Genomic DNA, 72,089 nt, shown 5'->3' on the forward strand with positions numbered 1-72,089 from the left:
AATCAGCAATTCACGAATCGCAACAAATAAAACAAGCAATTCACAAATCGCAAGTTCACAACAAATGAGGATAATAATATCTAACCTGAGTACCACTGTCAAACCGCAAAATTGAGCCAACAACAATACCAAATCTCGAATCGCAAAACTGAGCCAGCAACAATATCAAATCTCAAATCGCAAAACTAAGCCAGCAACAATACCATATCTCAAATCGCATGAAGGAAAACAGTAAGCATACCTGTTATGGCCGACAGGGCAGTGGAGAATCCAGTGAGAGAAGATGACATGGAGTTCGACATCTTTGTCAGGGTGATCTGGTTCCTCCTTAGGGTGCTAACTGATGATGGGAACTTAGAAACCGAAAAGGGTATCGGTTAGGAGAGGAGGTCAACGTGATGATGTTATGGCTAATGGGGTGGTGTAATTGTGTAACTGAGTAACCCCTAAACCTCCACATAATTCTCCTTATATAAGCACCCAGGAGGAAACCTAATTAGTTAATAAGGGTAATATGGTCCATCAACAATTACCAACTAATTATTTAATAGGTTATTATATATTTTGATCTCTATAATGTAAATGATTATGATGGCTATAGATTAAATATTAATACGTAATATATTTAATCTTACATTCTCTCACTTAGCCGAGTAATCATTTACTATGAGTATTAGATAAGCCTGATCAAGAGTTAACACTCATTTTAGCCTTAAACAAGTACTATAGCAGAAAAATACAGCCGTTGAATCATTATGCGACTCAGGACCCCCATTAATCATACTATAGCCTTAATTTAAAACCTAATCGTCATGATCAAAATACGCGTAAGCCCTTCGTAAGCCCTTTGTTTGATTTGTAACTTTTATTTGTCTATATGCCATTATACCGGTTGAACATATTCTAACAGACATACAAAATCAAACTTGAGGAAATTTCATTAATCATAAAACATAAGCTAGTACAATATGCTCAAATAAGGTCTTTACTAAATCCCATATTCCGAACATGTTCTTCGTAAACCTTAGGAGGGAGATCTTTAGTCATCGGATCCGCAAGCATATCCTTAGTACTAATATACTCGATACAAAGATTATTTTCCTCAACTCGTTCACGTACAAATAGATATTTCGTATCGAGATATAAACCAGCTCCAGTCGAACTGTTACTGTTCGAGAAACTAACGGCAGCTGAATTATCACAGTAAAGCTTCAATGGTCTAGAAATGGAATTAACAATTTTGAGTCCAGTGACCAGGTTTCTAAGCAACATTCCATGACAGGTTGCGTTATAAACAGCAATGTACTCTGCCATCATTGTGGAAGTTGTGGTCAACTGTTGTTTATGACTCTTCCAAGAGATAGGGCCGCCTGCTAACATAAAGATATAGCCCGAAGTGGATTTCTTGTCATCTTTGCATTTGGCAAAGTCAGAATCAGAATAGCCCACCACTTCTAAATGATCACTTCTTCTATAAGTCAGTTTATAGTCTTTCGTCCCTTGCAGATATCGAAGTACCTTCTTAGCTGCTTTCCAGTGATCTAAGCCAGGATTAGTCTGATAACGGCCTAGCATTCCAGCAATATAAGCGATATCTGGACGAGTACAGACCTGAGCATACATCAAGCTCCCAACTACTGACGCGTAAGGTATCTGGCTCATTTGCTCCTTCTCAACCTCTGTTGTCGGACACTGGAATGAACCGAAAACATCTCCCTTAACTACTGGAGCGACGGAGGGTTTGCACTGTTGCATGTTGTAACGTGTGAGGACATGATCTATGTAGGCCCTTTGGGACAATCCTAAGATCCCTTTGTTTCTATCTCGGTGAATTTCGATGCCAATGACGTAAGAAGCATCTCCAAGATCCTTCATGTCGAAGTTATGCGAGAGTAAACGCTTCGACTCATGCAACATGTCTAAACTATTACTTGCCAATAGAATATCATCTACGTAAAGGACAAGTATAGTAAAGTTACTCCCACTCATCTTGAGGTAGGTGCATTGATCCACTTGATTCTTCATAAAACCTTGCCGCTTCATGACTTCATCAAACTTGAGGTACCACTGACGTGATGCTTGTTTCAACCCGTAAATGGATTTCTTCAACTTACAGACTAGATACTCCTGACCCTCAGGTTTAAACCCTTCAGGTTGTTTCATGTAAACATCTTCGTCCAAATCTCCGTTAAGGAAAGCGGTCTTAACGTCCATCTGATGCAGCTCCAAATCAAAATGAGCTACTAGGGCCATGACGATCCTTAATGAATCTTTACGAGAGACAGGTGAAAACGTCTCTTGATAATCAATTCCCTCTTTCTGAGTGTAGCCCTTTGCAACCAATCTCGCGTTGTAGCGTTCAACGTTCCCATTCGGATCCAGTTTTGTTTTGAACACCCATTTGCATCCTACGGGTTTGACTCCGTTGGGTAATTCTACGAAATCCCAAACGTCATTTTTCTTCATGGATTCAAGCTCATCAATCATTGCTTTATTCCATTCAGAAGACTGATCACTGCTAATGGCTTCATTGTAAGAGATAGGATCATTGAGCTTTCCGGGATCCATTTCAGTCGGGTAGGTAACATAATCATCCCAATTAGGAGGCCTTCTTTGCCTGGATGACCTCCTGAGTGGATTATCGGGTTCAGCGTTGTCTTGGTTTTGAGCTTTTGATGTGCCTTCGTCATGAGGTATAATGGGTTCTGATTGTAGAGGTGAATTTGGAGTTGGTGCAGTAGCTTCAGGTGTAGTATTTGCATTGGGTACAAGAGGAGTAATCGGAGTAATGGTAAGCGACGAGTCTCCCCCCCCCCACGTCTTGTACTTCTTGCAATTCTTCGTAAGGGTTGGTACTGCTCCCACTGACCTTGAAATCCTCCAGGAACGCGGCACGCTTGGTTTCAACAATACGGGTGACATGGGAAGGACAATAGAAACGATAACCCTTAGAGTTCTCAGGATACCCGATAAAGAAACAGGTAACTGTTTTAGGGTCAAGTTTCCTTAAGAAAGGATTGTAAAGTTTTGCTTCAGCAATGCAGCCCCATACTTTCATATATTTAAGACTCGGTTTCCTTCCTGTCCAAAGTTCATAAGGAGTTTTAGGGACAGACTTAGAAGGAATTCTATTGAGTATATGAACAGCTGCTTTTAACGCTTCAGTCCAGAGCAATAACGGTAAATTAGTGTTGGCTAACATACTGCGCACCATGTTCATAAGGGTACGGTTTCTTCTTTCAGCGACACCGTTCTGCTGAGGTGTACCAGGCATGGTGTATTGGTTCACAATCCCCTGGCCCTTACAAAACTCATAAAATGGACCAGGAGCTTGACCCACATCAGTATGTCTTCCATAATACTCACCGACTCTATCTGATCTCACAACTTTAATCTGACGATCTAATTGCTTTTCAACTTCAGCCTTATAATCTTTAAAAGTTGTAAGAGATTCAGATTTCTCCTTAATAAGATACAAGTACATGTAACGAGAATAATCATCAATAAAAGTGATAAATGAAGTATGTCCTGTTATGCCAGCGATTTGGTAGGGACCACTAATGTCAGTGTGAATGAGTTCTAATAAATTAGAGCTCCTAGTGGCACCTTTCTTATTCGCTAATGTCATTTTACCTTTAAGACATTTGACACATGTTCCAAAATCAGAGAAATCGAGAGGAGGTAAGACTTCATCCTTTACGAGACGATTTAATCGCTCTTTTGAAATGTGGCCTAAACGCTGATGCCACAACATGGATGAAGTCTCTAAGTCTCGTTTCTCTTCCATCTTTGTGAGTGATTCATTGATGTTATATGACAACAAAGATTTGGAAAAGTTATCTTCTAGTTCTAATCTATAGAGACCACCATCCAGAATACCAGTACCATAAAGAACAGAATCATAGAGGATAGAAAGTTTGCGATGACCATGGGAAACAATAAAACCGTCCATGTCTAACTTTGGTCCTGATACAAGGTTCCGAGTTACCTCAGGAACATATAAGGTAATGTTCCAATGGCCTTCACTTCTAATTCTCGATCATCCCCAACCTTAAGCGTTCTTTGGTTTCTTTCCAGCTTCCGGATTGAAAGGAATCCCTTTCTTAGCCAGCCACTCCTTAAAGTCAGGGCATTCCTTCTGCATGTGTCCTGTCTTTTTACAGAACTTGCAGCGGATACTGCCTAAGGAGTTCTTAGAGCTGGAAGGTGCACTTGTATTATGATTAGGATTAGGCCTTTGGACTTTTGAAGCATCCTTCCTCTGATAATTGTTCTTCCTTTTCTTAGAGTTGGAGGTGGTGAAGTTGGCAACATCAGTAGTGCGATCCATCCTCATGCACTCTTCCTCCTGTACGCACATGGCGACCAGCTCACTCATCGTCCATTTTTCCTTCTGAGTGTTGTAGTTGATCTTAAATGCTTCAAAAGACGAAGGAAGCGAAGTGATGATAAAATGAACAAGGAAACCATCACTGATTTCCATTTCCAGCCCCTTCAGCTTATTGGCCATGTCATTCATCATCATGATATGCTCGCGAATGCCGTTCCTCCCATCATACTTAGTAGTCACCAGCTTGAGAATAAGGGTACTAGCGTGTGCTTTAGACGTTCCCTTGAACTGCGCCTCCACAGAAGCCAAATAGGTTTTAGCATCTTCAGAATCAGGAATAGCTCCCCTGATAGCATTGCTTATGGACTGCTTCATAAACATGAGACACATGCGGTTACACCTAGTCCACTTTTCATGAAGTATCTGCTCAGCAGCAGTGCTCTGAGTGGTAAGGTCCGCTGGCTTATTCTCCCTTAAAGCATAATCAAAATCCAGCAGCCCAAGCGTAAGCATGAGAGCATCCTTCCATGCAGCAAAGTTATCACCAGTCAAAGATGGAATCCCTTGATTGGGCGCTGATAGTGGAAATAAGATGAGCAAGTTATGATACTAAGGAAGAAGTCCTAATGTGATCTATGGGCACGTTAAACTAAGGCAGGCAAAATAATGACCATTTTACATAATGAAGCTGTGATAATGTCTATTACTAACATCAAAATAATAGACTTAGTTAAAAATTCTACTTAAATGAAGACAAAACAGCTTTGGCCAGAAGTGTAATCATTTAAGCATATGTGCAAAGTGGTTGTAACAAATCAGCTTTGGCCAGAAATTGAAACAATCACTTTAGTTATGCACTTGTTAAGTATGCCATCCATGAAAGAATTAAATCAGCTTTGGCCAGATATTAAAACATTCATGCTTATGATGCACACTTAACATAGCTTTCGTAATACTTGAACGATAAGTAGATGTATCAAGTCAGCTTTGGGCAGAAATGATACATCAGAAGCTCATTCAAGTTAAGCTATTTTGGTTTTGCAAAACATTACATTATCTGATTCTGATTATTTAACTAAAAAATTACAAAACCAATTATTTAATAGCAAACTACCCGTTAGCGCGGATCGACAGCGTGCCCCCGCCCGGGGTTCGGGGCGGAGCCCCGAAAATTTTTTTCTTTAGATCACCTTTAAACAGCCTAAAATAATGAGGTTTCGAGTCGCAACCACTGTCTCGAGTTATGACGTTATAGTCTCGAGTCGAGACCCTTGTCTCGAGTTATCACGTTATGGTCTCGAGTCGAGACCTTTGTCTCGAGTTATCACGTTATGGTCTCGAGTCGAGACCTTTGTCTCGAGTTATCACGTTATGGTCTCGAGTCGAGACCTTTTGAGCCCTTATGATTTCGAGTCGAGACCTTATGGTCTCGAGTCGAGACTGATGGTCTCTAGTCGCAATCTGATGATCTCGAAACTTCCTGTTACAGCTATTTATTGTGATAACATAACTGAAAATTCGAAATCTAAGGGATTATGAGATATTATTTCCTGTTTTAAAATGATCTAATTTTATCAACATGTTTCGAAAAATATGGTAACTGTTTATCTAATAACAGTTTCGTATAAAATTAAAAGATAAATTTAGATCAAACATGGAAAAACACCCATTAATCCTAAATCATTCCAAAACATAATAGAATTTTCGAATTTTCTCATGAACATGATGAACCCTAATCATAAAAAATAAAATTCTGGAACCCGAAACCTGAAACTTTTAAGACTTCTAAACAGATTTCGGTTGTAAAACGTAAACCCAGTTAATTTCGAATGAGCATATGATTAATCTTTTTCCGAAAAACAATGATCTCGAGTCCATCTTCATGACCCGAAAACGGCTGTGATAGTTTTAAAGGTACAAAAATCCGTTTTCCAAGTTTCAATCCCAGAATTATGGATACGAAAACAGAACTGACTAATCAACATATGCTCTGATACCACATGTTGGTTCAGTTCTGTTTACACATGAAGGAAAACAGTAAACATACCTGTTATGGCCGACAGGGCAGTGGAGAATCCAGTGAGAGAAGACGACATGGAGTTCGACATCTTTGTCAGGGTGATCTGGTTCCTCCTTAGGGTGCTAACTGATGATGGGAACTTAGAAACCGAAAAGGGTATCGGTTAGGAGAGGAGGTCAACGTGATGATGTTATGGCTAATGGGGTGGTGTAATTGTGTAACTGAGTAACCCCTAAACCTCCACATAATTCTCCTTATATAAGCACCCAGGAGGAAACCTAATTAGTTAATAAGGGTAATATGGTCCATCAACAATTACCAACTAATTATTTAATAGGTTATTATATATTTTGATCTCTATAATGTAAATGATTATGATGGCTATAGATTAAATATTAATACGTAATATATTTAATCTTACATGAGTCACAAATAATTGCAAAACTTATTTTATCTTTGAGGGTTTGAGACTTCAGACTTTGAGCAATATATAAACTGATAACTATGTAAAATCTTAAAATAGTCGTTTACCTTTGTTCAATCGAGATTCAGATGCCATGATTCATGATTACCCCAAATATGAATTCTCAAATCCCTAAAGTCCGCCCTACGATACTAATTGCCAATGATTCCATCGCTGGTTACTCAGTTGACGCCGTAGATTTCGAAGTTCATCAATTCCTGTTTCTCATCGATTGAATCGTTAGGCTATGAGGTGTGTATGGAGCCCCATGGGACTTTATCAAGTCCAACTAGGATCCACCTTAGCTATGGAGCCCCCCTTTAATCTACATGGTGTGGATGGAGCCCCTATTAAACAAAAAAAAATATTTGATTGGTCCAAATTGAAGGTTTAGGCGCTACTGGGTGTTACCATGATGGAGCCCCATCAATGGTGCCCCCTCTTCACTTGGAGGGTGTGGTGATACATGGTGACGTGGCGGGGATGGAGCCCCCACACCTCATAGCCTTATTGCACGTCAATTTTAATAGCCTCCCGCCTTTCACGTTTATCTGGGAGTGAAACTTGGGTTTAGTGATTGCTGCTCTAATTAATTGAAGGATTGGATTTGGGTCACACTTGTTTAGCATGTTATTACATGTATGGGCATAGTATAACAAAAACAGACCTGAAAATTGGAGGCTCTCAATTTAGGTGGCCCTAGGCTTGGGCCTAAGGTCTTAAGCCTATTCGGCCGGCCCTGCCCAGATCTGGCGTAAAAAAGCCCCGGTGAGCGGGCAGCCCTCATCGAATTGTGGGGAAAGTGGAATGGTGTGTGACAACAGTCATATGACCGATAAATTCAAAAAAAAAATTTAATAAATACCTTTCTTCGATTCAACCATCTTTCACACAATTCTATTACTTTCTCTTCTCTAAAAATTGTCGTTCCCCACATTCAATCCACACACAAAAAATGAAAAGGCACGGTGTTTCTTTTTACATTAATGTAACTTTTTTTTCTAATTTTTGGTTGAGTAAAATGTTATTTTAGTCATTGTGGTATGAGCCATTTTATCACTTTAGTTCAAATGTTTCATTTCTTACCTATCGATTTAAAAAGTTTTAATATTATTATTTATTCCAACTAACTTAACCTCAATTAGTCAAGGGCGTTTTTATCATTCCGTCTATTGGATCCTCTGTGAGTTCTTAGAAAAGAGAAAAGATTAATGCTTGATTTTGTTTATCAAAAGTAAAAGGGTAAGAGAGAATATATTCAAAGGATTTTGTTTTTCTATTTAAAAGAAAGTGGACATACGATAAATTCAAAATAAGGAACAATACTATTTCCTTTTATTTAATATAAGAAGAGACGTACATACGATAAATTCAAAATAAGGAACTAGTGATATAATAGTATTTATTTTTTTTAATAATAAGGGACGCATAATTTGGATTCCACCTTTTCTAATAATAGGTCCTTGCGTAGTCGAGCGCCATCTAGTTGCGAAATTTGAGATTTCCGACCGGGGTTGAAAACGTATATACCTAAAAAAATTATAAAAATGTAAGGTCTAAAACATATGTACCTAATATTTTTTATACGAAAATTACATACCGGATACTATTGGGTGAAAAGTTCGCCCGACACCTTCTATCCTGCGCCTCTGGCGTCAACCGTGATGGTCACCATGGCGCCTCCAAAGTGCTGGAAACACCCCCTCCACCCCCACCCCTGCGTTGTGCATTGTGCAATGTGCATTTCGTGGGCCGCAATTATGATAACGGGGTGATGTTGGATGAGTGTTGATGAAAGTAAATATGTTTTGTAAAGTATGTGGTGAGGTTATACGATGTTAACCATTACACCCAAATGTTCTACATGTGATATTATAACGTGTGGCCAGTACACAAATGGCATAAAGAAACGTATAATTTGGATCCCACCTTCAAAAAGAATAGACTATCAATCAATAAAAGTATAAAAACACTTAAATGCCAAATGTTTCCAAATCACACTTCCTAAAACCTTAAACCCGATCCTTCATTCTCCACCGTCCGATTAAAAGTGCGGCTACACCGAACAACCCTAAAAGCATCCAATCCCATGCTCACGTGTCCACCTTATCCTCTCTATCTCTCTCTATATATACACACTATAAATACAACACCGCTTCCTACTACACCACTCTCCCAAACAACCTCTCTTAATTTCTCCAACAACTTATCCTCCCAAAACGTCGTCGTTTCATTCCTCTCCATGGCTCCAACCGTACTGTCAACATTTGCGACGGAGATTATTATTCCGGTTTGCGCCGTTATCGGAATTGTTTTTTCGTTAATCCAATGGTTTTTAGTGTCTAGGGTTAAGATGACACCTGACCGTAACGCTAATAATAATAACAATAGTAATAAAAACGGGTATGATGATTACTTGATTGAAGAAGAAGAGGGAGTTAATGATCATAACGTTGTTGTTAAGTGTGCTGAGATTCAGAACGCCATTTCTGAAGGTATCATGTTATTATTCTTATATTATAAATATGTTGTTAATTGTTGGTTTTTTTTTTTTGTTTGGAATTAGTTGGAGGTTTAGGTAGATAAAGTTAGTTTTTTGAGTAAACTTCCGTTTTGCTCCATGTGGTTTGGTTATTTTAACGGTTTTGCTCCAATAGTTTAAAAATAGTCATTTTCATCTCTGATCTTTCGAGTTTGTCGCAAGTTTGCTCCCTAATCTTTCGAGTTTGTCGCCAGTTTCCTCCCTGATGGAGTTAGAGGCTGGGAGCAAAATGAAGATAAGTTAGAAAAATCAGGGAGGAAAACGGCTATTTTTAAACTATTGGAGCAAAACCGTTAAAATGACCAAACCACAGGGAGCAAAACGGAAGTTTACTCTAGTTTTTTTTTGTTTGGATGGTGATATGTGATTGCTTTTATTAATGGATTGGTGGTCCTATTGTGGTTTTCGGTGGTTTTTGCTAGGGTTGGTCTGGTAAATCGTATCTTATCGGGTTAACAGGGGTTTAACAGGTCTCTGACGACGCGTATAATATAAGTATTAAATATGAATAGAACTCGTTTAACTACTTGATATCTCATGTCTATAACACAGTGTGTTATGTTTTAGAGTAAATTACGTTTTTTTGGCCTTTGTGGTTATATCACTTTTACTATATTAGCTCAAAATAAGAATTTTTAACATATCTGCTCCCATGGTCTCTATACCTAACCATTTTGGCCCCTAAGTCTAACCATTTTAGCCCCGATAGTATTTATAACTAACCATTTTGGCCCCCCGATCTCTAGACTTAGGGGCCAAAATGGTTAGTTATAGAAACCATAGGAGCAGATATGTTAAAAATTCTTATTTTGGGCTAATATAGTAAAAGTGATATAACCACATGGGCCAAAATGTAATTTACTCTATGTTTTATTTACCAAAAAAAGAAACGAGGGACCCACGTAATTTTATTTATTTAAAAAAAAGAAAAAAATCACATTGTTTACTTTTTTTAGTAAACAGGTCTAATCGTGTGTTACACAGATATATATTGCCAGACCTAGCGAGGGGTGTGTCATGTGTGGATCAGTTTTTAGCGAAAACCGAACCAAAATCGAAAACGGATCGGTTTTGGTTTTTCGGTTTTCTGTTTGGTTTGGTTTGGTTTGGTTTGGTTATGGATAGATTTTTAGTTTCACATTTGGGCTTGAAATGTTTTGAGTCTCAAAAACTGGCCCATAAAATGAATTTAGTCTTTTTAGCCCAAAATAATGAATGTGTTTGATCCAATAACAAGCAATCAAACAAGTTGAGTGTGGTTCGGTTTTGTTTCGGTTATTGAGGTCAGAGGTCAGTTCTGTTCAGTTTTGAAGGGAGGTATAGTCGAAACTGACCCGTAATGTCGGTTTAAAAGAGCAAAACTGAACAGTTGTTTATTAGTTTGGGTCTGTCATTTCGGAGCGGTTTGGTTTTGGAGTTAGGCATTGTCTAAACCGACCCGTAGTTTTCAGTTGAAAAACAAATCCGAACAGTGCTTATTTGTTTGGGCCGGTCATTTAGACGCGGTCCGGTTTTAGAGTCGGGCATAGTCGAAACTGACCCGTAATTAGTTTGGGTCAGTTACTTCAGTGTGGTTCGGTTTTGGAATGAGGTACAGTCAAAACCGACCTGTAATTGTCGTTAAAGAAAATCAGTTATTTCGGTTCAGTTTTGTCGGTTAATCAGTTTTCTGCAAACCAGTCACCTCTACTTTCTGCTAATTCATACCTCGTTTTGTTACGTTTCAAACGCAACAGGTGCGACCTCCTTCTTGTTTACCGAATACCAATACGTCGGTATTTTCATGGTGGTTTTCGCAATCTTAATCTTCCTTTTCCTGGGCTCCGTCGAGGGTTTCAGCACGAAAAGCCAGAAATGCACGTATAACGTCCACCAGATGTGCAAACCCGCACTCGCAACCGCCGCCTTCAGTACAATCGCGTTCCTACTCGGAGCAATCACCTCGCTCATTTCCGGATTCCTCGGGATGAAAATCGCCACTTACGCTAACGCAAGGACAACGCTTGAAGCCCGAAAAGGCGTCGGTAAAGCTTTCGTTACCGCGTTCAGGTCCGGTGCTGTAATGGGCTTTCTTCTTGCCGCAAGCGGGCTATTGGTCTTGTACATCGCGATTAATCTGTTTAAGTTGTATTACGGGGACGATTGGGAAGGGCTTTTTGAAGCGATAACTGGTTACGGACTCGGTGGTTCGTCGATGGCTCTGTTCGGAAGAGTCGGTGGAGGTATATATACGAAAGCGGCTGATGTCGGTGCGGATCTTGTCGGGAAGATTGAACGGAACATTCCGGAAGATGACCCTAGAAATCCAGCTGTAAGTGAAATTAATATTATTGTTTTTTAAGCATGTAAATGAACCGAACGAACACGAACATATTTTTATTATAGGTTATCGCCGATAACGTTGGAGATAATGTTGGGGACATTGCCGGAATGGGATCGGATCTTTTCGGCTCATATGCCGAATCATCGTGTGCCGCACTCGTTGTTGCTTCGATTTCTTCTTTCGGAATCGAGCACGACTTCACTGCAATGTGTTATCCGTTGCTTGTGAGCTCTGTTGGGATTATCGTTTGCTTGATAACCACGCTGTTTGCAACTGATTTCTTTGAAATCAAAGTCGTTGATGAGATTCAATCGGCGTTGAAAAAACAGCTTATCATCTCCACTGTTCTTATGACCGTTGGTATCGCAATCGTTAGCTTCATTGGGCTCCCGACATCGTTCACGATATTCAATTTCGGTGTTCAGAAGGTCGTGTATAACTGGTAAGCAAAAGTTGAACCTCGTCCCTGAGGTTTGGCCAGTTATGCGACTTTTGTTCAAAGGTTTGTTTTTCCACATCTGGATCCAAAAGGTTTGAAATCTTGCCATTTTCATCTGGCTCGTTAACTCCATCCATTTTTTCTCCGTTAAGTTAACAAAAAAGGCGAAAATACCCCTGACTTAACGGAGAAAATTGGATGGAGTTAACGTGCTGGATGAAAATGCCAAGATTTCAAACTTTTTGGATCCAGATATGAAAAAACAAACTTTTGGACGTAAGTCGCAAAACTGTCCAAACCTCAGGGATGAAAATGGCATTTTACTCTTGAATAAATGTCGGTGTTTATTTTCGTCGTATATATGCAGGCAACTGTTCTTGTGTGTATGTGTCGGTCTTTGGGCTGGACTAATCATTGGTTTTGTGACCGAGTACTACACCAGCAATGCTTACAGGTATATTTATATATAACCTTAAAACAATGACCCATTGAACCCCAAACTTTGATATAATGTTAAAAGTAGCGCTCTAACTTTGTAAATGTCACTTTGAGTCCCTCAAGTTTCTAAAGTTTTGAGTTTACCCTAAAACTAATTTCTTACGTTTTTATTTCTTTGTACGTGTTGGTATAAATTCGAGTTCGTATACGCCTTAACGTAATTTTTGTTTGGAAACAAATCGGGTCAAATATAATATGGTTTCATTTGATGGTATAAATTTGAGTTGCTGTACGTTTCGGCATAAATTTAGTCCGGAAACGAGTCGGGTCGATTGTAGTCTATACATTATCACGTTGCGATGCCACCGCACCACGATGCGTTACGATGCCACCGCACATGTTCATTTTTTGTACGTGTTGAGTTGTCTACGTTTTGACGTAAATTTTGTTTGGAAACAAGTCGGGTCAAATATAATACATTTTGGTATGAATTCGGATTATTCTACATTTCAACGTAAATTTAATTCAAAAACGAGTCGGGTTGATTGTAGGCTATAATTTATCACGTCACATACCGGTAAAAAAACTAGTTTATTTTTTATATTTTTTAGATTCGTTTATCGTCATTTATTAATTTATTTTCTAATGATGTGCAGCCCGGTACAAGATGTTGCTGACTCCTGCAGGACTGGAGCCGCAACAAACGTTATTTTCGGTCTCGCATTGGGATATAAATCCGTAATCATTCCTATTTTTGCTATAGCAATCAGCATCTTTGTTAGTTTTAGCTTTGCTGCCATGTACGGTATTGCGGTTGCTGCTCTTGGAATGCTTAGCACCATTGCCACTGGTCTCGCTATAGACGCTTACGGGCCCATCAGTGACAATGCTGGGGGCATTGCTGAGATGGCGGGTATGAGTCATAGGATCCGTGAGAGGACTGACGCCCTTGATGCTGCCGGCAACACCACTGCCGCCATCGGAAAGGTGATTAATTTCTTTCTTGATAATGTAGAACTCATATTGATTCTAAACGGGTCGTGTTCGTGGGTTGACGGGTTCAACCTGACCCAAAAGCGGAAATTTTAGACTAACCCGAACAAGACTGACGACCCGGACTCGAAAATCGTGTCATACATATGAACCTGAACACAACCTGAATATTCGCGGGTTGACCTGAACATGACCCGTTCAACCTGATTTTTTTTTTTAATTTTTTCGCAAATTAATATATCAAAATCTAAATGTACTACAAAAAAAAAATACAAACGTATATAATACAATTACATTTTAATTATAAAATCTTATGTTTATTTTTGTTTTTAAGTTATAATTATGGCATAAAATACACACCCAATTTAATTTAAGAAATGAAACATACTGTAAAAATATATAATACAAATTGGTTAAACGGGTCAACCCGCCAACTCAACTAGGTTGACACGAACCTGACCCATTTAGCTAAACGGGTCGCGGGTTCAACCTGAAACTGACCCGAACTTGTTTAGACTAAACCCAAACCCGTTTAGAAATTCACATCCCTAAATTCTAACGGTCATTCACATTATCTTTTTAGGGATTTGCTATCGGTTCGGCGGCACTGGTCTCGTTAGCGCTATTCGGAGCCTTCGTGAGCCGTGCAGGCATCGAGACGGTCGATGTTCTAACACCGAAAGTCTTCATAGGTCTAATCGTTGGTGCGATGCTTCCGTACTGGTTTTCAGCCATGACGATGAAGAGTGTGGGAAGTGCCGCCTTGAAAATGGTGGAGGAAGTTAGGCGGCAGTTTAACACGATTCCGGGACTCATGGAAGGCCTTGCGAAGCCTGATTATACCACGTGTGTGAAAATCTCGACCGATGCGTCTATTAAGGAAATGATCCCGCCTGGCGCCCTTGTGATACTGACTCCTTTGATCGTCGGCACGTTTTTTGGAGTCGAGACTCTTTCGGGTGTCCTTGCTGGCGCGCTAGTTTCTGGTGTTCAGGTAATGCTTATTTTTAAATAAGTTTGCATAAAGGTTAAAATGAAGTTAATATTTTTACAGGTGAGTTGTTTAAAACTTAACGAATTTGCGGTGTGCAGGTGGCGATTTCTGCATCGAACACCGGTGGTGCATGGGACAATGCCAAGAAGTATATTGAGGTGATTATCTGTTTTAGATGCTATCATAAGGAAGTTTTAGGGTTGCAAACGAACCGAATGTTCAGCGAACACTTCATGAACCTCTGGCGGGAAATTCGTGTGTGTTCGTTTAGTTAACTTAACTGAACAAACATGAACAGAGGCCGCGTTCGTTCATTTATGTTCGTGAATGTTCGTAACGTGTTTGTTTATGCTCAATAGTTTGTTACCGCTTTTAATTTTTATATTTGATTAAATTCTTTAAAATTCTGACAAATAAAATATTAATAAGTATTAGTGTATTATATATATTCTGTTCATGAACGCTTGTTTGTGCTCGTTTGTTTTCATTTGTGCTCATGAACATTAGCTTGTGTTCATGAGCGTTCGTTACCTAAAATTAACAAACGAACAAACCTGAACACGTTCATTTCCTTAACGAACGAACACGAACGGAAAATCTCATTCAGCAAGTGTTCATGAACAGTTTGTGAACACATAACCTTACAAATGAACACGAACAATGCCTTAGATTTTATTCATAAAAAAAGAATGATCCGTTTTTAAGTGTTGGGGGGAAACCTCTAGCTATCTTCTGTGGTCTATGCTACTATCGATTTTGACCCTTTACATTTATCGTCCAGGCTGGTGCATCAGAACATGCAAGAACCCTCGGACCAAAGGGGTCTGAACCACACAAAGCCGCTGTGATCGGTGACACCATCGGTGACCCGCTCAAGGACACGTCAGGCCCATCACTCAACATTCTGATCAAACTGATGGCTGTGGAATCACTTGTGTTTGCACCCTTCTTTGCTGCTCATGGTGGTTTGCTCTTTAAACTGTAGTCATCAGCCATCTTTTAGCACTTAAGTTAGCCTCTCTCTCTTTTTTTTCTGTTTCAAAATGTTAGAGCTCATAGATAGTCAAATGATGATGATGATGATAACATGATGATGTTGGAACATGTGTTAGTTTTTTTTTTTTTTTTTTTTTTTTTTTTTTTTTTTGTGTTGGACTGGTTAATGGTTCTAGATGTTTGCTGGCTTTTATGGTTGTAGACTTCTAGAAAAAGAAACTGTATCTCTGTTTTTTGGAGTATACAAGAAGCAGCAGTTAAGTGTCATGATATCAGCGCCGATTTTTTCGGCTTTCTTAGTTGGTGTTGGTTTCTATTCAAGAATCACTATGGGTGTGAGGATCGGGATGGGGTGTTCAAAAAGCTCGAAGCTTGCTCGAAAAAAGCTCGTTTTGTTTTTTGTTTTGGAGCCGATACAGCTCTCAATGGCTAGCTCGGCTCTATGACTCAACTCGATGGTTTGTGTATATATGCGTGTATGGTTTTAGAAATGTGTTAATTTTTTTAAGTTCTCAATAACTAAAAAAAAATTAATAAAAAGGTAAAAAAGTTAATGAGCTGGCTCGATCGGGCTTGAGTTGGCTCGAAGTTTTTATGAGCCGAGCTTAAGCTTGATATTTTAGCTCGAAAAATACACGAGCCGAGCCGCTCATTTAAGTTCGAGCTCGAACCCAGCCCTAATATGGATATAGGTATCTAAAGTTCTAAACCCAAGTGGGTATGGAGAATAACCTGTTTAAACCGAACATTCATCAAAGTCAACACTTGCCCCTAGAAAAGTCAACATATGTCGCATAACTAGGTGATGCCTGCCCGTGTTGTGGGGTGATAGTCGAATAATTGTCAACCAATTAAAAAACAGTACTATAGTTTTGCTAGAAAGGAAAGGTAAAAAGAGTGTTAGGCAACTTCTTGACACGATTTTTAGCTGGGGCAAAGTTATATTTTTATTTTTACTTGAGGGAAAAAACGAATTTTTTACCGAGGGCGAATTCATATTTTTTAGATCGGGGCAAAAGGGTAAATGTATTTTGAAGTTGGGGCATAACCATGTTTTTTAACTAAGGGCAAAAACGTAATTTTAAAGTGGGTAAAAAATATTAAACTGGTTGGTCAAATGGGTATTGCCCTCCGCCCATTTAAACCAATGGCAGAGAAAAACTATTCAGGGGCAAAGACGTAATTTTAAAGCGGGTAAAAAATAATAAACTAGTTTGTCGAATGGTGTATTGCCGGCTGGCCATTTCGACCAATGGCAAGGAAACCCTGTCATGGTAAATATAGATATCCCTTTTTTAGTTATAGATAGCTAAATTAAAAAAAAAAACTTTACTGACGCCATTTTTGGCCAATAAACAAAGAAACCTATTCCCCTCCACGTAAATGTATATGTAGGAAATTTCTAGCATATGATCCAATTTTATCAGGGTGTCACATAACCCTACGATCAAAATGATTGATTCGCGACACTTTTGATCACATGATTCGGACATTGATCACTTATAAAGTACTGATTCGTGACAAACCATTTTCTGAGTATGAGGCACATTGTCACATGACCTCACAATCAACCTACATGACACTTTTGTTTATAAAGCGCAAACATTGACGACTTTAACAACATTCCGATTTCCGAGTATGTCACATTGTCACATGACCATACAATCGGCCCTACAATCAACCAACGTGACACTTTTGGTCACAAGACACAAACCTTCCACAAACTCAAAACGAAATCCAAATTGTCTGGAACTCATAAAAATTGTGTGTATTACTCAAAACATACAGTGCCAAATGAATTCCCTCACTTTTCTAACCCAATTAATAAACGGGTCGTGTTTGGATTGACATGCTTCACCCATTCAAAACTAGAATAAAAATTTATATTAGGTAAACTTTCCAACCCATTTAAATTGTTTATTACAACATGTTTTCGACCAACCCGTTTATGATCCATATAATCCGTTTACGACTGGTCACTATACTTTTAAAAACTTGCAAAATATCACATTACCTGAAAATAACAACTTAGGGAACATATAGGCTGTAACCACCCCATAAAACTCATAGCCCATAAAAATAACACTCTTTATTTGAAGTAGAGGATAATAAAAAGGGCATAAATAGCATAAATTTGAAAATAAGTATATTATAAATTATGATTTTTTAATTGCATATTATATATGTTTTAAAAAGAGACTTGAAAATAACCTTGATTAATGTAGCAATTTGAAGTTGTGATGATTCTTTGAGAAATTTTATTTTATTTTCATATTATAAATTTGCAACAAGTTGTTGCTTTATATTGTTGTAATGTATGCATTAGGGGTTTCTCAAAAAAAAAGTTACATTTTTCACTTTTAACCCAAAAGGTTTTATCTTTTACATTTTAACCCCTTTTACTTTTTTACTTTTAACCCAAAGTTTTTCATCTTTTACAATTTAACCCCAATACTTTTATATTTTCAACTTTGATTCCCCATATTTTTCATCTTTCGCAAGTTTTTCAGAATTGAAAAACGGAATTGATTAACAAGACTTTCAAACTAATAGAAATTAATATTCCAGAATTAAAAGTTTTGAAAAATCTTGAAAAACCTAAAAAATACACTTCAAGAGTGAAACAACGTTTAAACAAGAAAAAGGGTTACAATTCTGGTCCTGGTTTTCAAAAGAAACCAAACCAAAATCGTAGCTACAAAAAGAAAGGCTTAGGTTTTATTTCACCAAAAAATTCTAAAAATGACAAAAATTCTAAAACAAAAACAGAATTTGTTTCAGGTGACCCACTGACCACTTTACATTGTCACATAGGGCCTTTGGCCACAAGACACAAACATTGACCACCTCCCACAAACTCGAAACAAAATCCCAATTGTCTGGAACTCATAAAATTTTGTATATCACTCAAAACATACACTGCCAAATGAATTCCCTCACTTTTCTATGGAAAAATACAACTTTAACCCAATTAATAAATGGGTCGTGTTTGGATTGACATGCTTCACCCATTCAAAATTAGAATGAAAATTTATATTAAGTAAACTTTCCAACCCATTTAAATTGTTTATTACAACACGTTTTCGACCAACCCGTTTATGATCCATATAATCCGTTTCCGTTTACAACTGCTCTCTGTACTTTTAAAAACTTGCAAAATATCATACCTGAAAATAATAACTTAGGAACATTATAAAATAACACTCTTTATTTGAAGTAGAGGATAATAAAAAGGGCATAAATAGCATAAATTTGAAAATAAGTATATTATAAATTTTGATTTTTTTAATTGTATATTATATATGTTTTAAAAAAGAGACTTGAAAATAATCTTGATTAATGTAGCAATTTGAAGTCGTGATAATTGTTTGAGAAATTATAATTATAATGCAATAGGAGAAGATTCTACACAGAACACTAAATATTGCGAGAACACGCAGAATAAAATGAATCACTCATTTTTTCAATCCTAAAAATCTAAAAAGTAAATGAAAATGTTATAAATTTAAGATTTATTGTTTCACACTAGAATTTAAAACAAAATATGAAAAATCTTCAGTTTTTAAATAACCTACACACATGTATGGTATGTGTAGGCTAAATTACCTACATACATGTAGACTATGTGTAGAGAAAATATATGATTTTTATGTATATATAATACACATATGAACGTAAGAAAGATAAAATTTAAGAAATATGAACCTTAAATCCCAAAATTTAGTGATTTAGAGTTGTTCTTTTTGTTCTCGCAATAATTAGTGTTCTATAATGATCCTTATCCTAATGCAATAAAATATAAAATCTTACAAAATTGGAAAATAAAAATGTCCTGATCTAAAGTCAAAAATCTCAAGATCTAAATCTGGTAATGACTAATGAAACAAATGGACTAATGGAAACAAGTCAAACAACATTGTTTTCCTACTTTTTCTTCTTAAATGGTGGTTGGTTCCCTTCCTCTTCCTCGTCGTCTTCATCATCATCCTCGTCATCTTCATCATCATCATCATCGTCGTCGTCTTCATCGTCATCATCGTCATCATCGTCTTCATCATCGTTGGCATCAGAATCACTATCGGCACCCCCTTGTTCATCATCGTCATCTTCTCCAGATGAATCTTCCGCATCATCATCACTGTCATCGCCCACATCAGCATCCTCGTCATCGTCACTATCATCCTCTGATTCACCGTCATCTTTGCATTCAGCGTCAGGGCTTGAAACTTTGTTAAGATCACCAAAAGGAAACCTGCAATTATGTAAACTCCATCTTAAGACACTTGCAGAACACACACACACACACAAAAAAAAAAAAAAAAAAAAAACAAATAAAAAGCCTTGCAGTGGTTGGGTAACGCCGTAACGGGTCAAAACGGGCTGGGGTTGAAACTGGTCATTTTTATCACAAATTAAAGCACGTTAAACCAAGTTGAATTTACCCGCAAACACTTCTTGTGCATTTATTTAAACGAATTATACCTAATAATGGTGTCAGTTATGTTTACAAAAAGAAAAGCCTTGCAGTTGTATGCATTGAAAATAAATAGATCCGCACCATGTTTGACCCGGTCAACCCATTTAACACGTTCCTGTTTTAGCTAATCTCTTTTTTTTTAGTAAATTACGATTTTGGCCCCGGTGGTTATATCACTTTTACCCTTTTAGCCCAAAAGGAAATCTTTTAACATCTGAGCCCCCGACGTCTTTTTTTCTAACCCTTTTGGCCCCTAAAAGTAAATGGATGGGATGGGGTTAGTGTTAGGGGCCAAAAGGGTTGGAAATAAAGACGTTGGGGGCTCAGATGTTAGAAGATTCCTTTTTGGGCTAAAAAGGGTAAAAGTGATATAACCACAGGGGCCAAATTCGTAATTTACTCTTTTTTATTAGACATGTTTGGGATCAAAGTCAAACACTACCCGGAATGACTCGTTCATAAGTAAACGAGCAGAAACATTTGCAAATACAAATACTGTATCATACCTCTTCTCTGCTTCAAGCAGGTCAGCTAAAGCATCAGCATTATTGGATATCGATCCTACCTGAAAAGATAAACATATATAATTAATAAAAAAAAGTAATTGAAATGAAGCAAATTCATGAACATAATCAATAGATCTAAACAAGAAGCTCCTTTAATCGGATCTAGCACACGGTTCTAAGCAATGCTACACACTCATACAAAATTTATAAAATCTAATGTTCTCAGCTTTAACTAAAGCAATCAACTGTTAGTACCGATGTTCAAAAACCATCAAAATCGCCCAACCCACCCAAACCGAGATAAATCTGCCAAAATATTAAAAAAAAATAATATAGAATAACTTTTGTAATCTATATAAGTTTAATAAAAAGTAGTATTTTTCACATATAGAAATCAAAAGATTATAATACGTATAAGTATTTTTTTTTAATTACAATACATATACATCCCTAATTTAACCGCTTTCTCGCTATTATTATTTTTGTTTTTTTTCACCTTATTCTTTCATAAAGGCTTTAATACTCGAAAGGTAAAAAGTTCAATCTTTTTTCTAAACTTACCAGTTAAACTTTCGAAGATCTAATGATACGATTCAGTGCTTAAAAAGCAAACCATCAAAACCGATCCGTTTTTGGTCAGTTCAGCCGGTTCAGTTTAGTTTTTTTTGTTTCCAAAAACCTTACTTACTGGTTCAGCCGTCAAATCCGGCCTAACCGAACCATAAACACTCATAACCATTACCGTTAGAGCACATAACACAGAGCAACCAAATGTAAATCACCATCAATAACAACAAATTTCACAGCAACAGAATAAGATCATAAAATAACTCCACCAGCAGCAACAAATTCCTCAACAAAAAACGCGTTAAATCAATCTAGATCTACAAATCAAAATGAAAACTATATAACCACAACAATAATTCCTCTAATTCACATAACAACAGCAACTTAAAACTATAAAACGCACAGAAACAACTGAAACTAACACAGATCTCGTAAACCTAAACAATAAATTCATAACATAGTGCAGATTTACCAAAAACAGAAGCCAATGAACAGATTTCTGAGCATCCAAAACCGTCTGAACCATCAAACTGAAGATCTCTGCCACCGGAGCACCGGAAACGACGTCGTAGAGCCTCTCAACCTCCATTCTCGGGTTAATTGAGTGTGTTAATGGAGAAATGAGAGGTTTTTGGTGATAGAAGTCGTTAAGTTTGAAGGATTTAGGGTTTTTGTTGACAATTAGGGTTCCTGATTTTTTTTTATTTTTTTGGTGATTTTGACCAAATTCAAATCGGTCAAACGGTCAAGTGCTTTTTACTATGGTCTAGTGGTCTCCTCCATTTGATGTGGACAGGATAATTTTCTATAGACTAAATTATCATTTTGGTTCTTCTGGTTTAACCAGTTTAATCGTTTCAGTTAAAAAAAATATTTTAATATATTAGACCCTAAGATTGTATTTTATAAGGATTTTGGCCTTCTTATACTAACTATGTTACTTTTTCTAGTTAAATATAAGGGTGGAGGGTATGATTCAAACACTTTAGGGTGTTTGAGTTTTCTCTACCCAATAATCTCATGCCATGTCAACTCCCTCCTTTTACTCTCTATTTTCTACTCAAACACTAGGAGTGATTCAAACACCCACTCAATTAAAAAAATAAAAAATTTCATTGGTTCTCTCTATCCTCTCTCCTCTCTCTCCTCTCCCTTTGTTCATCTTGACCTTCGGTGAATACTCACCGAAAAAACCTCCTCTCTCCTACTCCCCACGCACCGATCATTCACCCGGTATCATTCCCCCCGCGGCAACCCAACTCCCCCCATCCACTCCCTGCAATCACTCCGATCCCCCTAAGGGTATTATGGTCCTTTTATAGCTTAGGGGCTGTTTATTTAGTTATAAATTTCTTTTAATATTTTTATTTATGTAATTACTTAATTTTTTTTATTTCTATATTTCACTTCACGATTATAATTTAACAAAATATGTTTTAAATATAAAAATAAATACATATTTCTTAAACAACTTTTTTTATACTACGAAGAAGAAGAATCCTAGAACAAAATGAGAAGTAGCTAACCAACTTCTAGGAGACACATGATTGACTGCATTGATCTCGGTAGCTACTCCACCCACGGAATTTAAAGAACCTAAAGGAGCATGAGTCATATATTCTGCGGAACGACGTTCTTGTCAAGGTTGTATGTCTTTTTTCAGCCGACTCAAGTCCAACCCATTTGGACCCCTTAGAGGTTCTAACCAAGGAGCGCGCAAATCCCAAAAATGCATAGTTTCTCCTCCAAAAATGACTTCTCCGGTCAGGGAACGCATTAAATATTTACCTAAACCGGTAGGCCCTTGAGCGGATCCTACGTTAGCTCCAAGACGTTGGTCTCTAACTAGAAAAGTAAATGCTTGAGCTTGATAAGCTTCTGGTCCAGTGGGTCCATAAAACTCACTAGGATAAGCCGTATTATTGAATCAGACAAAACAACAAGCAAGCTGGTTGACCAAAATGAGGATCCCAAATTTTTTGCCTTCAAACTTTTTTCTGATAAGAATTATTATTGTTCATTTTTTTATTTTTTTTATTGAACAGAAAAGAAAAAGAAGAAACTAATTTATCATTTTTTGTTATATCGCTAGATAGAATGCAAAGGGAAATAAGTGTTGTTTTTCAAAAGAATGTTTTTTTAACCTTTTTAAACCGTGTATCGTTTTTAAAATCGTTTCTTTTTAAACTATTTGTTTTTAAAATCGTTCTTTTTAAAGTCATTAGTTTTTTTTTAATTGAACAGTTCATTTTTACCATTTTTTTATAACCATATGTTTTTTAAACAATTCATTTTTTTAAAGTCGTTCATTTTTAAGACTTGAGTCGCGATCTTAAAAAGAGAAAACAATAGTTATGAAACTTTCCAAACCGATTTAATGAGAGTAACACGTCCACCAACAGATAACAAAGAAGCCTTCTAAAGAGATAATCAGGACTTGAAAATATCAAAAATGAACTTCCGATTGGCTAGCCGATTCATATCCGCCCCGACCAACACCCCCAAATGCACAAAAGGAACCTACCGAACTTTACAATTCAAGGCCATAGCCATCTTTTCAACCTCAAACGAGTCCGCACCAATCCCAAAAAATAATAGACTTCCTCATGTTTATCTTCAAACCCGAACAAAGATAAAAACATCTTAATAGCTTTGCCACATTTTTAATGTTCGAGTTCGACCACTCACCCATCAACACACAATCATCCACATAAAGGAAATGAGTTAAGATCGGCCCATCGTTCGGGAGAACAATGCCTCTAAACGCACTCACCCTACCCACGCTGTTAATCATACCGGAGAAAGCCTCCATCACCACAATAAAAGGGAAAGAATAAATCGGATCACCTCGTAGCGTCCACACTGGAATTCAAAGGTCGGTGAGCCATTAACAATAACCGAGGATCTAGCCATAGAAAGAATATCGTGAATCCAAAGACACCAAGGAGACAAAATTCCAATTAGCATTGCCGTAAGCTTTTTCAAAGTCAATCTTAAAGAACCTCTGATTTTATTTCCTCCACCGTGAAGGCCGCCACAAGGGATTCGACATCCTTAGTCGACAACCGGTTCTCAAAGAAACACTCCAACTCCAGCTGCTCATGTAAGTCCTCCGGAAAACCTCTTCCTAAAATAATCAAACACCTCCTTTTTAACTTTCTTCGGTTTTAAGACACATCTATCTTCCACCATAAGCCCCGGAATAGCGTTGCACGTCTTTCTTTTATTAACCGTACCGTGGAAAAAGGTCGTATTGTCATCCCCATCCATAGCCCATTTAACTCTAGACCTTTGTCTCAAATCCTTTTTACACTCCATCCGAATCCAATCCTCTTCCTCGACAAACACAACCGAGCCCAAAGCCAAGGACCACCACCTTATCAAAGTCAGGAGATGATGAATGATAATTTTGGTCGATAACTTAGCGCCCAAAGTATGTTATAACAACTTTTGTATCGATATAAACGACTTAATGCCATGGGAACTCGTTTGTTGACATGAAACACTACTTTATCTGTTTTTAATGAGACTGCTTATGAATGTATGCTTATTTTGTTAGTTAAAGATTAACTGAAAAGACAGTCTTAAATAAGCGATTCGAAGTTGCTTATTCAAAGTGCTTATCTAATTCTGATTTTTACGAATACGATCAAAAAGAAAGCACAAATTATCATGAACAAACGAACAAACAACATTTCACCCTTAGGACTCGAAACCCTAGAACCATTTCATCATTTACCATAACACACACAAAGTTAGATCTACATGTCCCCCATGTTAAACACCAACACAAGTGTTTAAAAAAACTTGTGTTACCCGACCCATCTCGGTCATCTCTGCCCTTGTTCCGACCCTGAACCTCGGGCAGGTGACGTGGCAGCTACATTGCTCGTTGACCCGTTTTCAGCCGGTGGTGGGACCCCCCATTTACCTTCGGAATCAAGCGGCTCAAACACATGAACCACGCCATCTGATAGCCCTAACGCAAACTGGTTCGGTTCTTGTGGGTGTGCCGCAATCACCATCGGGTGAACGTTCAGATTGCTACAAGATAAATATAAGATTTGGGAATGGTTTTAGAAAGCTGGTCAATCTGGTCAAAGTAGTAAACTTTCTTTGGAAAGCATTTTACCTCAGGACGGAAGGCGAAAGATAAACGGATGGGTTGATTCGACACCGTAAGCGAAGGTGTGAGGCGGTGAAAACGCACACGGTTGCGTCCAGGAAACTCGCGTATATGAGTTGACTGTCGCATGAGAAGGCTGCGTGTGATATGGGTGCAGAAGATTCACTTGGGCACCACTGTAAAAAAACAATTTGAACCGAAAACTTTGTCAATAAATACACAATTATATATATATTATAAATATGCTATTTTGTCACATCAACCAACTTTGGCCCCTCAACTATGGAATTAACCAACTTTAGCCCCACAACTTTAATAATGATATGTTTAGCCCCTCAACTTTGGTAATTACATGCTTACCACTTAAACTAAAATAACTTTAGCCCCTCAACTTTAATAATAAACAACTTTAGCCCATTAACTTTAATAATGACATGTTTAGCCCCTCAACTTTAATAATGATATGCTTAGCCCCTTAACTAAAATAACTATAGCCCCTCAACTTTAATAACATGTTTAGCCCCTCAACTTTAATAGTGACATGTTTAGACTTTAGCCCCTTAACTTTAATAATAGACAACTTTAGCCCCTCAACTTTAATAATAGACAACTTTAGCCCCTCAACTTTAATAATAAACAACTTTAGCCCATTAACTTTAATAATGACATGTTTAGCCCCTCAACTTTAATAATAACATGTTAGCCCCACAACTTTAATAATAACATGTTTAGCCCCTCAACTTTAATAGTGACATGTTTAGACTTTAGCCCCTTAACTAAAACATCAAACAACTTTAACTCTCGCGATTTGCTTATTTTTATCTACGTTTCGAACCCGCTGCGAAGCGCGGGTGGTAACCCACTAGTTCTAATAAAATAGCGAGAAAGTCAAATTCTCACCTGTTTTACACAATCAAGTTTTGACGCTTCATATATAGCCAGTTGAGTCTCGTGAACAACAAGAAAATGGATCTGATCATGATGGAATTGAACCCGCGTGTCTGACTGTGCGGCCGTTGTCCTACCTGGCGGTAGTTGCAAGTATTTTGCTTTTTGCTTTTCCCATCCATCAGAGCTCCATACACAAATCTAAAACAAGAATATTTAACAAAAACGTAAACAACTTAATAAATTTTCTCATCAAGATTCAGCGTAAATTTCAAGAAAATGTTACTAACCTGAGAATCTGCACCAGACGAGACAAGAACATTGAGCGCGTGAGAGAAAGCAAGACCCGTGATTCTTTTCGAGTGGCCTTTAAGTTTGCTTTTCACCTTCATGATAAAAAATAATAAGTGACGTTAAGAAAAACAAAACATTAAATCCATATTGAGCCCGAGCCGAGCTTGAGCCTAAAAAACGAGCCAAGTTGCTTGAGATCGGCTTGAGAGAAAGCTCGAAACGAGCCGAGCCTTATTGAGCCCGAGCCGAGCTTGGGCCTAAAAAAAAGCTCGTTTATTTATCCAGCCCGAGCTCAAGCCTGGCTCTCGGTAGGCTCGCCGAGCTTTATCAAGCCTTAGTGTAATATTAGTTTTTATTAATATTTAAATAAGCCGAGCCGAGCTTATTTAAACGTGTTTACGAGCCGAGCCTGAACCTAAAAATAAAAGCTTCTTTAAATAAAGAGCCCGAGCTTCACTTATCGAGCTCGCGAGCCTAAAGGAGTCTATTATTTCTATCATCTTTACTTCATATATTAATTAATAGATAATAAAGGAGCCGAGCCAAGCCTAGCTCGAGCTTGAGAAACCACCAACAAGCCGAACTCTCATAAGTTAATTGAGCTCGAGCTCTCATAAGTTAATCGAGCTCGAGCTTGATCGGGCTCTAGCTCGGCCCGAGCCCGTGCTTTACTTATCGAGCTCGCAAGCCTAAAAAGTCTATTATTTATATTATTTTTATTTAATATACTAATTAATAGATAATAAACGAGCCGAGCCCGAGCCGAGCTTGAGCTTGATAAAATACAAACGAGCCGAGCTCTAGCTTTGAAAACAAAGCTTGAATAGAGCCGAGCTCTCATAAGTTAATCGAGCTCGAGCCTGGCCGAGCTCGGGCTCGGCTCAGCTCGTTTGCACCCCTAGTATGTACATACATACCTCATCTACACGAACATTATATATTTGTATTGTGGAGTCATCCATTCCAATAGCAATAATATTATTATCTTGTGGATGGAAAGCAAGAAACGTTGCTGCTGGCGGTGGGGCCATAAACGTTGTCATCGTCTGCGTTTTACCAATTCAAGAAGTCAGCCGCGTTGATCTCAAAAGTCAAACTTTTGCAAAACTAGAGGGTAAAAAGGGAAAAAAACAACATTACCTTGAATGTCATCATGTTAAATAAAGAAATCTTTCCTCCTGATGCTGACATAACATAAGAATCGTTTTTCGATAAAGCAAAACAAGACACTGATTCTTCAGGGTTCATGTCTGCCACGTCATTGGTCATCAAAATCCCGCTTGAAGGTTGCCACAATTGAGGTGAAACGGCAGCTGTTGCCTGCGTATTAGGGGTAAACTAGTAATTTTTAATGTTTGTTTCGAGAGTAATAATCAGAAGTCTATCTATCCTAAATCTAAAAACTAATAATCATGCAAAACTCAAACACGGGCTGCAAATGAACCAAACGTTCAGCAGGATATTCGTTTGTGTTCTTTCGTTTATTAAACAAACGAACACGAACAAGAAATTTCATTCGTTCAGTTAAATGAACGAACAATTTCATTCGTTTAGTTAAATGAACGAACATGAACAGAGGTCGCGTTCATTCATTTATGTTCGTGAACATTCAGTAACGTGTTCGTTTATGTTCGATAGTTCATTAGTGTTTTTATCTTTGATATTTTATTTAAGTGTTTTTATCTTTGATATTTTATTCAAATACTTCAAAACTCCGACAAATAAAATATTTAATAAGTGTTGTGTATTATATATTCTGTTCATGAACGCTTGTTTGCGTTCGTTTGTTTCCATTTGTGTTCATGAACATTAATTTGTGACACGTTCGGTAAGTGTTCATGAACAGTTCGTGAACACATATATTTCTTAACAAACGAACACGAATAAGAGCTTGTTCGTGTTCGTTCGGTTCGTTAGAAGCCCTTGAAACACCCCCTTTGATAAGCATCAATCTTACCTTGCCACTTGAGTTATGCTCATTACGTTGCCATTTCCATAACAAATGAATAGCATTTGACGCTAACGCCAAAAGAGCGTTTCCGGAATTCGTATATATCAATCTTGATATCTAAAACAATAAACGGATAAACAATCATTTTAAAATAAATAACATGTGCCCAACATTAGTATAATAAACTAAAAAATTCCCGACCCAAAACCGCACCTTTGTTACTCTCATGTTTTCCGGAAGCTTTAGTGACCGACACTGAGAAGATTCGCTTAGTTCCGTGAGCTTCCAAATCTTAGATTTGTCATTTGATTCTTCTGTGATTCTCGGTTTCACATCCGTCATATTTCTGGTATCTCCATTCTAGCAAAAATAGTAATTATAATAATTAAATAAAAAAAACTGCAAGTTTATGATATTAAAAAAAAAAAAAAAACTGTGTTATTTTTTAAGTCATGCACGAACATTTACCGCTCCAGAAACAGAGCCAACTGAGGCAACCCTTTCGGTTAATCCGGCACTAGTAGGTGCGGTGACGGGTATTGCGTTATTAATAGCAGGCTGCATTTCACATTAATTATACAAACACATGTTAGTTATATGAAGAAAAACTCTCAAAAAAAATGGACAAAAAAGTGAGTAGGTCAGCCTGACTAGAGGTGCAAAGGAGCCAAGCGGCTCGCGAGCTGCTCGAGATCGGCTCGAGAAAAAAACTCGAAACGAGCCGAGCTTGAGCCTAAAACAAAGCTCGTTTATTTATCGAGCCTGAGCTCAAGCCTGGCATGAGAAACTCGTCAGGCTCGTCGAGCCTTTTCAAGCTGTAGTGTAATATTAGTTTTTATTAATATTTAATAAAATTTACCCCTTATTTTTAAAGTTGTCTAGTAAACAAGTCGAGCCGAGCTTATTTAACCTTGTTTACGAGCCAAGCCCCATCCTAAAAATAAGCTTGTTTAGTAAACGAGCCCGGGCCCAAGCTTCACTTATCGCGCTCGTGAGCCTAAACGAGTCTATTATTTATATTATTTTTATTTAATATATTAATTAATAAATAATAAACGAGCCGAGCTCGAGCTCAAGCTTGAGAAACTACCAACGAGCCGACTCGAGCTTTGATAACAAAGCTCGAGCCGAGCTCGAGCTCTCATAAGTTAATCGAGCTCAAGCTCGGGCCCGGCTCGGCTCGTTTGCTCCCTAAGCCTGACCCAGTCCAGACTGTATCGTCCCGTACTAAAAATGACGTGTTACCTAACACCCAGTCTTACCTTTGGAGCTTCGGGCGTTCTTGAAGCAGCATCATACGAAAGATTCTCAAAAGTTCTAAGCAATCGAAGGCCATCAGAATTTGCCAATATTTTTATTCCGTTTTCGTTTGAAGAAACAGCCAACAGAGCACCGTCTTTGTTAAATCGGATACGCGGGCTTGCCTTCATTATATAATAATCAACATATTAGTTTTCGTAAACCAATGAATAACCGAACAGTTTTCTCGAATAAACATTATGAGACTAATAATATTACCGGAAGTCCTCCGTCAGCGTCAACACTCATCAAAAGTTGAGTATTATCCATATCCCAGTATTTAATAGCAAAATCATCACCAGCTGCCAAAAATCGGTTTTTTGTTGTATCGAATTGAACGACACCTAAAGCTCGTTTACGGAATCCAAGATACGTCCTTTTCACTGCTCCTTCACTTTCATTCCACTCCACTATATGTGATTCCCCATCTTTGCTTGTCCCACATGAAAATAGTCTAAAAAAACAGACGTTACAACCAAACGTGTAAACGGGTCAAATGATTAGCTTATTATTGAATAGTATTCTGAAACTTAATTTGACACACTAATAAGTAGAGGCCGGTTAACGTACAATATTCCTTAACGTACGAGCGTACGCTGTGAAATTACGCACGTTGTGAAACTCAAAACCCTAATCACGCATGTGAAAAACATATTCACGCATGTTGACGTAAACTCGGAACACAACTTCGCAAACTCGGAACCTACTTCATAAACTCGGAATCTCTTTGGCAAACTCGGAACCTTCATTCAACATGCGTAATTATCTTTCAACATGCGTAAAAGATCATAAAGTCGGAATATACTTCACAAACTCGGAATCTTCATTCATTCACAAACTCAGAATCTTCATCCTTTCAACATGCGTAATTATGTTTCAACAGGCGTAATTTCCACAGCGTACGCTCGTACGTTAAGCAATATTGTATTTTACACTTTCACCTAATAACTAATAATGTTGAAACGGGTCAAATGTTCTGGTTAAAAAACTTTAGCCCATTTTAGTCGGAACCCAATATGACCCGTTACCCGACCCGCCCGTTTTTCCACCTCTAGTTGATATGTAACAAACCTTGTTCCATCAGCACTATACGCCATTGTGGTGCACCACCGACCAGGAGCTTCATAATCAACTCGGGATCCCATGTTATCGTATAACCAGGCTTTTATCTTCCCATCTAGAGCTGTTGAAAATATAAACTGCAAAATAAATCAACCATACAATTTAGAGGTCGGAATTTCGAGCATTTACATATATATGGATCGATTACGTTTATTCGTTAACGGGTCAAACGAGTAAAACCACAAAGTCGCTAAAAATAAGTGGTTAAACGGGTCAAAAGTCGCCCAAGGTTGATTTTTTAAAGTATAAAACCTCAAAAATCATGTTATTTCAAAAAAAAAAAAAAAACTACATTACTACTAAAATTAAAATTAAATTAAAACCTATATAAATTAGCAACTTTTCTATGCATAAGGACTTGTACATTATGCTTTGCACATTATTAAAAAAAAAAACTTGACTTTTTAGTTTTAACCCTAAGGTTTGTATCTTTTGCAATTTTAACCCTACATAATTTGTTTTTTTAACTTTAACCCAAAACTTTTCATTATTTGCAATTTAACTTCACAACTTTTGTCACTTATACTTTTCATCTTTCGCAAATTTCCGTTTTACGTATAGTTCTAAATTTTTCGAGTTAATACGACACAACGTGCATGTGTGGTTCAACGTTTTTGCCTCTATTTTTCCATGTTTGACAGGTTCATCGCAACACGCATATCCTAGGTCAAGTCAGTGTTGGTGGTCGATGACGGTTGTGTGACATTAGTACTATTTGACACCGTTTTACGCCCCGCTGCAACGCAGGGTGTGCTTTGTGGGTTTTTCAAAGAAAAAATGGTTATGCATATGGTTGTCGTAACGTTGGCTTTAGGGGTTTTCCAAAAAAAAATGACTTTTTTTTTTTTACTTTTCACTTAAAAGTATTTCATAAATTACTTTTAACCCAAAACTATTTGTTTTTTACTTTTAACCCAAAACTTTTTATCTTTTGCAATCTATCTTCATAACTTTTTTTACTTTCAACTTTGTTCCTTTATAGTTTTCATTTTGCGCTTTATGCTTGGTTCTAAATTTTGTGACATAACACATCACAGCGTGCGTCTTTGGCTTAACGTTTTTACGTTTCGTTCTAAATTTTGCGAGTTAACACGACGCAACATGTGTGTGTGGGTGAACGTTTTTACATCGTCTATTTTTTCCCCGTTTGACACGTTTAACAACATGCGTGTGTGAGTGAACGTTTTACATCGTCTATTTTTTCCTCGTTTGACAGGGTTAACATAATGTGCGGGTCCTAGACCGACTTAGTTATAACTAAAGAATCCCCGCCGCATTGCGGCGGGTTGTAATCCTAGTTTTAAAAATTTAACTAAAAACATATAAATGAGAGAAAACATTTAATTATAAGTGCCAATTTCAATGTATTTGCTTATGAACTATGCAGTTAATATCGGTAATAATATCACCGATATATCGGTTATCGGTCCCCATATAAAATATAAAATATCGGTGTCAAATATCGGTCAGAGTATCGACACCGATATTATTGGCGATATTAACCGATATATCACCGATTCTCCAGATATCAATACCTTTCTTCTTAGTTCTACCATTCGTCTTTTTTCTTACCGATATCCCACCGCGATAACCGATATCTCAAATATCGGTCCTTGACGGATATCCGGTATTTTACCTCATTAACTGCATAGCTTATGAACGGATCATGACTAGCCCGTTTTTCAAAACATGCACCAGTTGGAAAATATAACAACTTACCTGAATGTTTTCTTTATAGTGCGGGCATACAGAATAAACGGGAGCATCATGACCTTCGAAAGTGTGTTGCCTTGCACCCGTTGCAGCATCCCATACCTATGAAATCGCATAATCTTGATTATTAACATAATTAGTGATTGTTGTTTATATTAAATTTAGAGTAAATTACAAAAATCGTCCTTTATGTATGTCATTTATTGCAAACTGTGTCCTTTATCTTCAACAATTACAGAAAACATACTCGATGTTTGCAAACCCTTGCAAGTTATGTCCTTTAGCCCTAACTCAGTTAATTTTTGGGGTTAAATCTGACCAAATGGACCCCACATGAGGGTATTTTTATGGTTAAATCTGACCAAATGGACCCCACATGAGAGTAAAATGACCAAAATACCCTCATGTGTTGTCTATTTGGTCAGATTTAACCACAAAAAATTAACTGGGTTAGGGCTAAAGGACATAACTTGCAAGGGTTTGCAAACATCGAGTACGTTTTCTGTAATTATTGAAGATAAAGGACACAGTTTGCAATAAGTGACATACATAAAGGACGATTTTTGTAATTTACTCTTAAATTTATTGTAAACATGTTCATATGCCAAATAAACCTTGATGGTTTTATCATCCCCACATGTTATCACACAAAGTTGCTTATTAGGATGAGAGAACGCAATATCGTTTACTCCACCAACATGTGCATCGATCTTGTAACGAAAACAATAAATCGGTTATGTTAAGATAATAAAATAATATGATATGAATATATATGTGTGTGTGAAGGGTAGGGTTGGCAATAGGTAACCTGTAGGTAACCTGCTAAGACACGATAACAGAAAAGTACACCATGTGATTTTTTACGTTTTTAAAAATAATCAAAATCTGAAAGTTAGGATCCATTATTTCTCCTTCTAGGTGCATAAAATATACATCTGTCTTATAGACATTGGATATAAAGTAGTTAAACGAGTCGTATTCATGTTTAAAATTTTTGTTGTTCGCGTTATCAGATACCTGTTAAACCTGCTAAGACACGATTTGCCAACCCTAGTGAAGGGAAATAAACAAACCTCTAGATGTTGTCTAACATCATCACCCCCATGATATGAATATATTTGTACAATGTGTCTTGAATATGCAACTCCTATTCATACGAAAAAAAAAAAGAAATAAGAAAATAATATATGTTGTTTAACCCGTTTCCTTTTAAGCTAATATTTTTTTGAGTAAAGTGCCATTTTCGTCCCTGAGGTTTGGTGAGTTTTGTGACTTTCGTCCAAAGGTTTGTTTTTCCGCATCTGGATCCAAAAGGTTTGACATCTTGCCATTTTCATCCAGCTCGTTAATTCCATCCATTTTTCTCCGTTACGTCAGGGTTATTTTCATCTTTTTTGTTAACTTAAAGGGTAATTCGGTCTTTTTCACTTTTGTACAAAGCCTTTTGCATAATGTACAAGTATTCAAAATACCCTTACTAAATAAAAAAGACGAAAATACCCCTGACTTAACGGAGAAAAATGGATGGAGTTAACGAGCCAGATGAAAATGGCAAGATTCCAAACCTTTTGGATCCAGATGCGGAAAAACAAACCTTTGGACGAAAGTCGCAAAACTCACCAAACCTCAGGGACGAAAATGGCATTTTACTCAATTTTTTATATTACTTATTGGACCATTAAAATATAGCCCAAATCGACCCATTACACCTAACAAACAAGCTAATTTTAGTAGGACTTACCGAATAATGAACCATCCGGACTCCAAATTACACGGTTCACCGAGACACAAGGGTCTTTAACAAGAGCAGCCTAAAATCCGTAAAATTGTAAGATCATTGAAAATTATCGAAAGGTATCAAAACACATATGAAAAAAGCATAAAAACGCTTAAGAAAACCTGCATAGGCATTGAACATGCACTAAGATCCCAAACTTTGAAATTTCTAAGAACCAATTTGTCCCGAGAACCAACTTCCCACAATCCGATATCGCCCACATTTGTTCCAACTGCCGCATCATATTCATGTAACCACAAAGTCAATATCCAACTCAAAGACAGTGAAAGTCAAAGTCCAAAAGTTGACTTTGGTCATTTGACTTTAGTAACGATAACTAACGATTTAAAAATGAAGTGAAAGCAAGTTGCAATATCACAAAATTTTTTTGACCATTTAGAAAAGGTCAATAAGTCAACACATGACTAGTCAACTTACCTAAGAGTAACGTTTGCTGAATCGGATGAAAATCCATGCTCATAGGAGACGAGCCCTGGTTTAGAGTCCGTGCAACGGTTTTGGGCAAATCATCGGGCGCACTAAACGCCTGTGTATGACTACCATGCCCCGGGAACGGGGCGGGCAAAATGTTAATCGGTAAACTTACCTGAATAACGTGACAAGAAACCAAATAAAAACCATAATGTAATGATTTTAAGCTAATTATTGAAATATTATTTTAAAAAAAATTATTCAAATTACCTCCTCGTTAATGCCCATGGGCCTTGCTCTTTTGCTCATATGATCCGAATCTCCGGTTGGGAAATCTAAAGTAGGATTCATTGGCGGAGTCCTCGGATGCTTCAACGCAGCTGTAAATTTCAAGTTATGATAGTCGGTTTTTAGTGATTCGGCAATGTACTTTTAACTATGTTAATATAATCATGTAGGGATTAAAAAATCAGTTGAGTAATTGGTGTGATAATTTTACTTCGTGTGTACGGGTAGCGTCGTCATCATCATCATACTCAGTAAATCCCACCAATAGCAAAGCTAAGGTAGGGTCTGAGGAGGGTAGATGTAGACAGCCTTACCACCTCTACCCCGTAGGAGTAGAGAGGCTGCTTCCAGTGAGACCCCTAGCTCGATTGTAGTTTTGTATCAAGCCTTGGACCTAAGACATATAACACTCAAACAATCGGGACAGAGACTGATTGGTGCAAGTACCCCCGTGTCTTTCAGCTATCAACGTCACCACATGATGCATGATTAACCATCCGCCGCTTTTAACGTTATTTTCACAAAATTAGTAAAATAACGTTAAAGTTAGTACCATTTCACTTTTGCCCCCCGAGCGCCCACACATATATACATTATATGTGCACACCGCAAGCGGGGCATGGGTAGCGTGTATCACTATATCGATAAATGTGTGTATGTGTATATATAGTGCAAATTAAAATACCTAAAATAGCAATACCCTTTTATTACATTAAATTAGTTAAAATGGTTACGAGGGATACTAGTTGCAACAAATTGATTATCAAAGAGTAGACTAATGCATACTTGTTAATAGCGAATAGCGGACGATGGCGACAGGCAACCTATACGCTACGTAGCGATAGCGATGAAATAGTAGGCGTTATTTTATGTTTAGTGATACACTAGAAGAAAATTTTCAAAATATTTTATATGTATATTATATACAAATACAGTGTTTCTATACGTATATTTAACAAAAGAACCTAAAATCCATTTTGTTTTAACAGTTAAACACTCGAACACCATCCAAACACTATCTTTACAACATATATAATTACAAGATATAGCAAAATGACCTGCAATAGATGGCCCACCAAGACCGATCGCACTACCGGATACACTAGGGTGAGCTACTTGTGGAGGATTAGACATCCAACCCGCAAGCGGGGCTGGAACGGGACCCGGTGTAGGTTGAAACGGCTGCAAATTTACACCGAAATTAGGTCAAAACTTTCAAAACTCAGTCAATGTGCCGTAAAATTCAAAATAAAAAAAAACAAACCCCGTGTGCACCCAAAGGAGGAAAGCCTCCAGCTTTAGGTAATGGCCCGAGCAAAGGATTATTATTTGCAGGTGATGGAGCCCGTGCACCGTTCGGTTGACCACACGAGTGGTCAACAAATAACGTTTTGATGTCGGGATTAGGTCTCGGGCTCTTACAAAGTTGATGCTGCCAATTTAAACTTGCATAGAAAATAAATAATATCAGTATATAATACATATTTTTTTTAATTATGCCAAATAAATACTATTGATATTTGTATACCTTTGATTAATTAGAGTTCGTAACCTTGAATTTTTAAGGTTCGGAAACTGTAGTTTGTCGCGAAACAGAGGATTTGCTTCGATAAGCTTCTTGAGCTCAACCAACATTATAGCTCTAGCAGATTTTGTATCTCCGTATTTCGATAATTGTTCGTTTTCCCTTCAACGTAAAAGAAACAAATATTAAAAAAAAAAAAAAAAAAAAAAAAAAACTCTAATTTCCATTTGTAGTTCGAAAATTTTGAGTTTAAAGTACCTAAAATTCTCCAATGTAAGTAATTGAGTAATCTCCTTGAACAATTCTTCGTTAAATGAAGCGAAAACTTTAAGATCTTTTACGAGAATCTCCACGCCCTTTGATCGATCATGCCTAACGTAGAAAATCGATACACATTTGATTTTAAATATATCCCTAATTATAAAACCAAATATAATTCAAAAAATTAAATGACAATAAAAGACTTACTTATCCAATGCTTCAAGATACTTCTGCTTCCTGATTTCGAAAAATATCTTCATGGAATACCGATTATCGTCGACTTTTGTAAAACCGGAAAGATATTTCTCAACATCATCCCAGTTTCCATTTTGCACCTCATCCTCAAAATACTTCATGTTAAAGAAAAACCCTGATTCTTGTTCCAACCTAAAATTTAAAATCCAAAAAAAAAAAAAAAAAATTGGGGAAAACATATAAAAATCATATTCAATATAACAAGTTTTTCAAACTTAATTTCAATATACAATTTTAAATAAAAATCAATATAACAAATCTTTAATAGGCTAGGGTTTGCTATTCAGGAAGGGGTAGCGGCGCAGCTTGTTGCTCGCTTACCTGCAATATTGATGTAACTCGGCCAGTATTTTATATATAAATAAAAAAACTTTTAGTTTGCAAAAAAAATATATATATATATTTAAGTATTGCAACTTAATTTCTATGGTTTTGGGGCAACTTGTTTAACCTTAATTTTCTTAATATTTCCTAAAATAGTAAAAAATTCACACATTCAAACCCTGCATCCAAACACCCAATATCTTTACACCAAACTGCTAAAGAACAAAACTTTTTATAAAAATATAAAAAACCCAATTCACATACAAAAAAAAAGTAAAATCAAACACTTACTTATGAACAGTTTCTTTGAATTTTTCTTCATCAAGAAACTGCAAGATCAAGAACACAAGCTCTCTACTTAAAGAAGACATTGCAGCTCCGCCGTGCTCCGCCGTACGCCGCCCCAAATCGGAGATTGAAAACTAGGGTTCAGTCAGATCTGTAAATAAATAAATACAGGGTGGGTTCAAAAAAATTTACTCAAACAAGTTACTCAATTATTTATTTATGTTCAAAAAAGGAAAACATTTATTACTTGACACAAACTTCAAGATTTAATTTAAGAATAAATTCAAAAGTAAAAAAGCAGCAAAATTTTAATTAAAAAAAAAAACATTAATTAAAAATCAGATCTTTAAAGTTTCACCCAACTTGAACTTCAATCTAACCCAGCTGCAAAACCCATGTAAATTCTAAAAAATTGTATAAATTATTCAGGAAATTTTGCATCTTTTTAACAGATCAGTGAAAAGAAAGCAACTTTAAATAGTGGGAACCCAAGATTCATTCAAAGAAAAGAAAAGGGTTTCCATTTGAGAAGACCAAAGCAAGTAGTCAGAAAGAAGAATATTAATACATTCAAAGATTTTTTTTATTATAAATGGGTTTTTTTTATAAAAATAGATTTATAACTTTTTTTCACACTTTACAAGATTGAAAAATCTTCAAGATTTACAAATGGGTTTTGTAAAAATAACAAATTTTATTACAAAAGTTGTAAATAATTCCTCTGTTTGATCTTAAATATATTAATATATATATATATAGGATATATATATTAAATAAGAATAAACAGAGGAGAGGAGTTAGTCACAACTTTTTTGATGAAATTTGGTATTTTTATAAAACCCATTTGTAAATCTTGAAGATTTTTTGATCTTGTAAGGTGTGAAAAAAGTTATAAATCTATTTTTTTTCACACATTTAATAAATATATTTTAAGAAAAACACAAACTGAGTTTTAAGAGATTTACCTTAGCAATATGAATGGTAGACCAGAGATGAAGAAACAAGAAGGTTGATGTAGAAGATTATAGACATGCTTTCTCTCTCTACCCCCACTCTCTCTCTATATATATACACACATGTATATATGTGTGTAGATGTGTGTTTCTCTCTCCCACTCGGTCTCTATCTCTATTTCTCAATCTTATCGTGCAAAAAAAGTATTAAAAATAAGAAATTATTATTAAAGGAATAGCGAATCATATAGATGAGAAATTGAGTGGGTTGATAACTGATAAGTGAGAGTGCTTATCAAACTATATTGATAAGTTAGGCCCTTTTGAGATAGGTGGGAATATGTGGGTCCCATTGAGCCGGCTCACTTTGTTTTGTTGTGTATTCGGCTTGGAATCTTACAACTGACAAAAGTCACTGAAGTCTGAAAAAGCATAAAATTTTGTATTTAATTAACGTTCAAAAAAAATTAATGTTTAAATTGAGTGTTTTTTGTTTTTTTGAAAAAAAGTTAAGGTTGTTTCATGGGCATTGTGTTTTGTTTTTTAAAAAAGTTAAGGTTGTTTCATGGCTATGGGAAAAACTAAATAATTTTGTGTACTTTGTATTTTGTTTGTATTTAATTAGTACTGGGATTTTATTTTCTGTCCTTTTTTTTCCAACGGGTTTTCCGTTATTAACATGAGATGATGAATATGAAAGGGTCTAATATGGCAAGAAAGATGTTTGAAAAGAAAAAAAATTAATGATATTTACTCGATTTCGAGAAGGCGAATGATTCTCTGAATTGGGATTACTTGTTTTCTATCATGTTTTTTTGGATTATTTGTTTTTTTAGGGCCCCTATGCTGAAAATGAAAGTCCTACTCTTGAATTTCAACTCGAGGAAGGACTTCATCAAGAAGAGATTTTATCTCATTTTCTTTTTATAATTGTCATGGAAAGGTTACATGTGGTCATGGAAGATATCATCCATGCGGGTTTGTATACGGGAGTCAGAGTGGTAATGGTGATTTATCTGTTTCCCATTTTTTATGTTGTCGATGTTATTCTTTTGGAACAATGGTCTTTCAGCAATTTGAAAAATATTGTTATCGTTCTCAATTGTTTCGGTATAGAATCTGGGTTAAAACTTAATTTTTACGAGTCTAGCTTATTTGAAGTTAGGGTCGTAGATTCAGTTATATGCTCAGATTGTGGGATTTAAAGTAGAGAATTTTTTGTTTATTTACGTAGGCATCCCATTTGGAGCTAAAATGAATAGTGTGCAAGGGTGGCAACTGATTGTGGATAAATTAAGAAACGCCTACCTAATGGAATGCTAAAGTGTTGTCTATTTAAGGTAAATCGATTTCATTGTCTCTGAATTTGGGTTCCATTGGTATTTATTATATGTATTGGTTTTGTCTCTGGATAATGGTTAAAAAGAAGTAGGAGTCTCTTCGGGCAAGTTTTTTCAGGGGAGGAGACGCGTTCATAAAATTCCATTGGTCACATGGGATTTAGTCTTAACTAAAAAAATCTAAAGGTGGTTTGGGTATTGGAAGTTTATCAAGTTTTAATCGAACTCTTCTTTATAAATTGCAGTAGAGATATGTAAACAACCCTTATTAAAGTGTAAGAATGTCTAGTAGGCACAAAGGGAAAGGGATTTGAGCTAATATTAACAGAGTTGTGTCGGACTTGCATACCACAGAGGGAAATGGAAATAACACTCTTTTTTGGAAGGATGTGTGGCTGGGTGATACTCCTTTATGTCTTTAGTTTAGAAGTCTTTTCAATTTGGAAGTTCATACAGATGTGTAGGTCTTTTTTAGGATTAAGTGTTTTGGGCTTTTTATGGAATTTAAGGCATGCGCCATGGAGTGGGGTATAGGCTCATCAATCAATTGGTGAGTGATGGAGTGGGTAAAACTCGAGCATTAATATGTTTATCTTATGGGTTTTTATTGTGTTTTAAGTGATTATATATTGTTTGAATGTGATAACTACGAGAAATTGTGGTTTTGCAGGTTAATCGCTTAAATCGGTGGAATTAAAGTGCTTGAAGATGAAGGGGAACACCTGAAGATGACAAGTAAGGCAAAATACATTGTGCGGATCTTGTTTCAGCTTAGAAGATATCTTAAAAGCATGAACAATGTGGAAGAACGAAGTTCGGGGGCTGAATTGTCATTTTGTGAAAGTGGAATTGTGAAGAAAAGGAGATGTGCAAAACCCACCATAAGTTACGGCAGATCAGCCATAGCTTACGGCCAAGACAAAACAAATGAAACAGCAGGTTTAAGCCGTAGCTTACGGCTAGGAACCGTAGGCTACGGCGGGGAGCGGCTGGATATTCCGTGTTTGACTTTTTAAGAGGTATAAAAAGGTTTTTAAAAACCCTACTAATTCATAAAACCTTAGGATGAATTTGGGGAATCAAAGGAGCACTTTTGGACGGTTTTTACCTCTCTTTCATCATAATTTTCACCGAAACGAAGATCCGAAAGATGATTTCAACTATAATTCAAGCTTCTGAAGGCCGACTCACCAACATGAGCGGCTAATTCCTTTGTGGTTTCCTCTGGGTGGAGGATTCTTGTAAGTGGACCGATTTTATGTGTTTTTTATTGTACTTGAACTTGGTAATCTAAGCACTCGATGTTTTTTTACCATTTGATTCAATTGATTGGATTGTAAACGATTGATTGCTTTAAACCTTAGTTCTAATTCATTCAATTCCCGAGAATTCTAGCAATTAGGATATATTTGATAGCGATTGGGGTTGGTATTTTCAATTGATGTTCATGTGATAACCTTCCATTGCTTTGCAATCGAAGTAAGTAGTCTTTGAATAATCACAACCTATTAATCGAGTTACACAATCATGTCTATGTGATTGTTGCAAATCATTTTGAACCTAAAATTCGGAGGAACCATTGTTTTCTCTTATTGTTACAAACTCGTTTTGTTGGTTTTAATTTAGTTCACAACACTCAAACAACCAATTTTACATTTTTGCATGTAGATCTTTAATACTTAATCAACAGACACTTTCCAGCATACTCCTCTGGATTCGATACCCTGCTTACCTGTAACATCCGTAAAAAACGGATATCCTAAAATCCGACCCGTTTTAAAAATTCGGATCCTAACCTTGAAATTCGAAATTTTCGCGAAACAAATAATCATTGAATGGATTTATTTCTTAAATTCATTTTAATTAAATAAAATGAATTTAAGAAATAAATCCAATTTATGATTTTATAATCTAATTATTTAGATGTTTAAGTTTAATGTAAAAATAAATAAATAAATAAATAAATAAATAAATAAATCATCAGTTATTTGTGTTCGAAATAAATTTAGGGATTGTATTAGAACTCCATTAGATTATTTACTAGTTATGAACATCATTTTATTTTAAAAAAAAATGTTTAAATATTTATATTTATAATAGAAAAACTTAGAAATAGATAAATGAATAAAATAGCCAAAATGGTGGTTGCTTTAATCGATCATCAGCTTCAAATTTAAAACTACTCTGTGTTGAACAGTTGAACGTGTTAACCTCCCGCTAGTCTATTGGGAAAGGCAAAGTGGATCATGTTATTCGTGTTGGATATGAGTTTTTAAACATTTTATTCTACTATGCTATGTATCAAACTTGTATACTCGCCAACATTTTTGTTGATGTTATTTTAATACACGTTGCAGGTTGATAGATGAAGAATTCAAGAATCAAGTTAGGGTGGATTAGTAACACACCTAGAAATAAACTATGTTGGAATCTTGTTTTGTTTATTTGAACAATGTATGACATTTTAGCATTTATGAAATTTGATTAAATCTATATTGTCACATTTAGTGTTATGTTGTTTTGAGCAATTTGTTCATCTCATCCCGATGTTTCCGCCATCGGTTGGGGTGTGACATTACCCTAGCTACCTAGGTTATTTAGATTTTTGCATGACACTCACGACAGTCATCAGTGGGGTTAATAAAGGTCTTGGATGATATTCAGTTTTCCAATAAAGATAAATGGGTGTGGATTTTGGATTGCAAAGAGGATTTTTTAGTTGAAGGGGTTTGAAAATGTATTGAATGTCTAACTCTTCCATAAGGTATTCATGTTACGAGGTGGAACATGTTGGTGCCTAGGAAAGTGAATATATTTGTGTGGTGTATGTTGTTAGATCATATCCCGACTAGATTCAAGCTAAGCAAGAAAGGCATCTATTTCGTCTATTATGTGTTTTCTATGTTCTTTGTCAGTGGTGGTTGTGGAGCGTGTGTTTGGAATGGCATTAGGAGATGGCTTGATATTTCTTTTCCAGTTTATACGGATCCTCATTTCATATGTTCCCGATTGGACTTGACCTCATTGCCTAAAGTTAAGAAGATCATGATTAAAGTTATTATTTTTATGGGTTATTGGATTCTATCAATCCTAACTATTGGGTATTGGTCCCTGCCACTCTCAACTATCACTTTGACTCCCAGCTTATCATTTTGTGTGTTGTGTCACTCCGGAGGTATATTTGACAACGGATTTTGCTTTGTTTTTGTTGCGAAATCCCTTTATTATGACAACTTTAGTGTTCTGATGTGGTTGCTGCTCCACCTGATTTGCAGAAACTCTTGTAGTGTGGTTAACTCTAAAATGACACTACACATAGAGTGTTAAGTTAGGAGTGATAGGAGTTGAAGTGATAGTTAGGAGTGGAAACGACCAATACCCAATCATTGAGAGTGATAAAATCCAATAACCCTATTTTTACCGCCTGGTGGAGTATCTAGAGAGATCAGAACAATAGAATTCATGTTCTTTAGAACATGAATAAGACCTTGATTCCCAGTTTAATTATCTCGATGCCCTTTTGCGGTGTTCTAGTCATTTTAGTAAATTCAAAATTAAAAACACCATTATTCTCGTATGCAACACTGCCTCTTGGCAAACTGTATAACTTTCGTGTGCGTGCCTTGTCAAAAAAACCTTTGCATAAAAAAATTATGCGCATATCAAGAAACACAAAATGTGAAACTCAAGAATCAAAATGAACAAAAAAGATAAGAAACAAAATAAAATGGGAACAAAATCAACGATGAACTAATCATAACGATTCAATATATCATAGATCAAGAATATTTAGGTTGGATGTAGGCATATACCTTACTTTCGAGGACTAGCATTTTAGTCGATCGAAGATTAAGGTTTTGTTACATTGGTCACATAATAACGTTGAACAGGAAACATATTTGGTTTTCAAAAAGTCGGGTGACGAAGTTATGGTTTCTCGACGCTCCTGATTGGTTGGTCAAAGGTGTGGCAAGGCAAGTGTAAGTAGTTACAAGGGCTTTTATCCCGTTTTTGGTTTGTTCTTGCTCATCGAAACTTAATGGATCTTGTCGGAGTTGTTCAAAGTAGGATCATTTGGGATTATGGAAAGCGAGCAAAGGAGGAAAAAGAATAAGAAGAAACGTGGGGTAGGTGACTTGCTGTCACACCCTGGCTTTTGCGAAAGCGTGGGTTTATTTGGTGTGACTCCTTAATACCATAGCTTAATCACAACAAAGCTATATGAAAGTAAAACCATGATGGTCATCCATTGATTCAAGTTTTAGAAATAAAATACGACAACATTGTTTTCAAAAGTCGACACATGCAGCGGATTACAACAAGACATAATAAAAATATTGTTCATACGACACAACCATAAGACATGAAATAAACACAGTTTAAGACTTGTGACTCGTCCAGGCAAAAGTCACAATCCCTAAACTTGGATGACATCATCTCTCTTACGCAGCTTGACAACATAGCACACCTTGCCATATCCCTAATTTCCTGAAATACATGTAATTTGAAAAATCAACAAAAGTTGAGCGAGTTCATGTAAAAGTGAGCATGTTTAAAAATCGTTAAAGTACGTCCCAAAAATGTTCCTGGTATGTAGCTGATATTCGCTAATTTACACATATTTTAGTCCCCCGTTTTACCCCTATTTTATGCGTTTTCGGCCGTAAAACCGTCATTCGGATACTTAGTTATCTACACTTTTGTTTACAGGCCTAAAACAGCATACCAGACAAGATGATAGCGAAAACAAGGACTTTCCGGACAAAACGACGAAGCTGCGAACCTTCTGTTAGAAAACTGACCTGGGCGTGTGGAACGGTCGTGCGACCTGATGCACGACCGTGCATCTCCGATAAATCATGAAAGGCCGGGCAGTGAACGAGGGTGCAACTCCGCGTGCAGGGCATTGAAGGCCAACCCAGGAATGCACGGTTGTTCCAGATCTTGCACCCCGTGCGGATCCGATGATCCAGCCAACCTCGGAACTGAACGACCAGTGCGACCAGGCGTGCAACGAGATCCCGGAATGGCACGGTCGTGCCATATGACGAACGGGCGTGCGAGACCGAAGACCAGTCAACTCTGCTGATGTCATGAACAGTAACTTCAATAATGCATAAAGTGCACGGTCGTGCCACAGGAAGAACAACCGTGCAACATCGAAAAAATATAAAAACAGAACAGAAACATTCTGTTCGACATTCTGGAATTTTGGGAGCTTCACAGGCGATTTTACAGGCTCCGGAGGCTTTGCTTTTGATCCGGATTCAAGCCACATTGCCCGGTTTAGCTCGGTTACTATCCGGATTCTCATTCTTATGCTTGTTTATGGTTTGGTTTCTCGAATCTTTCCATAATTTTGTTATGTTTCAAGCATTTAGACTGATTATTATGTATTAATGTAAGCCTTTGGGCAAAAACACAACAATCCCTTGCTTGATTATAGCCATTAGTATGTTAATCTTTGTTTGTAATGACATTTTGAAGTATTTTCTATGATTATCTTTGATGATTAGTTTGCAACCTTGTTATTGATATTGATTTCTTGATTATAAGTAATTGTGTTGGATGATTGGTGCTTGGTTAGTTAAGATAGTTGAAAAATGAAGCTTAATTAATCATGTATTAGTAAACTTTTAATTTGGTTAACTAGTTTAACTTGGTTAAAATGTGGGCACCATGATACTAGAAATGGTTAGTGGTTTAATAAAATGTAATTATTGTTAATCAAGAAAGCTTGCCCTCACGGAAGGACTCTAACGGGTTAGATGGTGTTGTTATGAATTCTTGCCATGATTTGTTAGCTTAGTTAGTAGTTTCGGCCAAAATTGCTATCTTGGTGAATTTATGCGCAAGATTTGTAAAATGAACTCGGTTGTGATTTAATCTAGTTTATGCTTGTCTCGGTGGCTGCATTGTGTTTATCGGTGTTGCTTTCCTTGATTAAGTGAGGTTAGAAAACTCCTAACGGATGACTAACTTATTTTTAGGAGATTTTCATAGACATTTATCAATTGCACGTTAAAGAACAGTTTTAGGTGGTTAAAGTGTGTTTATCGTTTTAACTTTCCGAATGATTGTCATGTTAGGATTCCCGAAAGGGATACTAATTGTCTCAAAATGGAAAATTGACCGAATACTTCTAGTGCCAAAACTGACTTAGTTGACATGCTTTGGTTGTGCATTAAGCAAGGCTATTTATATATAATCTACTATGTTTTATAAATATTTTTTTATGCTTACTTTAGTATAATTAAAAAAAACCAAACAACTTATGTTTTTACCGGTAATTTAATGACAAAGGTCTAGTATTATTTCTCCGCCCATTTCCGTAGATCGATACTTGGTTCTTACCGATACTTTATTACATATATGACGGGGTACACTTGCCTCTTTCGTGTGTGTTTTGATGTAAAAGTAATAATCACTTTTATAAGTTTAAAACCAAATCGTGTGTAATTTCATTGTAAAAATGTGTGTAGTCACTCACACGTCAAAATTATTGGCGCCGTTGCCGGGGATTGAGCGATGTCAGTGACGCACGACCGTGCGAAAGGTCGAACGACCGTGCTTCAGGCTGAGGGCACTTTTGTCATTTGTTACTATAAATACCCTCATCTACAGCCCCCATTCACAATTCGCGAAACCCTAGTCGCACCAGGCCGCTCCAGACCGTTTTTACTTCAAATCGCACGGTTCTTCGCACGATCTCACACCCTACTTCGCACGGTACGTTCCTAGTTGTAGATTATCCGTTTCTTTGCTTTCTAGGTTAGATTTCCTCCGATTCTTCAAGGAATTTTTAGGGTTCTCTTCATAAACAAATCGAAACCCTAACCCTTGTGTGAATCTTGCATATCGTGAACATCCGATGCATTTTCTGACCCCAGTTTGTGTAAACACTTGATGATTTGTGAAAAAAATCGGGCTACTTAGAGCCTGGGTCAGAATCTGCAGATAACGCAGTCGCACGGACGTTCCTTGTATGGAACGGTCGTGCCTCGCCGTTGATTCACGATGATTTGTTTGTTGGTCGGTGTTGCACGGTGGTGCCGTTGGTCGCACGACCGTGCAGTTCCGACAGAGTTGGGCAGTAGGTGCTTGTCATCGGCGACGCACGACCGTGCGTCTTGTCGCACGACCGCGCCATATGCCCAGATCAGAATTCACAGCTTCTTCATAATTGGCTGCTCGGCTGTTTTTTATTCAAATTTTTCATGTTTCCATCTCTCTAATGTTATTTCTCATACAGATGGACCATCCTTTCCTTCAATTCGACCCCAACGATGAGCGAGAGGCTTTGTGCATCCCGAAACGAGACGCATTATGGGCACGGCGGGGGCAGTTCGGAGTCCCCCGATGGTTGGATTGGGAAGTGATGCGGGAACTCAATCAGTATGACAGACTAGACGACATGATGAGTCGCCCGCTTGCAAATCTGGTCGGTTGCAACCGACCCGTTTACCGGGAGCTGACCATAGAGTTCTTCGCATCTTATGCCTATGAAAAGCCGGTTGCTCATCGAAGACCCAAATTCCGCCACAAGGAGCGGGTAGCTTTCAGGATATGTGGTCGATGGCATAGGTGGTCGGTTGGTCGTTTGGGTAGAAGGCTCGGGATTTATACTAGGGACGACATGGATAATACCGATGTCTTCACAGATCAGTTCACCTTCCCTTCTGATGCAGCACGGGATGCATTTTGGGCTGAAAATGCCGTTGGGGACCCCTACAACCCGAGGATGTCGAAGGCCTCGCGACTCAGAGACCCTTTGGTGCGAGTGATGCACCATGTATTTAGCCATACGATATGTGGTCGCATGGACAGTCTTGGTAACTGTCCAACACCAGATTTGATCTTTCTATATGCGTTGGTTGAGAAAGCACCTATCAACCTAGCTGCACGAATGGCTGAATACTTCGTCAAGTGCTCGGGGCGGACTCCGAACAGTCAGATACATGGCGGTCAGTATGTGACCGAAATAGCGTACAACGAACGCTATATGACTGAGGAGGTGCTTCAGGGTCTCACTTTAATAACCGAGGGGGTTCATGTCGACATTAGGTCACTAAAGGCCATGGGGTTGATTGTAGAGCTAGATAGGGGGGATAGGTTGAAAGGGTTGAACAACGAGGTCTGGGACCCGTTGCCTCCAGATGTGGAGGAACATGAGGATGAGGAGATGCACGATCAGGAGCATCCGGAGCAGCAGCACCAGCCACAGATGCCACCACATTCACCGCAGCACCATGCATTCCACCAGCATCAGGAGTGGCCAGAGTTCTACCAGCAGTTCCAGCAGATGCGAATGACGCAGGAGCAGCATGGTACTTACATTGACCAGATTAGATCGAGCCAGGACGAGATTCGGGCCAGTTAGGATCAGCTTCGGGCCACTCAGGACCAGCTTCGGCATAGCCAGGATACTCTATACCAGGGGGTGAGTGCGGGATTTTCATATCTTTTCGGGGAGATGCATCGTGCATACCCCGACTACTTTCAGCACCCTTCACAGTTCCCACCGTGGAACCCCCCTGGTTATGGCGATGCGGGTCCGTCCTTTACTAGAGACGATGATGGTGATGACGCTTAGGAGCGGTGGAGTGATAGTTGGTGGTTGTTTCTAGTATTTCAGTACTTTGTTTTGGGTGTTTATTTTTTACTGTTATTTCAAACACCCCGGTTATGTATGCTTTATTTTTCAGACTCTTTACTTTAGTTTTTATGTTATGTCTTTGTTGGGATTGCTAGTATTTATATTTATGTATATTATGGTTGATTTGTGATTTTTCAGTTTTTGTTCTATTTTGGTGCACATGTGACATACTTGCAGGTTTTGGGCTATTGGATTTTGGACCGGAGCACGTGACAGATACAGCTTCGGAAGTCTCGTTGCATCAACATCATCTTGAGGGGAGTATTGTTATCCTTTTCTCTATATTTCGGGTCTCGCATTGGGGACAATGCGAAGTTCAAGTGTGGGGAGGGGGTTAACTTTGTTAACTTTGTTTGTCCTCATTTGTAAAAAAAAAAATCAGAAAATCAGAAAAATCATTCAAAAATACCTGTATTTTGTATATATTTTAGTAAATAAACCGGTTGATTGTGTTTTAGAAAGCATCGGACTTGATAAAAACTCGACAAGCAAAATATTTTTGAAAAAGGAAACCGGAAAGCGTGACAAACAAAGAAAGACTTACATGATAGTTTTCACACTTTTACCCATTCCATCCGTTACGTGAGCATATTTGAGCCTATTGTTATATATTTGTTCATTTCGGATATAGGAGTGAGCCGGATGTTATGTGTAATTTAGAACTTGTCACTAGTATGCTTGTTAAGACCATGAATGTCACACCCCAATTTCCACGTGTATCACCGGTGGGCCCGGTGGGGGATTACCATGACGTAGTTGGCAACAATATAGTCAAACCATAATATATAAATGCACAGCGGAAGCATAAAGATAAATATAATTCAACCATTTACGGTAATATCAAATGTATCACAAGTAGTTGAATAGTATCCACAGGAGGGATCAAAATAAATAAAAATGTTGTTCAACAGATAAGACATCAAGCTTGCGAGACTTCTTAAGATGCTAAGGAGCTATTGCCAGCCGATTACGTGTAGTACCTGCACTTAATCTTTTTGGGAAAATACGTCAGTTTACACTGGTAAATACGTTCAACCGACACTTTTGAAAAATGTTTATTAAAATTGATTTGAATGCACGAGGCACAAATTCTTTTATAACTTGGGAGAATTATTTAAAATTATAATCTTGTGAACGAATTACATGTTCCTTCTATGCGTTCAGTAGCCCGGATCCAGTCCGGGTTAAAGATCAATAGACACACCACATTTGCGTAAAACCGAGGTGAGTAAACCATCGGCTACGTCTTTTAATAGTATAGACATAATACCGGGTGTACGCCTACACCCGACTGTCAAGGTCGTGGCCATTTCTTCGAATGATGCCAAGGATATCCGGGACATGGTCATTAAGCCCCCAAAGGCTTTTAAGTAACAAGACTGTTTAAATGAGCCGATCAAATTATTCAATTAACCACCTAAGCGATGGAAGATTTGATGCTCAATCAAGCGGTATTTTATATACCGTAACCCAAGCCCGTATAAGGGAAAATAAGTTAAAAGTATTTACCTTTGCAAGTATTGTCCTTAATCAGTTAAATCACAGATATCTTTTACTGGGGCTCCTATTCTGGAACAAAGGTTTTAAAATAACCTATTAGAATCCTAACGGGTCTTTATATTAGCCGTAGCCTAGACCGGTTAGTTTCGAGGGATAGATACGGTTTAATCGCGTGAAAGGCGAAAACCGAGAATGGAATGTGATTCTGACCCAACAAGTTCGGAGACTTGTTTTATACGGGTTTAATATTCACACTCTGAATCTTGGGGTCAAAATGATATGGTTTGACCCGTATCGGCTAGTTTATGTAAACTAGTTACATAAGCCGAACCGTGCGCGCAATAGGCGCAACGGGTAACCGTAGGAGTCCTACACTGTTTTCCTAAGTCAATATACTTTAAAGAGGTTGTGGTATCAGTAGGATACCTTCCATAATGCCCGTAACGAGTTTTAGTTCATTATACGCCCCGTATGGGTTTTCCGGTCATTTTAAAGACTTTTAAAGGGATTTCTGAGTTCTACAGGAAACCTGAGTTTCCCGATCAGTTTAATAAGTCTAAAATATCTTATTTATTATTTAAAATCAGTAGCAACTGGAATCGGGTCAAAAGACCTTGTAGAACTCGAGTGTTGGCCGAAGAGGGCATATTCGGTATTTACCGAACCGTAGCCATAACCGCAGGTTATGAGCAGGTTAAAATTAATTAAAAATCTTTAAAAATCCCAAAATATTATTTTACTACAGTGGGTAAAAGTTTTGGTGACGAAATCTTGGTTTAGGTAGGCGTTATGCTAATTGCGCCGTTTATTACAAAAGTTTCTTATAAATGCGCTATTTAGCATAACTCACATTCTAGACCTCGGATTGGCGTGAAACTTTAGGGACATGCTTAGAATTTAGTAAGCAAGGTTATGGTCCCTTCACGTGTCTGAAATACTCGTCTTATTTTAAAAAGGACGTTACGGTCAACTTTTAAGTAATTAACGGAAATGCGTAAAAGACTTGGACAAACAACGAACCGGTCACAAAGGGTGATACCATCACGTGACCTGGTCCTAAGAGAGTCCTAAGGCATATCTACATTGTACTAACACTGTCACACCCCCAAAATACCACATGCGGGAACACCGCGGGATGTGTGACGTACCAGGATTCGAGCCACCAATCACATTGAACCATGCATTGTATTTAAACAAACATATCCTTAATTGTCAATTGTAAATACCAATCATAAGATTAAACCAAAAGAGTTGTGTAGCGGAAGCATATAGTAAATTGTTAAACAACTGTTTCATAGTAAGTATTCAAAACCAATGTATCAATATATGTATATCCAAGAGCCTTGATCCATGACCACTCCAGCACTCCCAGATAGCAAGTCCATGTCACGAATTCTAACGACCTGCAAGCATGCAGACAAGTGTGTCAGACGACGCTGGTGAGTTCAAAGTTTTGTTAACGTGTTTAGTTACCAGATGTATGTTTAAGACAGTTCGACGTTTTGTTTTGATGTTGATATTACTTGATTACCGTATGTGGCGACTAGCTGTGAATGCCCAACCCCAATGCCTCCAATTAGACATTGGTCATGATGCCAAGGTATCAAACAACCTTGAATAGATATAAGGGGTCTTATATATACACGATGTGAATGCCCAACCCCAATGCCTTTAACTAGGCATTGGTCATGATGTCCAGGTAATTAGTTCACGCCCGTCCTTTCGGCCCGGTGTGAGGGTGCCAAACCTAATAGCGCTATCAACTAAATACCTCGTTGCTTCTTCAGCAACACGGTAGATGTATGGGGTCTTACATGATTTATACTGTGTTCAATAACCAACATCCCAAATAAACAGTTTACCCAGTATTCCCTTTAGAAACGTTTACCAGATGTCCCAAACCACCGAGACGCATGCTTAGAAAAGTGCAGTGAACTCACCTTTGGTTTGCTCGGTAAGATTAGTTACGTTACCCTACCCGTTCCAAATTGATCAACCAAATCCTAGTGTGGTTACCAACAACAGTCAGTTTCATATGCACATAGAACACGTATTCTCTACATAAACTACACTTGTAGCGTACACAGTTTACACATATCATTATACAAGTCACAATAGTAATTCATGCAACCTACCGGTTCATTATCATCATATATTCACATAGTGAGTAGTTGGTTTATTTACACGTTCACATTACAAGTCCATATCTCACAAGATACGTAACAGTTAACCCTTTCATACACATAACACAAGTAACATACACATTTCGTCGCATAAGTTGTAAAGCAAGTCATGCAAATTTTAATCAATAACGTACATCCTAGTGTCACATAGTAGGTGTCAAATCCTCCAATAGTAGTTATGTTTGAAGTGCATAATAGCTCTCATCTTCACCCGATGATGAGATAAGAAATCCGTCACGTAACTTATGCAACACACATTATTGGATTACACACAACTCTTCATGCAATCACACATAATAACCCCTCACTTAATGAACTCATACATCCTCCTTTAACCTTGTTCGGCCCATAGTTTACCCAACCCTCCTAACGCACGGCCTAATAGTCCCAAGCCCAGCTTGACACTGCATCAGGCTGCGTGGCCCAATGTCACCCGAAAAGGGTGCGGCCCACTCAAGCTTAATCATATTTCAAAATCAATAACCACAACACATATCAATCCAATATATATCTCTCCTTAACAATCATCATGGATATCATTATTCTATACAGTCCCTTCACGTGGCATTCATTATACATCCCATCATAACTAACACCAAGAACCTTTATCAATCAATTATGTTAATGGTTACACATCAACTAATGACCGGTCCAATCAGATTCATTTGTCATTTGATATCACATGTTATTTTGTTACATTTGAAAGACTATTGGATATATATGTGGTCCAATAGATAATCCATTTAGTGGGAATCAATTAGAAAGGAATTTGTTTCAATCAGATTCCCCATGCAACATTAATTACTAGAACTTCACTCATCATAATAACATATAATAAAAAGAAACTCTAGATCATGGTATTAATCCTTCTAGTTATCACTACAGATTCTAGTCCATACAATTTACGTGGTCCCTATCCATTGTCATACATGGACGATTCTAAAGATGTTTCATACGATCTCAACAAACAAAACACAACAGCATGCAGTTCATATAGATTCGATTACTACCAGATAAGTATGCTTACCAGTCTATGAGAGGTTGGGAAATTGTTAGCGTCGAGAAGGAACATTAATCTTGAAAGGAGGTGTCGCCGAAGATTTGAGAGGGTTAGGGTTTCTTGTCACGTAAATATTGCAACCTATTCTAACTGTTAAACCATAACAGATCTAACAACACTAATAGGTTTGGGGAAACGGGCTCAGTTTGGGCTTAAGATATGTGGGTTGTAAGCTAAAGGTGTGTGTATATACAATTCACAAGTCGGCCCAACCTCTAATCCGTGATTGGGCTTGTGTAGATTGGGCCTAGGATATCATGTGTGTAAGCCGAAGGGAACTAGAAAAAATTGTTTTATACTAAGGGGGGGGGGCGGCCCAAACGTATGCGCGACCCAACTATATGTTGTGTGTGTGCGGCCCAAACATTTTGGTTTAACTAGTTTATTATCTCAACGCGTAACAATTAGTATAATAAGAACGTGGCAAGAAGGAATAAAGAGAAATCGGGATCACACGACTGAAAAGCATAAACGTTGAAAGTTCGGGTTGTCACATCATCCCCAACTTGAAAGAAATTTCGTCCCGAAATTTGACAGGTAATCCAAAACAGTGGGTTTTCCGCAGGTGCCACATCCCAACTTGAAAGGAAATTTCGTCCCGAAATTCGCTAATGGCATCAGAAGTTGATACAACCATTTGAACAATTGAGGATACTTGAGCTTACTCCGATCATTCCGTTCCCATGTGAACTCCGGCCCACGTCTTGAGTTCCAACGAATTCTCGCGATTGGAAATTGAACTATGTTAACGAACCTTACTTCCTTTTCTATGCCTTTGATTGGCTCCTCAATAACTGCAACTTGTCCAATAAAGGTATCCCAAGTGTTTCATCAAACGTTGTGTTGGATTCGAGACATAAACGACATTGCACACGTTACCCAATTCGTCGGGTAACTCCAGTTTGTAGGCCACGTGACCGATTCTTTCCAAAATTCTGAATAACTCGAGGTAACGTAAGTTAAGCTTGCCACACTTCCCAAGCGTACAACACCCTCTCAGGGTGAGATTTCCAACCTGAAACGATCGCCTACAACGATCTTTCAGCGTTTCCCAAGCTTATCAGCTTCTTGATGGTCACGCGTTGCCCAAACAATTTCCCCAAGAGTTCCGAGTACACATCCTGGATCCGTAATTCCGTTGTCAACGGGTTGGTATTATCGTCCATGCAATGCCTTAACAGGGTTGTCTGGATATTAGAGTGGTAACTGCTGCAGAAGAACTCAACCATATGTAAGTATCCTTTAGATTTCACTAAAGCCGATCAAACACATGCTCACCGCATGTCTTCGAGTATCAGGGTGGTTCATTTACTCTGACTGTTTTTCCTACGGTGTTATGTAATGCTCGTGTCTAGACGTAAGCCAAGGGTGTTGTGTAATGCCTGTCATAAATCAGGTAAAGATCAAAATCAGAGGTAACAGGAGTTGGTACCTCGTACCTATAAGCCGCCTCTCTCAGGGGAACATTCACAGCTGTGAAGTCTCGTCAGTTTCCTTGCTTGCAAGAAAGTGTGCCGGTAACGTGAGACAATCAACGATCACCCAGGTGATATGGTTTATGTTTCGAGTTGTAAGTAGACCAGTGCCAGAATCCATGGTAGTATGTTCTCATTTCCATATGGTTGTTTCTGGTTGCTGATACTTCACCTTGACCTTCCCACAAGTCAAACATCATTCCTATACATAACTAGGTGGGTCTTCATGCCTGATCACCAGTGCGAGATTTATAGATCCTACTAACTCTCATCAAAACCCAGACGACTAGAATATCGAGACCAATGTGCTTTCGTCAACACAAATTCCCTACAGTTGCCGCATAATGAGATCCACATTCGTTCCATGAGGTAGCAAATATCGTTCGACCTGCCAAAGGTTGCTTCCCCATGCCCCGCATGGGTCAATCTTGAAAACTCTTCCCCCTTCAGTTCTTCAATTTGAACGCGACGAGTCTGATCAGGTATGTTAGAGTCGATAACGAGCTGTAAGCTCGTGCACGTCCAGGTTTCACTGTCGTATTCATTCAAAAGCTCCATCCAGCATTGCCATCACATGTCTAGCTCCCTTGAAACAAGTGTACACGGGAGGCCCTTGTGATCGGTCTAAGTGTTTCATTCGGTACCGTCTAAGTAATGCCTCCAGCTTAAATCCAAAGACCATGGCTTCCACCGTAGGTTGTGACGCGTGCAAATCTTCCTGTGAATCCACCGAGTAGATCATGACTTCCTGCGTGTTGCGTCGGTGTATAACTGAGTCTCCGATTCGGATAGAAGCGATGCTCAGTGTATTGCAGAGTTGAAATTCAAAAACTGAAAAGACGTCCTCCTGTTTTGTCTCCCACGAATACACAGCACCCTGCTGTGCTAAAGAGGTTAGAGCTACGCGATCTTCGAAAATCATGTGATGAATCTGCGATAGTATCTAGTGAGACCACGAAATTGTTGTATCCTCGAAGGGATCTTTATTGTCGATCGGTTTCTAACAAAATGGATCTTAGCGAGATCCACGTGCATTCCCACTTCATTGTTTATACGACCAAAATGTACCTCTCGATTCCAGAAGTTACCTTTTAGCAAGATTTCGCGCGGAGTGGCTCCTCCCTCAGGAGCTCTATGATGTTCCTTCCTCTTGGAAATGATTCAGAACGTCATCCATAAATACGGTTGATTCATGTGGTCCATAAAGCTGTTGGTGTGTTGATTAACTCAATGGTCATGGTGTACAAAGTCGCAATGGTCGTATTGCGTTCGATATGCCGTTTCAGGAACATTCTCCTCTTGGTCTTTTGTCAATACATGGTCGAGGCAAACAGTTCTTGATTGTCACCTTGCTGAGTTCTGGATAATCAGTACACATACGAAAAGGCTTTATCTTCCCGAATATAGCTGGGGCTCCCCAAAGCGAACAAAAACTATGTCCAATAAAACTCCTGTCCAACATTTCCTGTAGATAGTCCTTGCAACCCTCCTGGTGCAAGACGGTATGTAGCACAAGTAATCAGGGTTGCCCCTGTCGTGAGATCAAACTGAAACTCTGCCTAACAGTGGTGGAAGTAAGTCTGAAAGCATCTCGGGTAGCACACTGTGAGGAACCACGAACAATTGGTGGATCCTCGATCCTCTTTTCCTTAGCCTCAACATCAGTAACGATTGCTAACATACCGGGGTGATCCCTCCGTAGACACTTCTGGCCTTCATAGCTGAAATAGCGCTAACTTTTGCACCACTCTGATGCTTTAGAACAAATAACGATTCTCCACACAAAGTTTTCTCCTCACAAGGTATATTTGCGTGATTCCTGAATAACCAATCTACACTAACTACTGCGTTGTAACTATCAAGAATATTAGAAGGAAGGTCAATGTCGAACACTTGTCCCACAAGGTCGAGTTTGCATCCCAATGAGCATAGGAGGTTTCCTTTGACTTGCCATCAGTCGGTTCCACAACAGGTTGGTTCCAAGAAGCATCAGGGTTAAACAGAACAGGAACGAGGCGTTTAGTTACCAAGAACGTGTAGGCCACCATGTTGTTATAATCCTGGCGTCGCCCACGCCAATCCTAAATGTCCCTCCATGAGCATCGTTTCCCGTGTTGTTGTACTCGTTGCGAGGATTTCAAGTACAGTCGTCGTTCCCTTGGTTATTGTCGTTTGATTTAGCAACGGTCACTCCATGTCGTAGGCACCTTCATTTTCCATATTGTCGGTTACCATTCCAAATACCTTGATGTTTCCGTGACTATTTTCTCTAATGCTGTTGTTTGAAACGGAGCTCTACGATCGTTCATCGACAGGGTCCACCTCTTCACATTCCATGGTACGTGCTAAGGCTCTACTCACTGTGCGGGGAGTCTCACATTCCATTCTAGAGTCAGTTGCCATTGCTTTTGTCCTGATTGGTTCGTAAAGGGTGACTCCCATCAGTTGCTGACTAGGGTTGGAGATTCTATTACAGTCACTTTGCTGGTGTTCGTTACCGATAATCAGGGTTGTCCAATTACTGAGGTTGGTAAAATACAACGCTCACCCTTTTGTCCATCGATCAAGCAAGTCGATTGGGTAATACGCGGTATATTGCGAGAGTGTTGCAGAAGTGATCACGCATCAGAGTCTAAGACGTCAATACATAGAGTTCCATCAAACGAAGAGAAGCGAGAAAGGTATAAACCAACTCGAGGATGTTCGTGCAAGCACCTAACATTCTTCACGTTTCGCTAGGCATTCAGATGTGTGTTCAAGTAATATTCGATAGCATCGAGATTCGTAAAGGTTCAGGAAGGAGTGAAAAGATCATGTTCGAGTAAGAGACAATCACTGCTATGCCTCCTGTAGACTGTTATGTTTCCCATCGATCAAATATCGGAACGGAACCCCTTTTTCACTTGTTAAGCCTCACTGGGACTCACATGCACCCCAGATTATTATTGTGTGTGCACCCACAATAATATTGCGATTTGCATACTCATCTCAGTTCCTCTTAACTCATGTCAAATGGTTCCTCAAACTCGAATGCCAATAAGAGGTTATCAAAACGATAAAACCATAGAAATCCAAGGACTATGACAAACAATCAATGCATCATAATGTAAGCAAGTAGTTCAGGTAATCATGCTATAGCGACGAGTGTGTGTTTGTATGTTACGTCATAAACAAATGTGTACTAGTCATGTAATGTATGCAACAAGTGAGAAAGACGAACCTTGCAATCTGGAGCTGAGTGTCATGGTCGTATTCTTTGTTGTCAAAACTGTTCGGTTATAGTCTGGCTTTATAAAAACGTTTTAAAACCAAGTTCACTATAACCAGTGGCTCTGATACCAAACTGTCACACCCCCAAAATACCACATGCGGGAACACCGCGGGATGTGTGACGTACCAGGATTCGAGCCACCAATCACATTGAACCATGCATTGTATTTAAACAAACATATCCTTAATTGTCAATTGTAAATACCAATCATAAGATTAAACCAAAAGAGTTGTGTAGCGGAAGCATATAGTAAATTGTTAAACAACTGTTTCATAGTAAGTATTCAAAACCAATGTATCAATATATGTATATCCAAGAGCCTTGATCCATGACCACTCCAGCACTCCCAGATAGCAAGTCCATGTCACGAATTCTAACGACCTGCAAGCATGCAGACAAGTGTGTCAGACGATGCTGGTGAGTTCAAAGTTTTGTTAACGTGTTTAGTTACCAGATGTATGTTTAAGACAGTTCGACGTTTTGTTTTGATACACCGGGCCGAAAGGACGGGCGTGAACTAATTACCTGGACATCATGACCAATGCCTAGTTAAAGGCATTGGGGTTGGGCATTCACATCGTGTATATATAAGACCCCTTACATCTATTCAAGGTTGTTTGATACCTTGGCATCATGACCAATGTCTAATTGGAGGCATTGGGGTTGGGCATTCACAGCTAGTCGCCACATACGGTAATCGAGTAATATCAACATCAAAACACAACAGCATGCAGTTCATATAGATTCGATTACTACCAGATAAGTATGCTTACCAGTCTATGAGAGGTTGGGAAATTGTTAGCGTCGAGAAGGAACATTAATCTTGAAAGGAGGTGTCGCCGAAGATTTGAGAGGGTTAGGGTTTCTTGTCACGTAAATATTGCAACCTATTCTAACTGTTAAACCATAACAGATCTAACAACACTAATAGGTTTGGGGAAACGGGCTCAGTTTGGGCTTAAGATATGTGGGTTGTAAGCTAAAGGTGTGTGTATATACAATTCACAAGTCGGCCCAACCTCTAATCCGTGATTGGGCTTGTGTAGATTGGGCCTAGGATATCATGTGTGTAAGCCGAAGGGAACTAGAAACAATTGTTTTATACTAAGGGGGGGGGGGGCGGCCCAAACGTATGCGCGACCCAACTATATGTTGTGTGTGTGCGGCCCAAACATTTTGGTTTAACTAGTTTATTATCTCAACGCGTAACAATTAGTATAATAAGAACGTGGCAAGAAGGAATAAAGAGAAATCGGGATCACACGACTGAAAAGCATAAACGTTGAAAGTTCGGGTTGTCACATCATCCCCAACTTGAAAGAAATTTCGTCCCGAAATTTGACAGGTAATCCAAAACAGTGGGTTTTCCGCAGGTGCCACAAACACGGGTCAGAACTGAAGTCAAAGCAAAAGTCAAACTTTTGCGACTTTCGGCTCCGAACCGGGTCAATATAGCAAATGGTCGAATCAAACGAGCTTAGACAAGTTAATATACTTAATATCATGTTTTATGATCATCAAAACAGGTTTCATAGCATATACATTACAGATTTTGTACAAAATCGCAAAACGGCTTTCTGTTGACTTTTTAAGCATACGTTTGACTCGATATTTGAACTAGTTAGAGTGGTGATCAGGGGGAACCCTTTTAGAGGTTTGCTACCCACATGAATACCAACACATAACTACTTTTGATTCGAGATGTGACTGAGCCATTGTAGACTAATCTCGAAGTCAAACCGTAGTTACGACGGTTTGATTCTTAGCTATATTACTAAGTAAAACTAAACCACAAAGGATTTAAACAACTTACAGAAGCTTGAGCATGATTTAGGATGGTAGAATAAAGCTTGGAAGCTCCAGAGATGATCAAGAGAATGTGTTTTGAGGTGTGGTGAACTTATGCATATCATAGGCCTATTTATAGTACAAAATTTGCTTCAAGATCCTTACAACTCAGCCTACAAGTGAGTATGGATGATGGGCAGGTGGCCTAAGGTGCTATGGGTCGAGTAGGGGACGCCCATACCTCTGGGAAACTCATCCTTAAATGTTTTACCGCTTTAAACAGCCAACAGCCAACTTTCTGTCGCTGGGCATCGCTTACGGACCGTATGGCTTGGGCCTTGCGGTCCGTAAGCCTGTGGCGGAGACAAACTTAATCATTCACCCCTTTACGGTCCGTAAGGCAGGACCCTTGCGGTCCGTAAAGGTTGTTTTTAAATCTTTTTAAATCTTTTTGTAATGATTAACAAAATCCTGTAATTAGTAACGAAATCTTTGGTAATTAATAACCTGACCTTTCGGGTTTGAAGGGGTAACTTTGCGATTTGGCCCTTGATTATTTACAACAAAGGGCCTTGCGTTATTTACCCGTACTATCAAGTCCCCGGTTATCTTATTAACTATTCGAAAAGCCTCAACTTTCATTGTTGACGCTTTTAACCCTTCTCGTAAGAATTTGATCATATCTTTCTCGTTTTAAAACGGAACTTCGCGGAATTTATACAGTACATTCCAGTGAGCGTATTTTACTGTTACAAAGCCTTGGGTACGTCAAAGGGTCACTCAGAGGTATAATTAAACATGTTGACACAGTTAAGCCCCGCAGCTTGTAATCTCTCACTTTCTTCCGCGTTTTGCTTCCGTACGATCCATGATTTATTCGTTTGAAGGTACGAGCATCGTTAGGGTTACTGTACAGTATATTTACCCTTGTTTGACATTTATAACCCTCGGATTTATATACTTTCAAGGTTTGTCAACATTAGTCCTTTATTAAATATGAAACGCCACGTGTAAACTTAAGACACGTGTCAATACATTATTGGACACAAAATTTCGAGGTGTTACATCCTCACCCCCTTAAAATAAATCTCGACCCGAGATTTACTCAAATAAATAGGGATATTTCTCTTTCATCGTGGATTCTCTTTCACTCTGGTCGTCTGTCTGAGGATGGTAAGCCGTACTAAAGTTCAAACGTGTACCCAAAGATTGTTGGAAACTCTTCCAGAAATGAGACGTGTATCTAGTATCTCGATCAGAGATAATAGACACAGGTATGCCATGTAGGGCTACAATCTTATCAACATATAACTGGGCCAATGTATCGGAGCTATAAGTCTCCTTGATGGGTAAGAAATGAGCTGACTTAGTCAGTCGATCGACTATAACCCATATTGTGTCGTTTCCTTTACTCGTTTTTGGTAACTTGGTGATAAAATCCATAGTTACGCACTCCCATTTCCATTCAGGAAGTTCAGGCTGTTGTAGCAAGCCAGATGGCTTTTGATGCTCAGCCTTGACTTGCGCACAAGTTAAGGATTTGGCTACATAAGCGGCTACAGACTTTTTCAAGCCTATCCACCAATAGTTTGCCTTTAAATCCTGATACATTTTATCTGCTCCGGGATGGACAGAATATTTGGAACTATGGGCTTCCTGGAGGATAACGTCTCGTAGTCCTCCATAAATAGGAACCCATATTCGCTCATTCAATCTCAAAAGTCCATCCGTGTGAAGAGTTAACTGTTCCTCAGTTACTCCTAATTTTTCCTTATGATAATTAGCTTCCAACATAGCCTCTCGCTGTGCAGCTAATATCCTTTCAATCAAGTTATTCTTTACTTCCATTCTCCTAGCATTGATTCGGATGGGTTTCATCCTTTCTTTCCGGCTCAGGGCATCGACGACTACATTTGCCTTGCCGGGATGGTATCTAATCTCACAATCGTAATCATTTAAGGTCTCCATCCAACGGCGTTGCCTCATGTTTAGGTCCTTCTGGTTGAACAGATGTTGAAGGCTTTTGTGATCTGAATAGATCACAAACTTGATTCCGTATAGATAATGCCTCCACAGTTTTAGTGCGAATACAACGGCACCCAACTCCAAGTCATGGGTGGTGTAATTCTTTTCGTGCACCTTTAACTGTCTTCAAGCATAGGCAATCACCTTGCCTTTCTGCATGAGCACACACCCCATGCCAGTGTGTGACACGTCGCAGTAAACTACGAACTCTTCGGTACCTTCCGGTGGCGTCAACACAGGAGCGTTGCTCAGCCTTTGTTTCAAAATATCAAAGGATTTTTGCTGCTTAGGGCCCCAAATAAACTTTTCCTTCTTCTTGGTTAGAGAAGTTAATGGTGCAGCGATCCTTGAGAAATTCTCAATGAATCTCCTGTAGTATCCTGCCAATCCCCGGAAACTACGGATCTCTGTGGGCGTCTTTGGCTCTTGCCAATTCATGACCGCCTCTACCTTAGCGGGATCCACCTGGATACCACGCTCGCTTACGACATGTCCAAGAAATTGGACTTCTCATAGCCAGAATTCGCATTTAGAGAATTTGGCATAGAGTTTCTCGCGATGCAGCAATTCGAGAATGCATCGTAGGTGTTTCTCATGGTCGGCTTTATTCCTTGAATAGATAAGAATGTCATCGATGAATACGATGACAAATTTGTCCAAGTACGGCTTACAGACGCGATTCATGAGATCCATGAACGCAGCCGGTGCATTTGTGAGCCCGAAAGGCATCACTAGGAACTCGTAGTGACCGTAGCAAGTCCTAAATGTTGTTTTGTGTACGTCTTCATCTCTGACCTTCAGCTGATGGTAGCCCGTCCTCAAGTCGATCTTTGAGAAATAGCTAGCCCCTTGCAATTGATCAAACAAATCGTCGATCCTTGGCAATGGGTACCTATTCTTTATCGTGACTTTATTGAGTTCACGATAATCGATGCACAGACGCATCGATCCGTCCTTTTTCTTCACAAACAGGACAGGTGCTCCCCAGGGAGACAAACTAGGCTTGATGAAACCTTTTGCTAACAGTTCATCCAGCTGGGTCCTCAATTCCTTCATTTCAGTCGGTGCTAGCCTGTAGGGTGCTCTAGCAATGGGAGCTGCTCCAGGGATGATATCTATTCTGAATTCCACCTGCCTATCTGGTGGCAACCCAGGTAGATCTTCGGGGAAAACTTCTGGATACTCCGCAATGACAGGAATGTCTTCTATCCTTGATTTGGGCTCTTCAATAATCACTTGTACCATGTAGATGACACAACCTCTTTTTAAACACCTTGAAGCTTTGAGCATAGTTACGTTCTCGGGCAATCCATACTGCGTATCCCCTCGAATGGTGAGCGATTCACCAGTCGGGGTCTTTAGCGCAATCTGTTTTCTATTGCAGACGATCTGGGCCTGGTTATGTGATAACCAGTCCATGCCCAGAGCAATGTCAAAACCAGCTAGATTAAAGGGAAGTAGAGATAGAGGAAAAGAATGGTTCTTAATGGATATCATACATCCCTCTAATATAGTGGAGACGGTTTCTACAGTGCCGTCTGCTAGCTCTACTTCGTATTTCACATTTAGTGTTTTGATAGGCATGTTCAACAGTTTGCAAAATTTTTGGTCTACGAAGGATTTGTCAGCGCCTGAATCGAAAAGTACTCTTGCAAATATATTATTCACGAGAAAAGTACCTGTTATTACGTTGTCGTCCTACAACGCTTCCTTCACATCCATTTTGAAGACTCTAGCGTTATTCTTTTTGGTTTCCTCAGTCTTCTTGGCGAGCTTGGGGCAGTTGCTCCTGATGTGCCCCTTCTCACTACAGTTGTAGCAGGTCGCGTCTTTAATCTTCTTACAGTCCACAGTCTTGTGGTCTTTGGACTTGCACAGTCCACAAGCATGCGTCTTTGACTGGGACTGTGAGTTTGGCCCAAACCTGCACTTCCCAAAGTGGAATTTCTGGCAGTTTTTGCATTTGGGCTTCTCTCCGGTTTGTTGCCCATCTTTTCTCGACTCTGTTCCTCTCTTGCCATCACCGTTCCCACGGTGCTTCTTTCCCGACCTTCGCGAGGTATCATCCTCACGCTTCCTCTTTTCGGCCTCTTTGTTCCTCTGCGATCTCAGTCGGACCGCGTCCATCGTGAGGGACAAAGAGAGGTCAGTCACAGACCTAAAGGTCGTTGGCCGAGAGGCCTTCACACTAGACTTTATCGCGGGTTCTAACCCCCCGATAAAACGAGCAATCCTCCTTGGTTCCGGGGTGACTAGATATGGAACCAATCGAGACATCGTGTTGAAGCTCGTTAAGTAGGCCTGGCAGTCCAGATTTGTCATCACCAATGATACAAAATCGGACTCTATCTTCTCCACCTCATGCTGAGGGCAGTAATTTTCTTTGATGAGAGAAACGAATTCCTCCCACGTCATGCTGTAAAGCACAGCTTTTCCCGAGGCCTGAACCAGCGCCCTCCACCAAGCTAGGGCCTCGCCCTTAAACGACTGCGACACAAACTTCACTACATCCCTTTCAGCGCAGCCACTGATGTCCACCACTATGTCCATCTCATCCAACCATGTCATACATTCGACGGCACCTTTCTCCCCCGTAAAGTCTCGGGGTTTACAAGACACAAAGTACTTGTATGTGCAGCCCCTGGCACGGGAAGCATCAGTATACTCCCTTTCGCGACGAACACTATTTTCATTTGACGAGTGATTGTCGTCGTCCTTCTTGGGCTTGGACGAGTGGTTATCGTCGTCCTTCTTGGGTTTGGATAGTGGTTTGCTGTGGGATTTTGATTATGTCTTCGGCTTTGATGGTGGTTTGGAAACTGTTCTGCTTCGAGATTCTGTATATTGTCGATCCAGAGCTGCTTGCACAGCGTTGTCGACAAGAGCCTTGAGTTGAGCGCCCGTTAAATTTATTTGGGCATTATCATAATCATCTTCATTTGTATGACTATTTCCTCCATTAGGATTCGCCATAGTAGCTTGTATCTGCTGCAGAAGATAATGAAAATTCTATTTAGGAGTTTATTATTGAATTGTCTTTTATGGCAATTCATTAACCATGGTAACGAAAACCATATCCGGTTAATTTGTTACTCACTTTATATTTAGGATTTGAACATACTTATCCTAATCACAATTAATATTGCTAGTGGCATAAAAGCCTAGTCACGAGGACGTTATTATAATACTAGCCGAGATTACAGAGAATCAAGGTATGAAGGTTTGAACCGTAGTCCTTTTTCTCCTTCTGACAGGGAGTCCTAAACCACCACTGTCTTTTGCCTTATTATGACAATATGTATGGCCCGTAGGCACTACATCGCTTATGGATGTTTAACAAGTGATCATCTTTATTGATGATTTAACCCATGATTTATTATATCATTAATTTGGGCTTTGGAATCCTTTAAGGATTCTTGTATAAGAATGGCGTGTTTAATTTTAACGAATCACATCTGCCATGATTGTTAACATGCTTACAGAGTTTAACAAGGGATCTGAATCTTTTAATTAGGTCTTACCATCTTGGCCGGATCTTAAAAGACACCTGGCTAGGTTTCACTCTGAAGATTCTTTATTTAGGCAGATCAATTAAAAGGAATGATTTTTGATTTATTTCATATTTAGTAATAACAAAATGAAATTCATAATATAACATTCCATAATTTTAATACGATTACACACCGCCCTAAACGGGTCTTTTTTTAAACAGTACTTACCTACATAGAGGTTAAAATAAGAGACAAATCCACGCAGGGACTAATACAAGATAAGTGTCCACGTAGGGACTAAAGATAAGTCCACGTAGGGACTGAAATACGATAAACGTCCACGCAGGGACTTATTTAAAATAAACATTACATTAGAACATACATAAGGACTAATGGTCACGTTTCTTCTTCTTGCCCTTCAGTAGGTTTGCTAAGCCCTTGAGGAATCCTCGGTGGCTCTTACGTTCTTCCTCGAAGTCTCTTTCCACACGACTCAAACGGTGGAGTATTTCTTCTTGTTCAGGAGGAGAGAAACGTGGTTGTGGCGCCTGTTGCGGAACTGGAGGTCTGGGAGGTGCTGGATACCCATGAGCTGAGTAGTCCGGTATTCCCATGTTTCCATATGCTCCGTCTGGATAGCGGGCATTATACCTAGCCCCTACCACATATGGGTCGCGCTCATAGTTGTAATTGTAATGTGCTTGTGATGACGGTTCGAACGGGTTGTAAGCCGACGGACCCGTGTATGCAGGTATTGGGTGGTCATACCCAAATGGTGGCAAAGTTGGTGCAGCTGGTGCGGAGTTCGCCTCCTGTACAGCACTTGAAGGTCCTTCTTCTTGTAGTGGCGGGTAGTGGCTACTACTAGAGTGTCGAGGGGTGCTGAAGTGAAATTCCCCTCCTCGGGTGGACATACGAGCATTTGTCCTCCTTTGCCTTGGCGGATCAGGCATTACTGGCTGTACCGGTGGCGGAGGTGGTGGCGTAACTGCCACGAAACGTGGATCCTCGGAGGGATCTCGAGGATGTTGCGGCTGTTGTGATGTCTGTGGCGTGTGGTACCACTCGTGTTGATTAAACAGCGCCATGAAACTATCTGGTCCCTGATAGGGTGTACCATGAAAGGATGACCCATCAGAGATTTCTATTGGATGCGTGGGCGTACCACGAGCAGGTTCTGTCGGATCAGTATCCTCGTCCATATGATCTTCGGAGAAGTGATCTTGTGGCCCTAACGGAACAAAGCCTGAAGGTTCCTAGATGTAGTCAGCTGGATTAAACTGACCTCTGAAGTATGGAGTAGGGTCGTCAAAATTTCGGTGTGATACCGAACGCTGTAGAGGTATGAAGGAAGGTTGCGGGTTGTTGGGATCATTTTCGGAATTTGGCCCGAATGAGTGCCGGTATGATGGCGTTAAGCTATACGAGGTGGAATGCCTCGCAGGTTCATAAAGGTCTCTTCGCCTTTGCGGTTCTTCACTCCTTGTGGTCGAAGGAGCTTGTGTATTTGAAGGTCCGGCTTCGTGATCGTGATGAGTAATGATCTCTCCTCTGCCTCTTCTTCCCCTTCCTCTTCCTCGGAAAATCACTGGCGGCATATTTCCTGCTTTCAAAACTTTAAATAACAATAATAAAAGAAAAAGACAACTTGGAATAACAATTCGAATTTGTCCTAAGTTCTTGTCTAGACTCAAGTATGTGCAATTGTGTCACTGAGATTAAACACATTAGGATAGTGTTTAATTCACTCAATGTTGGCTCTGATACCAACCTGTCACACCCCAATTTCCACGTGTATCACCGGTGGGCCCGGTGGGGGATTACCGTGACGTAGTTGGCAACAATATAGTCAAACCACAATATATAAATGCACAGCGGAAGCATAAAGATAAATATAATTCAACCATTTACTGTAATATCAAATGTATCACAAGTAGTTGAATAGTATCCACAGGAGGGATCAAAATAAATAAAAATGTTGTTCAACAGATAAGACATCAAGCTTGCGAGACTTCTTAAGATACTAAGGAGCTATTGCCAGCCGATTACGTGTAGTACCTGCACTTAATCTTTTTGGAAAAATACGTCAGTTTACACTGGTAAATACGTTCAACCGACACTTTTGAAAAATGTTTATTAAAATTGATTTGAATGCACGAGGCACAAATTCTTTTATAACTTGAGAGAATTATTTAAAATTATAATCTTGTGAACGAATTACATGTTCCTTCTATGCGTTCAGTAGCCCGGATCCAGTCCGGGTTAAAGATCAATAGACACACCACATTTGCATAAAACCGAGGTGAGTAAACCATCGGCTACGTCTTTTAATAGTATAGACATAATACCGGGTGTACGCCTACACCCGACTATCAAGGTCGTGGCCATTTCTTCGAATGATGCCAAGGATATCCGGGACATGGTCATTAACCCCCCAAAGGCTTTTAAGTAACAAGACTGTTTAAATGAGCCGATCAAATTATTCAATTAACCACCTAAGCGATGGAAGATTTGATGCTCAATCAAGCGGTATTTTATATACCGTAACCCAAGCCCGTATAAGGGAAAATAAGTTAAAAGTATTTACCTTTGCAAGTATTGTCCTTAATCAGTTAAATCACAGATATCTTTTACTGGGGCTCCTATTCTGGAACGAAGGTTTTAAAATAACCTATTAGAATCCTAACGGGTCTTTATATTAGCCGTAGCCTAGACCGGTTAGTTTCGAGGGATAGATACGGTTTAATCGCGTGAAAGGCGAAAACCGAGAATGGAATGTGATTCTGACCCAACAAGTTCGGAGACTTGTTTTATACGGGTTTAATATTCACACTCTGAATCTTGGGGTCAAAATGATATGGTTTGACCCGTATCGGCAAGTTTATGTAAACTAGTTACATAAGCCGAACCGTGCACGCAATAGGCGCAACGGGTAACCGTAGGAGTCCTACACTGTTTTCCTAAGTCAATATACTTTAAAGAGGTTGTGGTATCAGTAGGATACCTTCCATAATGCCCGTAACGAGTTTTAGTTCATTATACGCCCCGTAGGGGTTTTCCGGTCATTTTAAAGACTTTTAAAGGGATTTCTGAGTTCTACAGGAAACCTGAGTTTCCCGATCAGTTTAATAAGTCTAAAATATCTTATTTATTATTTAAAATCAGTAGCAACTGGAATCGGGTCAAAAGACCTTGTAGAACTCGAGTTTTGGCCGAAGAGGGCATATTCGGTATTTACCGAACCGTAGCCATAACCGCAGGTTATGAGCAGGTTAAAATTAATTAAAAATCTTTAAAAAGCCCAAAATATTATTTTACTACAGTGGGTAAAAGTTTTGGTAACGAAATCTTGGTTTAGGTAGGCGTTATGCTAATTGCGCCGTTTATTACAAAAGTTTCTTATAAATGCGCTATTTAGCATAACTCCCATTCTAGACCTCGGATTGGCGTGAAACTTTAGGGACATGCTTAGAATTTAGTAAGCAAGGTTATGGTCCCTTCACGTGTCCGAAATACTCGTCTTATTTTAAAAAGGGAGTTACGGTCAACTTTTAAGTAATTAACGGAAATGCGTAAAAGACTCGGACAAACAACGAACCGGTCACAGAGGGTGATACCATCACGTGACCTGGTCCTAAGAGAGTCCTAAGGCATATCTACATTGTACTAACACGGGTCAGAACTGAAGTCAAAGCACAAGTCAAACTTTTGCGACTTTCGGCTCCGAACCGGGTCAATATAGCAAATGGTCGAATCAAACGAGCTTAGACAAGTTAATATACTTAATATCATGTTTTATGATCATCAAAACATGTTTCATAGCATATACATTACAGATTTTGTACAAAATCGCAAAACGGCTTTCTGTTGACTTTTTAAGCATACGTTTGACTCGATATTTGAACTAGTTGGAGTGGTGATGAGGGGGAACCCTTTTAGAGGTTTGTTACCCACATGAATAACAACACATAACTACTTTTGATTCGAGATATGACTGAGCCATTGTCGACTAATCTCGAAGTCAAACCGTAGTTACGACGGTTTGATTCTTAGCTATATTACTAAGTAAAACTAAACCACAAAGGATTTAAACAACTTACAGAAGCTTGAGCACGATTTAGGATGGTAGAATAAAGCTTGGAAGCTCCAGAGATGATCAAGAGAATGTGTTTTGAGGTGTGGTGAACTTATGCATATCATAGGCCTATTTATAGTACAAAATTTGCTTCAAGATCCTTACAACTCAGCCTACAAGTGAGTATGGATGATGGGCAGGTGGCCTAAGGTGCTATAGGTCAAGTAGGGGACGCCCATACCTCTGGGAAACTCATCCTTAAATGTTTTACCGCTTTAAACAGCCAACAGCCAACTTTCTGTCGCTGGGCATCGCTTACGGACTGTATGGCTTGGGCCTTGCGGTCCGTAAGCCTGTGGCGGAGACAAACTTAATCATTCACCCCTTTACGGTCCGTAAGGCAGGACCCTTGCGGTCCGTAAAGGTTGTTTTTAAATCTTTTTAAATCTTTTTGTAATGATTAACAAAATCCTGTAATTAGTAACGAAATCTTTGGTAATTAATAACCTGACCTTTCGGGTTTGAAGGGGTAACTTTGCGATTTGGCCCTTGATTATTTACAACAAAGGGCCTTGCGTTATTTACCCGTACTATCAAGTCCCCGGTTATCTTATTAACTATTCGAAAAGCCTCAACTTTCATTGTTGACGCTTTTAACCCTTCTCGTACGAATTTGATCATATCTTTCTCGTTTTAAAACGGAACTTCACGGAATTTATACAATACATTCCAGTGAGCGTATTTTACTGTTACAAAGCCTTGGGTACGTCAAAGGGTCACTCAGAGGTATAATTAAACATGTTGACACAGTTAACCCCCGCAGCTTGTAATCTCTCACTTTCTTCCGCGTTTTGCTTCCGTACGATCCATGATTTATTCGTTTGAAGGTACGAGCATCGTTAGGGTTACTGTACAGTATATTTACCCTTGTTTGACATTTATAACCCTCGGATTTATATACTTTCAAGGTTTGTCAACATTAGTCCTTTATTAAATATGAAACGCCACGTGTAAACTTAAGACACGTGTCAATACATTATTGGACACAAAATTTCGAGGTGTTACAATGAACTTGTGGATTTGTGTAAAAGTGATAGATGCACTTAGATTACCCCTTTGTTGTAAACCTTGTTCTTTGTGTTGTGCTCCCCGTTCACCTTATATTACCTTTTAGGATTAACCATGTCGAGCCTTCCCGTTTACCTTTGTTTACCCACATTATCGCCCTTAGCCAAATTTAGCCTTTGTATGTTTTAAACCTTTTTAGTGTTGAAACTCGGATAAAACAATCGTTTAACTAGCATTTGTTTCAGTTTATTGTATAATTAGTTAGTTTGTAAAAAAAAAGAAAATAAAACACCCTAAAATAGGGTGAAGTTGATAAAAATCGAGCAATTTTGAATGCTTAAATGTTAAAATTTCGTTGATAAGCTCGATTGTGCAATAGTCGCCTTTTTAAGGCATTTGTATGTATAGTTGTATATTTTGTTTCTAGTTAAACGCTACTACCGAGTTTTAACCATTTTCGCCACTTTATATGTTCACTTCCATACCCTTCGCCCAAGCCTAACGTTACACCCGTGAAGACCTCTTGATTTACACTTGTTTGCATGTTAGTTGGTGGAGACGAGATCTTATGACAAGCTTATGATATTGCATATTTCATTGACGAGGCATTGAGTGTTTGCACATACACATTTTATGTATATTTTATAAATAAAACCGAGTGTGTGTGAACATTGTGAGTCGTGTGAAGATTAACATGTTGAGTCAATTAAATGTGAAGTCACGGCTTTTTGGTTGTCGCTTTATAATTGCATATGCTTGTTGGGTTTGAGTCTTTTGATGTTGTCTTTCGACAAACCGACTAACCGTTTATAGTAGTTTTCAATAAAATAGTGTGTAAATTATCGTTCTTGTTTGTTTCTGTCTTTAATTGCTTTTTAGTTCAGCTTGCTTGAGGACAAGCAAGGTTCAAGTGTGGGGAGATTTGATATTCGCAAATTTACACATATTTTAGTCCCCCGTTTTACCCCTATTTTATGCGTTTTCGGCCGTAAAACCGTCATTCGGATACTTAGTTATCTACACTTTTGTTTACAAGCCTAAAACAGCATACCAGACAAGATGATAGCGAAAACGAGGACTTTCCGGACAAAACGACGAAGCTGCGAACCTTCTGTTAGAAAACTGACCTGGGCGTGTGGAACGGTCGTGCGACCTGATGCACGACCGTGCATCTCCGATAAATCATGAAAGGCCGGGCAGTGAACGAGGGTGCAACTCCGCGTGCAGGGCATTGAAGGCCAACCCGGGAAAGCACGGTAGTTCCAGATCTTGCACCCCGTGCGGATCCGATGATCCAGCCAACCTCGGAACTGAACGACGAGTGCGACCAGGCGTGCAACGAGATCCCGGAATGGCACGGTCGTGCCATATGACGAACGGGCGTGCGAGACCGAAGACCAGTCAACTCTGCTGATGTCATGAACAGTAACTTCAATAATGCATAAAGTGCACGGTCGTGCCACAGGAAGAACGACCGTGCAACATCGAAAAAATATAAAAACAGAACAGAAACATTCTGTTCGACATTCTGGAATTTTGGGAGCTTCACAGGCGATTTTACAGGCTCCGGAGG

General features: G+C 38.7%; 3 protein-coding genes across 6 annotated transcripts; 1 reads left to right on the forward strand and 2 right to left on the reverse strand.

Moving 5' to 3' along the window:
- Window positions 1-8,963: 8,963 nt before the first annotated feature.
- Window positions 8,964-15,805, forward strand: LOC110935741 (pyrophosphate-energized vacuolar membrane proton pump 1). The gene is made up of 8 exons (XM_022178083.2): window positions 8,964-9,308; window positions 11,092-11,666; window positions 11,741-12,120; window positions 12,485-12,571; window positions 13,212-13,542; window positions 14,132-14,542; window positions 14,641-14,700; window positions 15,324-15,805. The coding sequence occupies exons 1-8, from the start codon at window positions 9,056-9,058 to the stop codon at window positions 15,525-15,527; spliced, it is 2,301 nt and encodes a 766-aa protein (XP_022033775.1). The 5' UTR covers window positions 8,964-9,055; the 3' UTR covers window positions 15,528-15,805.
- Window positions 15,806-19,300: 3,495 nt separating this feature from the next.
- Window positions 19,301-21,822, reverse strand: LOC110935742 (phosphopantothenoylcysteine decarboxylase subunit VHS3). Its single transcript, XM_022178084.2, has 3 exons — window positions 21,561-21,822; window positions 20,522-20,580; window positions 19,301-19,790 (listed from the first exon to the last, which is right to left on the reverse strand). The coding sequence occupies exons 1-3, from the start codon at window positions 21,675-21,677 to the stop codon at window positions 19,463-19,465; spliced, it is 504 nt and encodes a 167-aa protein (XP_022033776.1). The 5' UTR covers window positions 21,678-21,822; the 3' UTR covers window positions 19,301-19,462.
- Window positions 21,823-24,695: 2,873 nt separating this feature from the next.
- Window positions 24,696-38,752, reverse strand: LOC110935743 (topless-related protein 1). Of its 4 annotated transcripts, none has more exons than XM_022178085.2 (26): window positions 38,597-38,752; window positions 37,635-37,782; window positions 36,972-37,151; window positions 36,762-36,875; window positions 36,507-36,665; window positions 36,243-36,423; window positions 36,037-36,160; window positions 34,961-35,070; window positions 34,697-34,865; window positions 34,381-34,490; window positions 34,223-34,292; window positions 33,555-33,628; window positions 33,096-33,191; window positions 32,488-32,583; window positions 30,718-30,845; window positions 29,866-30,100; window positions 29,610-29,771; window positions 28,810-28,905; window positions 28,561-28,707; window positions 28,354-28,464; window positions 27,537-27,716; window positions 27,314-27,442; window positions 26,393-26,488; window positions 26,115-26,303; window positions 25,221-25,390; window positions 24,696-25,132 (listed from the first exon to the last, which is right to left on the reverse strand). In XM_022178085.2, exons 2-26 carry the CDS (start codon window positions 37,712-37,714, stop codon window positions 24,919-24,921), a joined length of 3,420 nt encoding a protein of 1,139 aa, XP_022033777.1. In that variant the 5' UTR covers window positions 37,715-37,782; window positions 38,597-38,752; the 3' UTR covers window positions 24,696-24,918. The 4 variants fall into 4 exon arrangements, with proteins under 4 accessions (XP_022033777.1, XP_022033779.1, XP_022033778.1 ...); XM_022178087.2 differs by having other exon boundaries at window positions 28,816-28,905; window positions 38,597-38,682; XM_022178086.2 differs by lacking the exon at window positions 38,597-38,752 and adding an exon at window positions 37,995-38,013.
- Window positions 38,753-72,089: the final 33,337 nt, after the last annotated feature.

The sequence above is a fragment of the Helianthus annuus genome, chromosome 4 (assembly GCF_002127325.2).
Source record: "Helianthus annuus cultivar XRQ/B chromosome 4, HanXRQr2.0-SUNRISE, whole genome shotgun sequence".
Taxonomy (NCBI): Eukaryota; Viridiplantae; Streptophyta; class Magnoliopsida; order Asterales; family Asteraceae; genus Helianthus; species Helianthus annuus.

What these genes read in the sequence shown, in the direction of transcription:
- LOC110935742 (XM_022178084.2), bottom strand. Translation starts at nt 21,677, where the DNA reads ATGGAGGTTGAGAGGCTCTACGACGTCGTTTCCGGTGCTCCGGTGGCA. An exon ending in TTCATTGGCTTCTGTTTTTG is followed by an intron (nt 20,581 to 21,560) that starts GTAAATCTGCAC and finishes TTATCTTTTCAG; the next exon opens with GTAGGATCGATATCCAATAA. An exon ending in CTGCTTGAAGCAGAGAAGAG is followed by an intron (nt 19,791 to 20,521) that starts GTATGATACAGT and finishes ACATAATTGCAG; the next exon opens with GTTTCCTTTTGGTGATCTTA.
- LOC110935741 (XM_022178083.2), top strand. Translation starts at nt 9,056, where the DNA reads ATGGCTCCAACCGTACTGTCAACATTTGCGACGGAGATTATTATTCCG. An exon ending in CCACTGCCGCCATCGGAAAG is followed by an intron (nt 13,543 to 14,131) that starts GTGATTAATTTC and finishes TTATCTTTTTAG; the next exon opens with GGATTTGCTATCGGTTCGGC. An exon ending in CGCTAGTTTCTGGTGTTCAG is followed by an intron (nt 14,543 to 14,640) that starts GTAATGCTTATT and finishes TGCGGTGTGCAG; the next exon opens with GTGGCGATTTCTGCATCGAA.
- LOC110935743 (XM_022178085.2), bottom strand. Translation starts at nt 37,714, where the DNA reads ATGTCTTCTTTAAGTAGAGAGCTTGTGTTCTTGATCTTGCAGTTTCTT. An exon ending in ACTATAAAGAAAACATTCAG is followed by an intron (nt 30,846 to 32,487) that starts GTAAGTTGTTAT and finishes TTTATTTTGCAG; the next exon opens with TTTATATTTTCAACAGCTCT. An exon ending in AAAACATGAGAGTAACAAAG is followed by an intron (nt 28,465 to 28,560) that starts GTGCGGTTTTGG and finishes TTATTGTTTTAG; the next exon opens with ATATCAAGATTGATATATAC.